We start from the raw sequence: 70,773 nt of genomic DNA, 5'->3' as shown, positions 1-70,773 counted from the left end.
TGCAGGGAGAGAACGGTGGCCCTGACAGTGGCCCTGGGTGAATTTGAGAGTGATTGGGAAGTGGAGTTGACAGAGGTTGCTTTTGGACTGCATGTGGGCGACAAGGGAAAGTGATCAATGAGCTGGCTTACTGAGGTGGGTGGTGGGACAGGTTCTTGGGAAGGGGAGATGCAGATGGGATAGTCTCCCTGCCCTTGACCCACCTGGGCTTTCCATGGCCACCAGGCCCTGCGTGACCTGGCCCCTGCTATGTCTGACTTCTCCTACCTCCGGTTGAACTCTCTCCAACCACACTGGCCTTATGCTGCCTGTTGAGGGCTTTTATCCTTGCCTGAGTGCTCCACTGCAGCTCAGAGGTGCAGCAGATTCCAGCCGGAAGGGGGTGAAGAAGTGGAAACACTGCATACATGTGACTCCTGAAAAATGGCGGTAGGTAGGTATGGGTTCAAGGGAGGGTCTTCTTTGTTTAAGTGTGTGATGTGAGGCATGTTCTGAGTGCTGGTGGGACTGGGTAGAGGGAGAGATCACTATCTCGGGATGCCCAAAGCCCAGCCAGCACTGAGTCACTCTTCCTCCTCACTGTGCTCCAACACCTCCCTCTCCATCCTTCGCAGAACTGAAGGTCTTTTCTGCCTCTCTCTGGTAACCTGGTCATGCAGCTCGTGGCTCCCCACGAATTCTTACCTCCTGAGCTTTCTCTCTGTGCAGCAAGCAGGAAGTGCAGCACTGCCGTTTCACTATTCTGTCATTTGCTTACAAGCACATGTCATCCCCAGGCCAAAGCCCCCTCACCTCCCTTCTGCACCTCCCCTCCCCAACAAGAGTCCTGGACTTGTGCCAGTCAACCTCTAGACCAGCCGAGGGGCTCCTGCTGTGGCTTATCTTAGGATGCAGTGCCCCCCACAGTTGGCCCTGCCACCGTCTAGGCTACCTCTGTCTTCTCACCAATGCTTCATGGGTGCCCCCCTCTTCTGGATCAACCCAGCTTTTCTTTAAAATTCTTTATGAAATGATGTGGGCTTATGCACCACTGTTCATACCAACATCTTCCCCAGTCCTTCCTGGGATGATAACCTGAAATACTCATAGATGAGAACAGAGCCCCAGCTTTCTGGTTGCATTAGCCGTTTTCTGTTTTCCTGTTTTCTGCTCCACCAGCAGCTTTGGTGAGCCTCGTTCTGAGCCTGTTTGCCCCCTCTGCAGTGCTTTGCTCACAGTTCAGAAGCCCTAGTCTACTTGATTGAGCTCCAGGTGGACGTTGCACCACAATTCAACAATCCCAGGCAGATCCTGCCCCCTGACCCCAAGAGTAACTGCTCGGTTACTCCTGTGGGTGAACCAGTGGGTGGGTAAGTGCAGCCCATCAGCAGAGTGACAGCCCAGTGTCTGGGGACCATTCAGAGGCCCGAGGTTGCTGCAAATCTGTCTTCATTGAGTCTATTCCAGATGAGCGTATGGATTCCTTCCTCTGCTGATCGCCCTTGCTTGTTGTCCCTTTGGTTCCTTGCCCCTTGCCTCAGTTCTTCCTTCAGTGCCGACCCACTCACCTCAGGGCTTAAACCCTAGGAAACTTTGGCTCCTTCACAATGTCTTAACAAAGTCACCCTCCTCCACCAGGGGTGAGGGACAACAGAAAAATGAGGGTATCTCAGGGGGTAAGAAAATCCCGTCCTGTAACAAAACTTTTAATACAGTGAATGAACATGAAGAGGAAGAAGGGAGCCTCAGTAAGACCTGGGGGATGAAGGTGCTGTCACCACATATTTCCTTTAAAAGAAGTCAGGAGTGTTTGAAGGACACCCTCTGAGAGGGGAGGTAGTGCACACAGGAGGGCTTCTGTCCCAAAGATATGGAAAGAACCGGCTTCTCTGTTTATACTGCGTCTCATGCCTGCGTTGCTCCTTCTTCTGTTCTAGGTTGCACATCAGGATGAATAAGTGGAAGGTCACCAGCAAGTTAGGCAGAGAGAAACCAAGGCATATTTTCCCAGGGTTCTTCAGGCTCAGCTTTTCTCATTAGAAATTTTGTCAGAATTTTGCCTCCCCTGATCTCTGCCCCGGTGTTACTTCCGTAAGTATGTTATATTACAAGGTAGTAGGGACTTTGCAGATATAATGAAGTTTACTAATCCATTCACCTTATAATAGGGAGATTATCCTGGATTTTCGAGGTGGGCCCAGGATAATCACATGGACCCTTAAACGCAGAGAGCTGGAGAATAAGAGGTCAGAGAGATTCAAGGCACAGGAAGAATTGCACTGTTGCTGGCTTAACAATGGAGGCAGCCATGTGTCAAGAAAACAAGGACATCAGTCCCACAACCCCCAGGAACTGGATTCTGCCAACAACCTGAATGAGCTTAGAAGAGGTTTCTGGGGCCGGCCCCGTGGCATAGCACTTAATTGTGCGCGCTCTGCTGCTGGTGGCCGGAGTTCGAATCCCAGGCGCGCACTGATGCACTGCTTGTCAGGCCATGCTGTGGTGGCGTCCCATATAAAGTAGAGGAAGATGGGCACAGATGTTAGCCCAGGGCCAGTCTTCCTCAGCAAAAAGAGGAGGATTGACATGGATGTTAGCTCAGGGCTGATCTTCCTCACACACACACACAAAAAAAGAGGTTTCTGCCAGAGCCTCTAGAAACGAATGCAGCCCTGTCTACACCCTGAACAGAGAATCCAGCCATGTGCTAGACTTCTGACTGTAAAAGTGTGAGATTACAGCATTATTCACATAGCCAAGACTTGGAAGCAACCCAAGTGTCCCTCTACTGATGATTGGGTAAAGAAAATGTGGTATATGGGCCGGCCCGGTGGCTTAGCGGTTAAGCGCATGTGCTCCGCTGCTGGCGGCCCGGGTTTGGATCCCGGGTACGCACCGACGCACCGCTTCTCCGGCCATGCTGAGGCCACGTCCCATATACAGCAACCAGAAGGGTGTGCAACTATGACATACAATTATCTGCTGGGGATTTGGGGGAAAAAAATAAATAAATAAAATTAAAAAAGAAAATGTGGTATATATATACCATGGAATACTACTCAGCCATAAAAAAGACAAAATCGTCCCATTTGCAACAACATGGATGGATTTGGAGGGTATTATGTTCAGTGAAATAAGCCAGAAAGAGAAAGACAAACAGTGCATGATTTCACTCATATGTGGAAGATAAACCAACACACAGATAGATAGAACTGTTTGGTGGTTACCAGGGGGTGGGGGGTGGGCACAAGGGGTGGAGGGACGCACTTATATGGTGACTGATAAACAATAATGTACAACAAACATTTCACAATAAAAAAAGAACATTTTTAATTTAAATTTAAATTTATAAAAAGTGTGAGATAATAAATGCATGTTGTTTTAAGCTGCCAAGTTTGTGGTAATTTGTTATACAGCAATACAAAACTAATAGCATTTCATGGCAGAAAGTATATCAGTCCTTTTTCATTGTATCTAGAAGGATAGAGAAGAGACAGGAGCTTCAGGCCTTCACCAAACTGCGACTTCTTGCACTCGGTTCTGGTTATCTTATGTAACAAATCACTTTAAAATTGAATGAGTCAGGAATTTGGAGGGCTCTGATGGGCAGGTTGAGCTCAGGGTCTGGTGGAATTGCTGTCAGATGGTGGCTGGGGCTGGAGTCATCTCGAATGCTTCTTCACTTAACGTGTTTGGTGCCTGGGGCTTGGAAAATTGAAAATATGGGTCTCCTTGGGCATCTCCTCGTCTCACCTTGCTCTCTGCAAATGATCTCTTTGGCATCATGACTTCAGAGTAGTTGGATGTCTTGGAAGCTCCGGGCTCCAAAGCTGTATGTCGCAAAAGAACCAGACAGAAGATGCAGCATTGTTTTTTTTACCTAGCCCTGGAAGTCACATAGCCTCACTTCGGCATACTCTCTTGGTTGAGGTAGTCACAAAGGCCCACCCAGGCTCTGGGAGAGGGGATATAGATTCCAGCTCTTGATAGGGAAGTGGCAAGGTTGTGGAAGAGCATGTAGGACTAGAAATATTGTGATGGCCATCTTCAAAAAATACAGTCTGCCACAGTCCATCCTCTGACCATAACAGTTCACATTCCTTCTTTGTGAAAAACTACACTTACTCTTCTTCCCTGAAGAGCCCCCATCTTACCCCATTACATCATGAGGCTCAGCCCTGAGGTCCAGTGTCTCATCATCTAAATCAGGTCCAAGTGTGGAGGGGGCTCCTCAGGTATAGCTCCTAAGTACTGCTTCTCTTCAAATACAGACCTGTGAACTAATAAGATATCTTATCTGCCCCAACATGCAGTGGTGGGACCGGCATCCTCTAACTGCTATAGACACTTTCAAGCAAAAAGATGGAAAAACAGAAAGCATATAGCAATCACTGGTTGTAGCAATTCTGAAACCCAGCTGGGCCATGTTTCCAGTTCCTCGATTAGGGCTCAGTCTTACTGCTTAGGAATGATTTTCTATGAATCAGGCTTCACCCTCTGGTCTCTCAGTTCCAACCTCTGAAGTATCTTAACTTTCTCATAAAGTGTACTTTGGGATTGCAGCTGAGTAGTTTTTTTAGCTTGCTTCTTGCCTGAAAAAATTTGAGTTTCCAAAATTCCCTTTTCATTTTTTTATTGCCTCTGTCTCCTTTAGGTCAAACTGATATCATTCTTTTTAAAACTTTTGAGTTTCTTATTCATTTACTCATAATTGATTAATAAATATGCCCACAAAAGCCACAGCACAAAACTCATGAGATAAGCCCTTCTCTACCTTGGGCTTCCAGTGATAGTTCCAGGGACAATGCCCTTAAGATTCTCAGAAACCCTGTTGTTTAAAAGAGAAGATCAAGAGTTATGTCAGCATCACAGCAGAGTGAGTTATCCCCTTTGTTTCTCCCCTCTAAGTTACAATCAATCGGGCATCCATTGACCAAAAAAGGGCTCCTTACCAAGCATAACAGGATGCCTAAGAGATCCATGCAACCATACATCTGAAAGTGTGTGGACTAGACCTCCGGGAGGCAGTGGAACTAGGGAAGCAGCCCCCTGCTCCTCCCCCAGCAGTGGCAATCCAAGACACAGATCCTCACACCATCTCGTGTGCCTGCAAACAGGCTGCAGGGGCAGACACAGCATATGCAGCTTAGCCCCTGCCTCTCCCCACCAGCAGTGGTAGGTGGCACACATGCCCTGAGAATTCAGGTCACAGAGCAGAGCTGAATACCCAGCCACTTCCTCCTCCCCCAGCAGTGGCTGGGTCTTTCCAACAGTGGAGAAAGTATACAAACCTTGGATTTTCCCGGCTGAGGCAGGGTGCCCTGACCTGACTTTTCAAAACACACCAGCTTGCCTCGGAGACCAGAGGCTGCATGAGCAAGCAGCAAGACAATCTCTCCCTGCTTAGCCCCTGCTCCACCCAGCACAGTGGCAGGTGCAACCTGCGACCAGAGGCTTCAGGAACCACAGCAGAACTGGTGACCCAGCCACCAGTGGCAACACTGCCAACAACGGCTCTACCACTAGCAGGGGCTGCGTACAAGTACCCAGGTCCATGGGTTCCTGGCAGCAACAGCGACATCTCTGAAGCCAGCACCCCCAGACAACACAGGAGCAGCAGCACAGGTGGGGCACAGGGAAGCAGCATCCGAGCCTGTGGAGAGCCAGTGGGGGAACACATGACCTAGGTGACCCTGGAAGCAGCAGAAGTGCTCACAGCCTGGTAACCCTGGTGGTGACACTTGAGATTGCAGTGACATGCTAAGCATCAAGGCACTGGCAACCTCAGAGGCATAAGCAGCACAAGGAGGGCACTGACGACGCCTCTGGCAGAGGCAGTGGAGGGTGGAAAGTGTAGATTCTCAAATACAACCAGAAGCAGCTCAAAACCAAAGTAACCAAATCCTTATCCAAATAAGAAAGGAGGTTACTACCACAAATGCACCAGCAGAAGATCAACTCATCAAGTACCATGAAGAACTACAGTCACACAGCAAAACAGAAAGAAAATGACAACTCTCCAGAAACCAAACTTGAAGTCACAGAAGATTACACTCTAACTGACAGAATTCAAAATAGCTGTCATGGAGAAACTCAACAAGTTACAAGAAAGCTCAGAAAGACAGTTCAGTGAGCTCAGGAATAAAATTAATGAACAGAATGAGTACTTCACCAAAGAGACTAGAACACTAAAAAAACAACCAAACAGAAATTCTGGAGATGAAGAACACAGTTAATGGGATGAAAAATAAAGCAGAAAGCATTAAAATTAGAGCAGACCAGGGGCCAGCCCGGTGACATAGTGGTTAAGTTCACATACTCTGGGGTTCAGGATAGAGGTCTGGGGTTCACGGGTTCAGATCCTGGGCATGGACCTATGCACAACTCATCAAGCCATGCTGTGGCAGTGTCCCACATACAAAATAGAGGAAGATTGGCACAGATGTTAGCTCAGGGCCAATCTTCCCCACCAAAAAATAAATTAATAATAAAATAAAATAAAAATAGAGCAGACCATATGGAAGATAGAATGAGTGAACTCAAAGATAGAAATCTATAAATGATTCAAGTGGAAGAGGAGAGAGAACAAGATTTTCAAAAAGTGAAAATATTCTACAAGAAATATTGGCCTCAGTTAGGAAAAGTAAGATAAGGGTAATTGACACCCCTGTTATGAGAGGTTCGGGGATTCGATCGGAGACGTAAAAGACACTTTCCACTCCAAACAAATGGACCGAAGGTATATTTTATTATATAGAGGATAGTAAAGGTGACAGTCTGCAAACAGATCCAAATAGGTCAAATATTAAGAGGGAAAAAACATCAGCCCGACTGGAAAGGGAAAACACCCACATCGGCTGAAGAGAAATGACACAAATCAACCAGAAAGAGAAACACCAGGTTGACCAAAAAGAGAACACATCAAATCAATTACTTCATATCAAATCAATTGCTTCACATCAAATCAGTTACTCACAACATCCACGCCCCACTGCCGGGAGAGCTCTGTCAATCGATGCGGCTGGGCAAGGATCACACGTCCTGGGCAAGGCGTCCCTTCCACAGGTGGAACTCTCACCGGGTCTCAGTTTCCAGCAGTTTTTATACCATCAGTAATTTTCAGAGTAAGCAATTACAGAGTTTGCAGAGCAAGCATTTAGTGTTCCCATGTACAAAATGGTTATCAGTGGCGTACGTGCATTGAGCCCCCTGGCTAACATCCCGGCCCAGTAGTTGTGTACGTGCATTGTTCTCTTTGGTTATCGTCCCAGCCCGGCATAGATGGCCAGTCCATCCCGTGCTATGACGCTCCAAGAGCCTTGAAATGTTACAACCTGCAACTCCCTCCGTGAGAGAAGGGCCAGTTCCCACCACGCAGAAAGCAGTTTTTATATTTCTTTTTGTGCTGGTGGCTGTAGGTCAATGGAGTGGCCAAACATGGCTGCACTCATGTCAAGACAACCCTAGAAAGAGAAGAGGGGAAGAAAGGAGAAGAGAGCTTATTCAAAGAAATAATAACTGAGAACTTCCCAAACCTGGGGAAGGAACTGGATATACAAGTACATGAAGCTAATAGGACTCCTAATTATCTCGATGCAAAAAGACCTCCAAGGCATATAATATTAAAAATATTAAAACTGTCGAAAGTTAATGACAAAGAAAGAATATTAAGGGCAGCCAGACAGAAGAAAATAACTTACAACAGAACCCCCACCAGGCTTTCACTGGATTTCTCAACAGAAACTCTACAGGCTAGGAGAGAGTGGAATGATATATTCAAAATATTGAAAGAAAAAAACCTATCAGCCAAGAATACTCTATCCAGCAAAGTTATCCTTCAGATATGAAGGAGAAATAAAAGCTTTCCCAGACAAACAAAAGCTGAGGGAATTCATCGCCACTAGACCTGCCTTACAAGAAATGTTGAAAGGAGCCCTCCTACCTGAAACAAAAAGGCAAAGGTATACAAGGCTTTGAGCAAGGTGACAAATAGAATCAGAAAATTGCAAGTCTATATCAGAATAGGTTACTTTAATTATAACATAAAGGATAAAGGAAAAGAGAGCATCAATAATAACTATAACCACTTCAATTTGGTCACAAACTCACAACACAAAAAAGAAGGATTTATGACAAGAAAAACATAGAAGGGGAAGAGGACAAGGATGGAACCTACATAGGCTAATGGATATGGGTATCAGATAAAGGACTATCTCATCTATGAAATGTTTTATACAAACCTCATAACAAAACAAAACAGAAAATCAGAGCTGGATCACAAATCGTAAATTTAAAAAATGAGAAAAACATCACAGAAAACCACCAAACTGAAAGGGTAGACAAAAATACAAGGAAAAAGAAACAATGGAATTATTGAATAAGCAGAAAACCATAGATAAAATGGCAGTATTAAGCCCTCATATGTCAGTAATCACTCTAAATGTAAATGAGTTGAATTCAACAATCAAAAGACACAGAGTGGCTGGAAGGATTGAAAAAAAAAAAGACCCAAAAATATGCTGCCTCCAGGAGACACATCTCAGCTCTAAAGACAAACACAGGCTCTGAGTGAAGGGATAGAAGATGATACTCCAAGCAAATGGCCACCAAAAGAAATCAGGTGCAGCTATACTTATATACTTAGATAACAGACTTCAAGACAAAAAAAGATAACAAGAGACAAAGATGGACATTATATAATGATAAAAGGGACATTCCACCAAGAAGACATAACACTTATTAATAAATATGCACCTAACACAAGAGCACCAAAGTATATAAAGCAACTATTAACAGACCTAAAGGGAGAAATTGACAGCAACACAGTAATAGTAGGGGACTTTAACACCCCATTTACATCAATGGATAAACATCCAGACAGAAAGTCAACAAGGACACAGTGACCTTAGATGTAACACTAGACCAGATGGACTTAATAGATATATATAGAACATTCCATCCAAAAGCAGCAGAATACACAATCTTCTCAAGTGCACATGGAACATTCTGAAAGAGACTGTATGTTGGGAAACAAAACAAGCTTCAATAAATTTAAGAAGATTGAAATTACATCAAGCATCTTTTCTGACCACAATAGTATGAAGCTAAAGATCGACTACAAGAAAAAAGCTGAAGAGTCACAAATATGTGAAGAGTAAACAACATGCCACTGAACAACTATTGGATCAAAGGAGAAAACAAAAAATACCTGGAAGCAAACAAAAATAAAAACACAACATACTGAAACCTATAGGATAAAGCAAAAGCGGTAATAAGAGGGATGTTTATAGCAATACAGCCCTACCTGAAGAAACAAGAAAAATCTCAAATGAACAATTCTAACACTATACCTAAAAGAACTAGAAAAAGAAGGACAAACAAAGCCCAAAGTCAGTAGAAGGAAGGAAATAATAAAAATCAGCAGAAATAAATGAAATAGGGACTAAAAAATTAATAGAAAGAATCAATGAAACTAAGAGCTGGTTCTTTGAAAACATAAACAAAATAGACAAACCCTTAAGAAAAGAAAAACCCACTAAGAAAAAAGAAAAAAAAAGAGAAGAAAAAGAGAAGGCTCAAATAAAATCAGAAAAGAAAGAGGACAAATTACAATGGATGCAACAGAAATACAAAGGATTATAAGAGAATACTGTGCAAAGCTAAGCACCAAAAAACTGGATAACCTAGAAGAAATAGATAGATTCTTAGAATCATACAACCTCCCAAAACTGAATCAAGAAGAAATAGAAAATATGAATAGGCTAATCACAAGTAAAGAGATTGAAAGAGTAATCAAAAACCTCCCAAAAAACAAACGTCCAGGACCAGATGGCTTCTCTAGTGAATTCCCCCAAACATTAAAAGAAGACTTAATACCTATCCTTCTCAAACTCTTACAAAAAAATGAAGAGGATGGGACACTTCCTAACTCATTTTATGAGGCCAACATGACACTGATACCAAAACCAGACAAGGACAACACAAAAAAGGAAAATTACAGGCCAGTTATTACTGATGAACATAGATGCAAAAATCCTCAGCAAAATATTAACAAGTTAAATGCAACAATACATTAAAAGGATCATACGCCACGATCAAGTGGGATTTATTCCAAGGATGCAGGGATGGTTCAACATCTGCAAATGAATCAATGTGATACACCACGTTAACAAAATGGGGAATAAAAATCACATGATCATCTCAATAGATGCAGAGAAAGCATTTGACAAGATACAGCATCCATTTATGATAAAAAACTCTGAATAAAATGGGTATAGAAGGAAAGTACCTCAAGTACCTCAAAGTACCTCAATAAGAAAGGCCATATATGACAAACCCAAAGCCAGCATCATACTCAACAGTGAAAAACTGAAAGCTATTCCTTTGAGAACAGGAACAAGACAAGAATACCCACTTTCGCCATTCTTGTTCAACATAGTATTGGAAGATTTAGCCAGAGCAATTAGGCAAGAAAACGAAATAAAAGTCATCCAAATTGAAAAGGAAGGGGATTTCTGGGAAGATGGTGACATAGGATGACTCTGAACCCACCTCCTCCCATGGACACAATGATTTTAAAGCCAATCTTGGAACAATTACCCCTGAAAGAGAACTGAAAACTGGATAAAAAGAACCCACACAACAAGGGATGGTGCTGACTGAGGTGGAAGAGCAAGAAATTCTTTTTTGGAGGAGAAAAAGTCACATTCTAACTGCAGTGCTTCACGGCCAGGAGCAATCTTAAAGTACAAAGCTTTTCCTGGCGGAGTGGGAGATCTGAGTGGGAGAGCTTTGCCACAATAGGCAGCTGTTGGACTCAGCAAGACTGAGACAAGTGTCATAATATCTGGCTTTGTTGGCTATTAACAACAAGTGGGATTACCCCCAGAAAAGCTATCAGACATAAAGGAAAGAAAAGCCTGCTCTTAAAGGGCCCACGCAAAAATTCACCCATTTCAGAAGGCAACCTAAAATCACCAAAAAGAAAGGTGCACGGTTTGGTGAAAAGGGACGCATTTGATAGGCTCTGGGCACATCTCAGTGAGAGGTGGGACCTCCCCAGGCTGAGACCACCTCCCCAGAGACTGAGACATTGGTGGCAGCCATTATTGTGACCTAGTACAAGTGTGCTGACACAGACACTGGCAGATGCCACTGGAGTTCTTCCTTTGGCTTCTTAGCACAGGGCTCTGCCCCACCCCCAAGAGCACCGATTTAGCTCAGCCAGGGCAGGCAGCCCTCCCTAGGGACTGGCCCCACCCAAAAGCAAGCCCTCAGGCAACTTGTGGGCCCACATAGGCCGAGTATGTGGGGGTTCTGCAGTGGGGTGAGTGGGTCTGCCTCTGCAAGGCAGGGCACACATGAGGGGCAGGGCATGTGCAAGGGGCAGGCCTGCATTGGCAGAGTGGGTGGGGCCTCTTCAGTGGAGATAGTGGGCCAGCTTCAGTGGGTCAGGGTATGCGCATGGGGCAAGACTGTGTTGACAGGGTGTGTGGGCCTGTGGGTAGTGGGGCTTGTCAACTGCAGCAGACTTGTGCTTCTCAAACAACCACAGAGGGGATTGGCCCCAGCTTCCAACGCCTGAAACAATTGTGTCCTGCCACGCCTGGGGCCGGTCCCACCCAGCTGCACTCCTGAGATAGCTGAGAACAAACTTGCAGTCCTGAGGCCTACAGCAATTGTAAGCCCCTGAGGCTAGCAACCAGCTATGCTGGGGGCCTACTCACTTAACAGAAAAACTGCAGGAGGAATGTGCCATTAGACCTTCCAGCCAAATGTGCTGGGGCTCCCCACACCAGACTAAGTGACTAGAGGTACCATAACAGCCACATGCAGCTGAGCATTACAACCAGCCTTCCAGGGGGGCCACCTAGTCTCCCCATGCACCTGCAGCAAGAAGAACCCTGCCACAATGGAAGGACATATGTAGCCCACACAGGGGACATTCCTGGAACATTTGGAACTGGTGACAAGAGGGAAGCACACTGCTGGGCCTCATAAGGCATCTATCTGTTAAGTCCACCTCTCTAAGATCGAGAGATGTAGCTGATCTACCTAATACATAGATATAAGCATAGCACAGAGAAAGAGGCAAAATGAGGAGACAAAGGTATATGTTCCAAATAAGGGAAAAGGACAAATCCTCAGAAAAAGAACTAAATGAAACAGATAAACAATCTACCCAATAAAGAGTACAAACTAATAGTCATAAGGATGCTTAGTGATCTTGGGAAAAGAATGGATGAATTCAGTGAGAACTTCAACAAAGAACTGGAAAATATAAAAAAAAAATCAGAAATGAAGAATACAATGATGGAAATGAGAAATTCAGTGAAAAATTCACTAGAGAGACTCAATAGCAGAGTAGATGATACAGAAGAATGGATTGGTGAGCTGGATGAAAGATTAGAGGAAATCACCCAAGCTGAACAGATAAAAGAAAAAAGAATTAAAGAGAACAAGGACAGTCTAAGGGACTTCTGGGACAACATCAGGCACACTAACATCCATGTTATAGATGTCCCAGAAGGAGCAGAGAGAGATAAAGGGGCAGAGAGACTATTTGAAGAAATAATAGCTGAAAACTTTCCTAACCTAAGAAAGGAAACAGACATACAGGTACAGGAAGCACAGAGAGCACCAAACAAGATAAATCCAAAGAGGCCCACACCAAGAGATATTATAATTAAAATGTCAAGAATTAAAGATAAAAAGAGTATCCTAAAATCTGCAAGAGAAAGGCAACATACAAAGGAAACCCTGTAAGGCTATCAGCTGACTTCTCAGCACAAACCTTACAGGCTAGAAGAGAGTGGCATGATATATTTAAAGAGCTGAAAGGAAGAAACCTACAGCCAAGAATACTGTACCTGGCAAGGTTATCATTCAGAACGGAAGGAGAGATGAAGAGTTTTCCAGACAAGCAAAAACTAAAGTAGTTTATCACCAATAAACCAGTCTTACAAGAAATGCTAAAAGGACTTACTTAAGTGGAAAAGAAAAGACCACAAATAGGAATAAGAAAATTATCAAAAATAAATAAAATCACTGGTAAAGGCAAATATACAGTAAAGGTAGCAGATGAACCACCTATGAAGCTAATATGAAGGTCAAAAGACAAAAGTGCTAAAATTATCTATTTCCATGATGAGAGGGTAATAGATACACATGCACAAAAAAAGAGGTTAGATATGATATCAAAAACATAAAATGTGGAAGGAGAGGGGTAAAAGATGCTTTTAGCAAGAGGTCAAACTTAAGAGACTATCAACTTAATATAGATTGCTATATCCATAGGTTATTATATGTGAAATTCTTGGTAATCACAAACCAGAAACATATAATAAATACACAAAAAATTAAGAGAAAGGAACCCAAACATAATACTAATGAAAGCCATCAAACCACAACGGAAGAGAGCAAGAGAAGAAGAAAAGAACAGAGAAGAACTACTAAAACACCCAGAAAAAAAGTAATATAATGGCAATAAGTACATACTTGTCAATAGCTAGTTTAAATATCAATGGACTAAATTCTTCAATCAAAAGACATAGGGTGGCTGATTGGATAAAAAAAACAAGACCCAGGGCTGGCCCCATGGCCTAATGGTTAATATTGGCGTTTTCTGCTTCAGCAGTCTGGGTTCGGTTCCCTGGTATGGACCTACATCACTTGTCGGAGGCCATGCTGTGACAACGACCCACATACAAAGTAGAGGAAGATTGGCACAGATGTTAGCTCAGGGTGAATCTTCCTCAAGCCAAGAGAGGAAGATTGGCAACAGATGTTAGCTCAGGGCAAATCTTCCTCAGCAAATAAACAAGACCCATATATATGCTGCATACAAGAGACAAACTTCATACCTAAAAACACTCACAAACTGAAAGTGAAGGGATGGAACAAGATACTCCATGCAAATGCAATGAATAAAAGCTGGGGTAGCAAGACTTACATCAGACAAAATAGACTTTAAAACAAAAACTGTAAAAAGAGACAAGGGCACTACCTAATGATAAAGGGAATAATCCAACAAGAGGATATAACACTTGTAAATATCTATGCAGCCAACATAGAGTACCTACATATATAAAGCAATTATTAACAGACATAAAAGGAGAAATAGACAATAAAATAATAATAGTAGGGAACTTTAACACTCCACTTATACCAATGGATAGATCATCCAAACAGAAGATCAATAAGGAAACATTGGCCTTAAATGACACATTATACCAGATGGACTCAGTAGATATATACAGAACATTCCGGCCACAAACCACAGAGTACACATTCTTTTCAAATGCACATGGAACATTCTCCAGGATAGATCACATGTTAGGCTACAAAACAAGTCTCGATAAATTTAACAAGATTGAAATAATACCAAGCATCTTTTCTGACCACAATGGTATGAAACTAGAAATCAACTACAGGAAGAAAATCAGAAAAGCCACAAATATGTGCAGATTAAATAAAATGCTGCTGAACAATGATGGAGTCAATGAAGAAAAAAAGGAGAAATCTAAAAATATCTGGAGACAAGTGAAAATGAAAATACAACATGCAAAAAGTTATGGAGTACAGCAAAAGTGGTTCTAAGATGGAAATTTATAGCAATACAGGCCTATCTCAACAAATAAGAAAAATCTCAAATAAACGATCTAACAGTGCACCTAAAAGAACTGGAAACAGAAGAAGAAACACAGCCCAAAATCAGTAGAAGGAAGGAAATAATAAAAATCAGAGCAGAAATAAATGAAATAGAGACTAAAGAGAAAAGAAAAAATCAATGAAACTAAGAGCTGATTTTTTGAAAAGATAAACAAAATTGACAAACCTTTAGTAAACTCACCAAGATAAAAAGAGAGAAGACTCAAAGAAATAAAATCCGAAATGAAAGAGGAGAAATTACAACAGACATCTCAGAAATACAAAAGATTGTAAAAGAATACTATGAAAAGATATATGCCAACAAATTGGATAATCTAAAAGAAATGGATAAATTCTTAGAATCAAACAACCTTCCAAAACTGAATTAAGGAGAAATAGAAAATCTGAATGGACCAATCACCAGTAAGGAGATCGAAACAGTAATCAAAAACCTCCCAAAAAATAAAAGTCCAGGACCAGACAGCTTCCCTGGTGAATTCTACCAAACAGTCAAAGAAGACTTAATACTTATCCTTCTCAAACTCGTCAAAAAATTGAAGATGAAGGGAAGCTTCCTAACTCATTCTACAAGGCCAACATTACCCTGATATCAAAACCAGACAAGGACAACACAAGAAAAGATTACAGGCTAGTATCACTGATGAACATAGATGCAAAAATCCTCAAATACTGGCAAATTAAATACAATACATTAAAAAGATCATCCACCATTTTCAAGTGGGATTTATTCCAGGGATGCAGGGATGGTTCAACATCCACAAATCAATCGACATGATACACCACATTAACAAAATGAAGAAGAAAAATCACATGATCATCTCAATAGATGCAGAGAAAGCATGTGACAAAATACAGCATCCACTTATGATAAAAACTCTGAATATAATGGGTATAGAAGGAAAGTACCTCAACATACTAAAGGCCATATATGACAAACCCACAGCCAATATCATACTCAATGGAGAAAAACTGAAAGCTATCCCTCTAAAAACGGGAACCAGACAAGCATACCCACTTTCACCACTCTTATTTAACCTAGTACTGGAAGTCCTAGCCAGAGGAAGCCGGCAAGAAAAAGAAATAAAAGGGATCCAAATTGGAAAGGAAGAAGTGGAACTGTTGCTATTTGCAGATGACATGATTTTGTATATAGAAAACTCTAAAGAATCCACCAAAAAACTTTTAGAAATAATAAATGAATACAGTAAAGTTGCAGGATACAAAATCAACATACAAAAATCAGTTGTGTTTCTGTACACTAACAACGAAGTAGCAGAAAGAGAAATTAAGAATACAATCCCATTTATAATTGCAACAAAAAGGATAAAATACCTAGGAATAAATTTAACCAAAGAGATGAAAGAAAACTGTACACTGAAAACTATAAAACATTGTTCAAACAAATTGAAGAAGACACAAAGAAATGGAAAGATATTACATGATCATGGATTGGAAGAATTAACATAGTTTAGATGTCCATACTTCCTAAAGCAATCTACAGATTCAATGCAATCCCTATCAAAATTACAATGACATTTTTCACAGAAATAAAACAAAGAATCCTAAAACTTATGTGGAACTGCAAAAGACCCCAAATAACCAAAGCAATCCTGAGAAAAAAGAACAAAGCTGGAGGTATCACACTACCTGATTTCAAAATATACTACAAAACTATAGTAATCAAAACAGCATGGTACTAGCACAATAACAGACACACAGATCAATGGAACAGAATTGAGATCCCAGAAATAAACGCACACATCTCTTGCCAGCTAATCTTCAACAAAGGAGCCAAGAACATACAGTGGAGAAAGGAAAGTCTCTTCAATAAATGGTGTTGGGAAAATTGGACAGCCACATGCAAAATATACTTGAAAATATGCTGCTAAGACCAATGTCAAAGAGTGTACTGCCTTGATTTTCTTCTAGAAGTTTTATAGTTTCAAGTCTTACATTCAACAACAAACAAACACATAGAGACAGAGATTGGATTGGTGCTTACCAGAGGGGAATGAGGGAGGGAGGAGAGCAAAAAGATGTGGTTAGGTACATGTGGATGGTGATGGATAGTAATTAGTCTTTGGGTGGTGAACATGATGTAATCTACACAGAATCAAAATATAATTATGTAAACCTGAAATTTATATAATTGTTACTCAATATAAATGTTACCTCGATAAAAAACAAACAAAAAAACAAATTGGAAAGGAAGAAGTAAAACTGTCAGTATTTGTGGATGACATGATTCTTTATACAGAAAACCCTAAAGAATCCTTCAAAAATCTTTTAGAAATAATTAACGAATACAGTAAAGTTGCAGGGTACAAAATTAACATACAAAAATCAGTTGCATTTCTATACACTAATAAAGAATTAGAAGAAAGAGAAATAAAAAATACAATCCCATTTACAATCAGAACAAAAAGAATAAAATACCAAGGAATAAATTTAACCAAGTTGGTGAAAGATCTATACACTGAAAACTATAAGACATAATTGAAAGAAATTGAAGAAGACACAAAGAAATGGAAAGATATTCCATGCTCGTGGATTGGAAGAATAAACATAGTGAAAATGTCCATATTACCTAAAACAATCTACAGATTCAGTGCAATTCCAAAGAGTATACCAATGACATTCTTCACAGAAATAGAATAAAGAATCCTAAAATTCATGTGGAGCAACAAAACACCCTGAACAGCCAAAGCAATCCTGAGAAAAAAAAGAACAAAGCTAGAGTCCTCACACTCCCTGAATTCAAGATATCCTACAAAACTATAGTAATCAAAAACAGCATGGTACTGACAGAAAAACAGACACACAGATCAATGGAACAGAACTGAAAGCCTAGAAACAAATCCACACATCTCTGGACAGCTAATCTTCAACAAAGGAACCAAGAACATACAAGGGAGAAAGGAAAGTCTCTTCAATAAATGGTGCTGGGACAACTGGACAGCCACACGCAAAAGAATGAAAGTGGAACATTACCTTACGCCATACACAAAAATTAACTCAAAATGGATCAAAGACTTGAATGTAAGCCCTGAAAGCATAAAACTCCTAGAAGAGAATATAGTACACTCTTTGACATCAGTCTTAGCAGCATCTTTTTGAACACCACGTCTCCTCAGGCAAGGGAAACAAAAGAAAAAACAAACATATGGGACTACATCAAACTAAAAAGCTTCTGCAAGGCAAAGGAAACCATGGCAAAGGAACAAAACGAAAAGACAACCCACCAACCAGGAGAAAATATTTGCAAATAATATATCTGACAAGGGGTTAATTTCCAAAATATATAAAGAATTCATACAACTCAACAACAAAAAAATGAGCAACCCTGGGGCCAGCCCGGTGGTGCAAGTGGTTAAGTGCGCGCGCTCCGCTGCGGCGGCCCGGGGTTCGCCGGTTCGGATCCCAGGCGCGCACCGCCGCACTGCTTGGCAAGCCATGCTGTGGCGGCGTCCCATATAAAGTGGAGGAAGATGGGCACAGATGTTAGCCCAGGGCCAGTCTTCCTCGGCAAAAAAAAAAAAGAGGAGGATTGGCAGATGTTAGCACAGGGCTGATCTCCTCACAATAAAAAAAAAAAAAAAATGAACAACCCAAACAAAAAATGGGCAGAGGATATGAACAGACATTTTTCCAAAGAAGATATACAGATGGCAAGCAGCCACATGAAAAGATGTTCAACATCACTAATTATTAGAGAAATGCAAGTCAGAAGTACAATGAGATATCATCTCACGCCCATCAGAATGGCTATTATTAAAAAGACAAGAAATAAGAAGTGTTGGAGAGGATGTGGAGAAAAGGGAACCCTCATACACCGCTGGTGGGACTGCAAACTGGTGCAGCCACTATGAAAAACAGTATGGAGACTTCTCAAAAAAATTAAAAATAGAGGGGGTGGCCCCATGGCCTAGTGGTTAAGTTCAGAACACTCCACTTTGGTGGCCCAGGGTTGGCTCCCTGAGGCAGATCTACACCACTCATTGACAGCTGTGCTGTGGTGGCGAACCACATACAAAATAGAGGAAAGATTGGAACAGATGTTAGCTCAAGGCAAATCTTCCTCAAGCAAAAAAAGAGGAAGATTGGCAATGGATGTTAGCTCAGGGAAAATCTTCCTCAGCAAAAAAAAAAAAAATTGAAAATAGAAATCCCATATGATCCAGCTATTCTTCATCTGGATATTTACCCAAAGAACATGAAAACACTAATTCAAAAAGATATAGGCACCGCTATGTTCATCACAGCATTATTCACAATAGCCAAGAATTGGAAGCAACCCAAGTGCCCATCAGTGGGTAAATGGATAAAGAAAATGTGGTTATTATATACAATGGAATACTACTCAGCCATAAAAAAAGACAAAATTGTGCCATTTGCAACAACATGGATGGACCTTAAGGGTATTATGCTAAGCAAAATAAGTCAGAGAAAGACAAATACCATATGATTTCACTCATATGTGGAAGATAAACACACAGATTAGAAGAACAGAGTGGTGGTTACCAGCTGCGAAGGGGGTGGGGGAAGGACAAAAGGGGTTAAAGGCGCACAAGTGTATGGTGATGGATGGAAACGAGGCTTTTGGTGGTGAACACGATGCAGTCTATACAGAAGCTGAAATATAGTAACGTACACCTGAAATTTACACAATGTTATAAACCAAGGAGACCTCAATAATTTTTTAAAAAAGAGAAGATCTATGAGGCATGCCTTTAAGATCCTTAGAAGGCCTTTTGTGTGTTTGAAAGGCTCTATGAGGCGACACCGTCAATCTTCCTGAGGTTTGAACAAAGGATTTATAGTCAGGCCTTTGGGTCTCATCTTTAAACCCTGTTTTCCTGACAGCAACCTGGATTAGACCTCTGTCTAGAGGCCCTTTCTTAGTGTTAGCATTGTGTGCCATCTAGAGAGACTGGGAATGAGAAACAATTTTGTTTGTAAACCCAGCAAGTCCTGGCTTTTTCATATTTAACAGTTGTTTCTTTAGCTTCTCTCTCTCCTCTTGTATTTTACTACAAGCAACTAGAAGAAGCCAGGCAACACCTTCAATGCTGCCTTCAAATCTCCTTAGCCCACTCATCCAGTTCATTAGGTACATATTCTCTTTTTCACTTTCTGCAGGTAATAGTGTTACCAAATTCTCTGCTTCTGTATAACAAAGACCCCCTTTCCTCCAGATTCTGCAATTTTCTTTAAGCCTTTACTGAAAACCTTCTTGAGGGCCATCAAGCTTTCTCTGTCTCTTCAACATCCTTTCAACCTCTACTTACTGCCCTGTCCCAAAGTCCCTCCCACATATTTTAGATTTTGTTTCAGCAGCACCCCATTTTCAGATACCAGTATCTCTTCCAGTTACCTATTGCTATGTAAAAAATCACTTGAAAACTTAGTGGCTTAAAACAGCAACTATTTCTTTCTTCCTCTCCCTGTTGGTCAGGAATATGGGAGCAACTTAGCTGGGCAGCTCAGGCTCAGGGTCTCTCTTGAAGTCACAGTCACATGGTGACGGGAGTCATCTTGAAGATTTCTCCACTCGCATATCTGTGGCTTGACCAGTTATTATGGGAAAAAAGTGTTAAATGGTGATTATCTGGAAATTACCCAAATTTCCTACATTAACTCTGATAGAAATAAATTCCCCTTTTTAAGTCTTTACACTGTTGGTTACGTAAAACAGATTCCCTGTGCCATAATTACCTACTTGATGGTAGACTTCTTCTATTGTGGGTTTTAAGTTCACAGACTGTGGATCGCAACAATTAGCGTGAACTGAATGGCATTGGGAAAGGCTAGAATAAAGGACTTTTCTTTCCTTTCTCTCCTGTTAGCTCTGTCCATCTCCCGTTTCCTCAGAGTCTGATGTGGTCTACAGCTGGCAATAGCAATGTGATCTTGATTGTAAAATGTACACGGTTTTGAAAACATAATTTTTTCTTGTAGTGATGATATTAAAAGTGGCTGTAGTGATGGTTGATTTATGTTTTCTAAAATTTATGAAACTGGTGCCACAATATTCAGAAAACCAGGACAAAGAAGAAACTTGGTTTCAGGGTAAAAATGGGATACAGAAGAAGCTTTCAAAATGGGGTGAAAATGAGATACAGAAGAAGCTTTGGAGGTGAAAAAAGGCTAAATAACATTTCCTGAAGAAGATACTCCAGGATGAAGTTTCTAAATGAAAAAAACCAGAACATCTGGGCATATGGGTGAGATTTCTCCACCTGAGACTGAGATAAATAAAAATATGGAGGAAAGGAGTTTGGCATTTTAATTTATCTGGGACTATAATTTCACCTAGAAAGGCTTCACACTAAGTGTGTCAGTTATCTTCTGATGCATAAGCCACCCTAAGTCCCAGTAACAACAATAAACAATTCTCTGGTGTCTTCAGTTTGGCTGGGAGTTGGATGATCTAGACTGGCTCAGTAATGTGTCTGTGGGCTGGCTGATCTGGGCTGGGCCTGTCTAGGGCAGCTTGGTTTAACATTCCTCTCATCTTCCTCCTGAGACCAGTGAGACAACCCAGCATGTTGTTCTAATATCCAAGGCAGAGACACAAGAGTAAAGAGGGCCCAACTGTGTTAGCATGCTTCAAGTGTGTGCTTGTGTCATGTCTGCTAACATCTCATTGGCCAAAGCAAAACACGCAGCAAAGGACATGGATACAGGAAGGGGTGGAGAATTGGGATCATTTATACAATCTACCACAATCTGCCCCCATTGCCCCCAATTGCTTATGTAAGATTTCCTCATCCTCATCTAAGGATCCCCCCAAATTTCTTCCAAACAGTATCAGGTCAGAAGTCCAGGATCTCGTGATCCGCATCAGGTTTAAATATGGCTTTTCATGGTCCTGGGGCCTATGAACTTTTTGAAAGACAACTTATTGCTCACTATCTTAGTTCAGGCTACTATAACAAATACTGTAGACTGAGTGGCTTAAAACAACATTTATTTCTTGCAGTTATGCAGGCTGGAATTCCGAGATCAAGGTACTGGCAGACTTGGTGTCTGGTGAGAGCCTTCCTCCTGGCTTGTAGATGGCTACTGAAGGGGAGGAAGACTATCCTCTACCCACTCTGGGTCCTTTCTGACTGGGCTACAAATTAGATTGAAATGAGACCAAATAGCAGGAGAAAATCAAATAAAGCTTTATAACATGTATACCTGGGAAAGACCCAGGGAAAGTGAGTAACTGGACAAAATGGCAGAGGCTCTCATCTTAAATGCTATCTTCAGCTAAAGACAAAGGAGGATGTTGGGAGTGGGGGAGAGAGTCAGCTATGGTAGTTTACCAGAAAAGCACAGTAAACAAGAGAAAGGTTATTATGCAGATTTAAGGCCTTGCCTTCTGCAATAATAAGTTTCTAGAGATGAGATCATTCCCCCTTCTTCCTGGTACGAGAGGGAAATATCTTTACAAATGGAGATTTTTCCTTACAAATGTAAATTTTTGGTAAACAGAACTTTGATAAAAATGGGCTTAGGAAGGACCCTCCTAGTCTATCCTTACCCAGAGTTATCTATAGTGATGGCCTGTCCTGGGGATAGGCCTTCTATCTTAAATCCTCTTAAGCAGTTGGTGGGGGGGAGGTCAAAGTTTCTTTCAGAGTCTTCTGAGCCTTTATTGTCTTCAGCTCAAAATAATCTGCATACCAGAGTGGCACATCTCGGGGCAACCTGCCCTGAACCCCATCACTGCCTTCTGTGTGGATCCTCACATGGTGGAGAGAGTGAGTTGGCTAGCTTCCTGGTGTCTCTTCTTATAAGGGCGCTAATCCCATGATGGGGGCTCCACCTCCATGACCTAATTACCTCCCAGAGGCCCCACCTCCAAATGCCATCTAGTTGGGGACTGGGGTTTCAACATATGAATTTTGGGGAGACACAAACATGCAGTCCATAACACCCACATAGATCCAAGATACAGTGGCGAGACAGGGAAAGGATAACATCCATTTGTAAGGGAAGTGTTACCGCACAAAGGGCACAATCTGCTAGCTGCAAGACAAAAGCCAATCATCAAGAGGCAAGATGGTGGTGGAGAAAGGGCAGTTTATTACAGCTTGCTAGCAAGAAGGGAGATGGCCAACTAATGTCCAAAAGAACCATCTTACAGAACAAAGACTATAGGCCAGTTATATAGGGGGCTGGTCTGGGTGGGGGAGGTATCTGGTCTCAGGGTGGAGGCATTCATCTCTTCTTAGTTCCTGATAGTCTTTTGTTTTACTGGATGTGCATCAGAGACCAGAGCAATGCCCTATACCCTGATCTTTCAGTTTTCATTGATGATGGTATCAGCATAGACTTTCTGCCCCGGGGTCATCACATTCCTAAGGATCTCAAGAGAATAAAGTTATCAATTTATAGCAGCTGGGAGGGGCCATAAAATCCACAGAGCATGTCTAGGTTAGTTAATCAGAGGTCATTCAAAGTTACAATATGGTTTCTTTTCTACAATATGGCTTCCCTTATGTCAACCTTGTCTTGAGCCAGTATCAGAAGGATGAGTAACAGCAATCACTGAATTACAGCAATTTTGACATTCCGTGGGGCAAATATTGCCAGGCCTCTCCACTTTAAGGATAAGGAATATTCCTTGATTAGGCCTTGGTCCTGCAACCTAGAAGTGGTTCACTAGTGCAGGTGTGGGCAAACTTTTTCTGTAAGGGGCCGAGAGTACATTTTTTAAGGCTTTGTGGGCGACATACAGTCTCTGTCATATATTCCTGTTCTTCATCACTTTTTTTTTTAACTCTTTAAAAATGTGAAAACGATTCTTAGTTGAAGGGCTATAATTTGCTGACCCCTGCCCTTGTCCATTGTTCTCCACAATACTTGTCTGTGCTCTCCAACATGTTCTTCCTTTTCCATCACACTCCTTGGCCACTTCTGAGGAGGGCATTGAAAAGCATATCAGTTTTGGCTACTGAGCCTGCTTTCTGTTGGTAGAAAATTGAGAGCCTAGAAGTCTTTTTACATTTTGAACAGTCTCAGTCTCTTTTGATCCAGGCTGGCAGTATTTTTGCTAATATGGCTGCCTCAAAAATTTTGTGGGGTTCCTATGTATTTTATTCCATTCCACTCATGTACCAAAAGCCAGACAATTCTTATTGAGATGGTTTCGCTCTCTAGACTTAATTAATGCTACTTTTGTCATATCTGGCTGCTGTGAGATCATGCCCTTAGGATTCCTAGGAGCCTGTGCTACGCAGAATTTTAAGATGGCCCGCCATGATCTTGGCTCCCTGGTATTACTGCTGTGATTATGTTACATTATATTGCAAAAAGGAGGTTATTCAGGTACATCTAACCTAATCATGTGAACCCCTTAAAAGTAGAATTTTCTCTGGCTAGGAGAAGTAGATGTCAGAGAGATTCAAAGGATGAGAAGGATTTGACATGCTGTTGCTAGCTTCGAAGACGGAGGGGGTCATGTGCAAGGAACAACCATAGGCGCTGAGAGTGACCCTTCGCTAATCAACAAAGAGGGTATCTCCAATATTTTCTGCTAGAGGTACACAGAGTGAACAAGCCCAGAAATTTACCTCATCCATTCACAATAACAATATAAGAGGTGCATAGAAAAATATCTGTTGGGAAATAATGTTAAAGCAACATTAACTGAGCTCTTGCTATGTGCCAAGCCCAGTGAGGGTTGTTGGGAAATAGATGACTAAGTACCTGCCCCCAGGGCCTGTTGTCTCATATAGGTGCTAAGATAGTTTAGTAAAGAACGTATTATTTCAAAATTATTCCCCAAGGACATACTCGGTGTTAGGTGGGGCTGAATCAGGCCTACACTACAGTCTGGTAAAGCAAGATGCAGACGTATGACCAAAATCCAAGGCAGAATGAAACTTACCCTTTAGATTAAAACAGGGGCAGGGGTTGGGTTGGGCAGTAAGGAGAACAGGGCTGTTAGCATCAGCGATGGGATATCCCAGTTCTCAACCAGTGTTTGGGGAAAGCAATTGGCCAAGAGGCAAGAGTGAGCAAGCGGTGGTTAAGAGGATGGCCGTGGCCTAAGCTGTGGACCAATTATGAGGTAGACTCTGATAGACTTAAACAAAAAGAAGTTTATTCCGGGTTTGTTAGGACTGCAGTTCTGGAAAAGCACAAACTCAAGCAGCCTTTGAATTGTGTTTCCATCGCTGAAAGAGAGAAGGAAGGTTTTATAGATGAGGCTAACAAGGGCAAAGAAAAAAAAGGGCAGGAATGTCCTTTAACAAATTCCAGGCACAAGGTAATCATCAGGGTGAGGGTCAGTTGAAATGAGCCATTAAACTTAGGAACGTGGGAGATGACTCTGATAGGAAGGAGGTCTCTGTTCCAATAATCTTATCATCCTTCAGAAGACGCAGATGCATTTCAGCTAACTAAGAAGTTCAAGAGCTCAACCTGGGGCCAGCCTGGCGGCACAGCGGTTAAGTGCTCACACCCCACTCCGTTGGCACGAGTGTTCACAGGTTCAGATCCCGGGCGTGCACCGACACACCGCTTGCCAAGCCGTGCTGTGGCGGCGTCCCATATAAAGTAGAGAAAGATGGGCATGGACGTTAGCCCAGGGCCGGTCTTCCTCAGCAAAAAGAGGAGGATTGGCATCGGATGTTAGCTCATTGCTGATCTCCCTCACAAAAATAAAAAATAATAAAAGATTCTAACATACCAAGTTAATTCTGTTGTTTACGATTTAGAATGTTAAGAACAGAGCATCACAGAGTAAGCGCTATAGTGACAGTAAGTTATTTTATTATACTAGTGCAGAGAAGTCGACTTCAAAGTTCAAAAAGTCTTAGAACCTCGACACTAAACCCAGAGAGAGCCAGCGCGCTAGAGAGCACGGCACAGCGCCCTCCCGCACGGGTCCACAGGATCGGGAGCGGCACGCCTGTGGGTGTATGTGCGTGCGTGCGCGCGCACGGCCTAGGCGTGAGTACGCCGGAAACTTTGTTCCCACTGGCTGTGTGGCCGTAAAGAAACTTTGGCGTGTCGTAAAAAGGCCGCAAGTAACAGAGCTTTGGCAGACGGCTGCGAATCCATTTTGGACGCCATCTCTGCTGCGAAAAGTTGAAAGAACCTGTTGCTCGTCCCAGTGGCGCTGCCGCTGCGCCCGGCGCTCGCTGTCGGCCGGCCGGCCTCTCGGGCGCGGTGACCGGGCCGCGGGGCGGCGGCCGCGCGATGCGGCCCCTGGACGCGGACGAGGAGCGGGAGCCCGAGGAGGACTGGGAGAGGCTCCTGAGCCCCGCGCTCGACGCCGCCCGCCGCGACGTCGCCGCCCTCGAGCGCGAGCACGTGCGCGCGCACGTGCGGGCGCGCAGGAAGCTGCTGGAGATCGAGAGCCTGCTGGACGCCATCACGAGCGAGGTGGAGGCCTCGGAGGAGCGCGCCCTGGAGCCCGGCCGGAGCCCGGGCGCCGAGGCGGAGCAGAGGGTGAGGAAGCTGTGCGAGAAGGTGGAGAAGAAGGCCGCGGAGGCCGCGCTGATGGGGCAGCGGATCGTGGAGCTCCACCGGCAGATCGACGGCTGCGAGTGCCGCTGAGGGAGGCGGAGCCGGTGAGGCTCGGTCCGCGAGGGGTCGCGGGGAGCCGGCCTGCTGGCGAGTCCTCGTAATGCCCTGCATCGAAGGCATCAACACTGGGCGGTGGGAGGCGGCTGCGGGGAAGTGGGGATAAGACCGTGTTGAGCTTTTAGCTTAGATAACATTATTTTGACGTTGGTAATTGGAAGAGAGTAATGTATGTTGTGGTGAGATGTAAAGATTACATTTAGGAAAGTATTTGCGGAATATGGACCAGCTCAGTTACTAGGGTGAAAACCTAGGCCATCGGGCCAGAAAAAGAAGAGGTGCTTAGAGAAGTGTTGAAACGGAAGTACAGGGTGGAAACGTGTAAATGCTGTGATGAGGTTGGAGCGTTTCGGATGACCTTACGGCAAGGGGTAGCATTTTGCACGGGTGATGGGGTTGGTTTGTTTGACTCCAGGACATGAGAGTCTTTAGAGTTTACGTTGTGATGACGAATTTCCCCCACTTTACTTTAGGTTATCCACTGATGGACTCCGTTCAGCTGGTAAGGAGGACTGTGACTGGAGAGGCTGAAACCAAGAGAGTTTGTCGTTTTCTCTCCCCTATTTTTCTATCTACGTTTTCGCCATGTTGAACATTACATTTTCAGTACCATTCTGGTAGATGATTTCAGTATTATGTTGTCATATGTGGGTTTTGATTATGGGGCACATTCAGTTTGGAAAAGACAGCTTTTAATTCAATACTCTCACATAAAAAATAGAGCCTAGATTGTAAGCTGCTGTGTAGTCATGTTTGTTACTGTGGTTTAATTGTATTTTTAAAGTCTGGAAGTATACTGTAGTGCTTTGCTGTTTTTTCATTCTTCCTGGAATTTGGGGGCCCACGAGAGACATGAGGTCAGAGTTCTGCAAGAGAGAAGACACTACTTGGCTGCAGCTGCTGAAGCGGGAACCCAGGCCCCAGTCGAGGGGGTGGATGCCACTACTTTGGATAAGATTGAGAAGGCCCAGAGGACTCTTGGGCGTGGAGAGTGGTGGTGTATGAATTCTGGGATTCTGCAGTGTCACATCAAAGGAGGAGACCTGTGTTCTTTTGGTTTTCTGTGTTTATTTTTTTGAGAAATGTAGTTTTCCTGTGGTATGTTAACTGGTGCACATCATGTAACTTGTCTGGTGAGTAACCTAGAATAAGGGATGAGTTCTAGGTACTACGTGTATTTGCTGACTCTGGGGTAAACTTTTTCAAATAGTTACGCATTGCAGGGGGTTCTCTGCCACAAGTGCACATGAGCTCTGGAGGGGTTGGGGAGGAAAGCATGGAGCTGGCCATGGTGGGCCGCAGACCGATAGCAGGCAGCTTCTTCCAGGCTTAGATGATGTTCAGCCCAGGTCATCAGAGCAGACCTCACAGGGATTGAGATCAGCGCTCTAGCTTGTTAGGATAAAATTCATTTGCCTGGAAATACAAATGCTGAAAGCCATGACCAAAGCCATTGACTTGGCCAGAAAAAGGTGAGATAAATAAACTTTTTTCAGAACGAAAGTTTCTTCTTGATTGTCATCATTGTCACTTGGAAGTTAAATGCTTATGATTTAGGAACGTGTTCAAAAGCTTGTAGCCCAGAGGCAAGTTTGATCTGCAGGGACTGTAACAGGAGGGAGGAGAAGGCGGGAAGCAGGAAGGGGCCTCAGGAAAGCACCTGGTCTTGCCCCTGCCTGCAGGAAGCTGAAGTTCATTCAGTCACGTAACGTTCACTGGGACCATATGCCACTCCATACTCTGCCGGACACAAGGAATTTCCAGGAGAGGCGACCTAGTGGGTTGAGACAGGTCTGTAAACACATAATTACAGTATGGTGCCCCCAGTGCTAGTCTTTGATTCGACATAAATCGAGTGCCCGCAGACTCTCGGGCACATCAGGGAACAAAGTGCTTGTACACTTGGATCTGATGTTGCTAAGGAGCTTAAAAGTGCCTGGCCACAGTAAGGCAGGAAATAAAGTATGTATATCAGATAGTGATAAGTTCTGTAAAAAAAAAAAAAAAAAAAAAAACAGGTGTTGGGGGGGAGGCATTGCTGTTTTATGGAGGATGGTCAGTTGATCTCTGGTCTAGTGACATTTGAGCAAAGACGGACGGGTGGAATGTACACAGGGATGTCTAGGGAAAGTAGTCCAGGCACGTGGAAGAAAGGGTGGAGGTGGGAAGCAGCATGAGGCCCAGGTGGTAGACAGCGGGATCAGAAAGAGCAATCACTGACTGCACGTGACATGGGAAGCGGCTTGAGGGTATAAGCAGAGGAGTGACAGGATCTGATGACATAAGAAGAGGCTCCCAGGCTGCTGTGTTGAAACTTGACAGTTGCGGGCAGAGCAAGGATGAGGGTAGGGGAGCAACCCACAGACAGCAGGGAGAAAGTGTCACTGCAGGCACTGGTGAGGCTGGACTGCGTTCTGAAGGGGCTGACAGGATGTGGATGTGGCCAGGATTCAACCACGGTTCTGAGGCTTGTGGCCTGAGCACCTGTTTAGGGTAACTACATCATTTGTCAAAGAACGGGGGCGGTTCTGAAAGTGAAAGGTGGCCCTAGTGATAATTAGTCTGGGACCCCAAGCATAAACCAGACTGCCTCAGGCAAAGAGGCATGGACACCCTGTGCTTATACTGTGGTGGGAGCACAAGGAGGGAGTCAGCTGAGCATCAGGGAGTTGGACAGCTTTTCAGACCAAGGACTCCTGGTGTGGCCCTGGAAGCATGAGCACAGCTACCTGAACAGCACCCCAGGCATGGAGAAGGGGTCCAGAACTAACCCTGGGAGTCCGTCAGCAGGTAGAAATGGGGCACGGTGGAGGCGGTTCGTGGGCGTTTGAAGGGAACGGGGAGGCAATGAGGGAGGTAGGAGGCGTGCTTGTGGAGGTCTTCATATGACTTGGAGGAGTGTAAACTTGATCCTGTGTGTCCGAGCTTCCGCACCTGGGCTCTCTGTGCTCCCAGCTGTGTGTAGATGTGCTGTAGAGTACCTGATGCCAAGGCATCTATTGGTGCATTCTGAATAGTCAGCTGTTTGAATGCTTGACAGGAAAAATATTTTTCAATTTTTAAAATGACGTACCACTGGCTGAAGAAGTCTCCCACTTGAGCTGCTGTTGGCCCTGTCCTGACCCCTAGAGTAATGCTGTTCAAACTTAAAATACATCTGAATCCCTGGGGTCTCATTAAAATGCAGATTCTAATCCTGTAGTTAAGGACCTGACCTGCATTTCTAACAAGCTCCCAGGTGATGCCTGTGTTGCTGGTCGAGGTGCCACACTTGGAGCAGCAGGGCTCTCTGAGGTTAAGGGTGGTGTGCTGAAAGCTTGAGAAGCAGAGTAATGGGGAGCCATGCAACCGTTTGGGCAGCTCATCTACACGTTCGTGTTTGTGGTTTAGGAAATGCATGTGTGGTTGTGGGAAATGGTCAGGGCAAGTGTGTGAAGTGAGGTTGGATGTATCACTGCTGTAATTGTTCGGAAGGGACACGAGGACCTGACTCACCTCTCTGCCTCGACTTCCTTTGCCTGCTTGTGACGTCCGTCAGTGTTGGAATCACAGCAGCCAATTTCAGATCCACACACACCCCTAGATCTGAGTCCTTCCTTATTAGACGGGCGATTGTATCTTGTGCCACGGCTTAACCAATGCATAATACCCAGGACCATTGTGAATGCAGCCCAGCAGGGCTGGGGGTGCCGGGGTTGGGGACTGAAGGTCTGCACATCCTTTGTCTAGGGGTCCCAGCCTCCGAGGTCCCTTTCCTGGCTGTACCCAGAAGCCAGACCGTGGGTGACTGCAGCAGCGTCAGATGAAGAAGGGCAAGGAATGGAAACAAGGAAGTTCTTTGGGAGTCCCTTTTGAGTATGGTGTCGCTGTTAAGGCAAATGTGATTTTAGTTCAAAGAAATACATTTCCTTCTTTAAAAAATGATAATTGGGATAGTTACCTTTGCTTTCAGCAAACTCATGAAGAGGAAAATCAGTCTCTAGGATGTGAGTGGGATGGAGTAGGTCAAATTCTAAGATCACTCAAGGGGCCAGAAGTGAACACGGCAGGCGTTGATCCTGCTTCTGCTGTTGCCCCGCAGCTGAGTTCCTGTAGCCCCTGACTGAGAACAGGACATTGGGGGTGTGAAAATGGGAAAACAGGCGTCTGAGTTACAAGAACTTACTCGGGATTAGGCACTTAATGTACCTTATCTAATCTTCACAAATTTCAGAGGTCGTTTTATTATCCTCATTGTTCAGGTGAGGAAACTTGGACTGAAAAAACCCTCAGGAACTTTGCCCAGGAGCAGTGAACTGACTGATGCCAGGGCTCTTTCCATGACTTCAGCCAGCACCTGGTGTGCCATCTGCCTCTTCTCTCAGCGACCAAGTCTTTGGCAGTCTTCTAAATAACAGTCCACAATGCTGGGCACTCTAGAGAGGGATGCAGCAGCAAGCACAGGCTTGGGTTTCTGGCCCCTAGGATGTTCCAACATCCGCCATGATGGACCACCTCTAGCCTGAGGAGAAGTGTGAGGAATCCCTCAGGGCTGGATGGGATTAGGGGCCCCAAATGCAGGCCTCACACATTCCGGATGTCTTGTAAGTCTCCAGCAAACACTGACCAGCTGATTTCATAGAATGGATTCGCCTATTTGTTCATTTATTCATTCAACAAATATTTTACTGGCAATGTACTAGGTCCTTGGGACAGCAAAGAGCAATCGGCCTCCTGGTAACGGAGTCACTGACCCTTTTGTTCACGCATTTGAATGTATATTGAAGAGCTAATCGGTGCTAGACCCTGGACTAGACATTATAGCCACAGCTCTTCACAGTGGTTGCCTTCAAAGGGCTTGCACCCTAGTGGGTGAGGGGGCCAGCTTAACAGACCCCCCACACTGGGTGAGAAGTGCTGAGACTGAGGGAGTACAGGGGCTCGGGGATGTGGAGGCAGTATTTAACCCAGCCAGGGAATGGGGAAGGCTTCCCCGAGGAATCACAGACCATGTATTGGATGATTGAAGCTATATGGAAAGGTGGGCAAGGGGGAGGAGAGGGTCTGTGGAAGTTCCCAGTGTGAGTGGCACCCATCCTATGTCAGTATACAACTGCTGAGGCCTCTCCATCTGGGTGTTTCCTCAGCTAAGCTAAGCCCTTGGATGAAGGCATTCTGGATCTTGGGCACCGTGATGGTAAACTGGCAACAGCCAAGTGTGTGAAATGTGCACCTTGGGATCCAAAAGGAGTATCTGCTGTCTGGGCCAGGAGGAAGGGAAGACGCTAAGGGAGGAGAGCTGGCTGTGCTGAAGTTACAACAGACAGCGGATGGCACAGAAGGCATGGATTGGGGTCAGCAGGGGCCACTCCTGGCTCTGTTGCTTGCTGACTCTGTGACCTTAGGCAAGGGACTGTCTCTTTCTGGGCCACCATAAAATGTTAGTTTTGCAGTGTCTTGTCTTTGAGCCTCCGTGAGGCCTTGACATTCCCTTTGTCTCAGATTCATAAAAAGTAACCAGCCACCTCTTGGACAATATTAGCCCTGCCCCTTGAGACAGAGCTTTGAGGACAGGTGTCTCAGGCCCTTTCATAGTCTTTTGGAATTTAATTTTATGGTCTAGCTACACTGGGACTTCCGATTAGGTCCTATATTTGGACTAAGAGTCTCATTAGGCAGCAGAAGATGCCTGGGTTCCAGAGAGGCCCTGAGACATTCTCTCCAACTAGAAAAGGCTACTGAACAAATGAAATCAGTCTTTGATCTTCCTCCCCATGGTCATCTGGTAACACCCACGACAGAAGTCTTGGGTAGCCAAAGGCATCCTGAACTCGGGTGGGGGTGTACGATCAGTCATATCATTTATTCAGTGTCCTGTGAGTCACACACATTTCACCCACTGTTCTTAACTCCCAGTCCTGGTCGCATCAATACTGAGAATCAGAAGGATGAAGGAAGAGTTCCTTGATGCGGTCCCTTAAATCATCCCTGTGTGACAAAGCAATCCTCTCGTTTGCTCGAGCTGTCAGTCACCCAGAGAGGGGCTTGTTGAACTCAGTTCTTCATTGAGACAGTTTGAAGCTATGGGATTAAGTGCATACAAGTTTAGAAATGTACTCTCTTCCTGTTGAATTAAAACTTTTGTCTTTATGTAGTGACCTTCTATCTCGCTTAGTACCTTTTGTCTGCTTCTAATATAAGCTACCACAGCTTTCTTTTGGTTAGTATTTGCCATGTAATCATTTACCATTATTTTATTTTCAATTTTTCTGTGCCCTTATGTTTTAAGTATGTTCCTTGTAAACTACATACAGCTGGATTTTGTTTGGTTTTGTTGTTTTTATCCAGGTCAACAATCTTTGTCTTTTGACACGAGAATTGAATCCTTATACATTTATTATAATTGTTAATATATTTGGATTTATTTTTACCATCTTATTTTGACCTGTACCACTTTTCCCATTTCCTTTTTTTCTTGCTTTCTTGCCTTATTATGGATTAAGAGTTTTTAATTTCTAAACCCCCCACCCCCGCCCCTTTCTAGGGTTTAAAAGTTATATACTCTTTCTAGGGGCTGGCCTGGCGGCATAGTGGTTATGTTCTCACATTCTGCTTCCGTGGCCCAGGGTTTGCAGGTTCAGATCCTGGGCGTAGACATATGCACCACTTATCAAGCCATGCTGTGGTGGCATCCCACATATAAAGTAGAGGAAGATGGCTGCAGTTGTTAGCCCGGGGCCAGTCTTCCTCAGCAAAAGGAGGAGGATTGGCAATAGATGTTAGCTCAGAGCTAATCTTCCTCACCAAAAAAAAAAAAAAATATATATATATATATATATATATATGTATACACTCTATTCCTTTAATTATTACTCTCAAAATTTTAACATGCATAATTAGCTTACTAAAAATTTAAAGTTTATTAGTACTTTACCCTCCTCCCAAAATACATAAAGATCCTAAGAACTGCTATACTATAGTTTTTTTTTAAGCTGACACATTGGAAATAAGTATTGTTTTATTTAATCCATTTTTATTTGTATTTACACACATATTTGTTGATTTCTTTGTTCACCGTTCTTTCTTGCATGTAATCCTTCCCTCTCAGGGCTTCACCCTGAAATTCCTATTGTAGAATTTATTACCTTTTGTGAGGAGTGATGATGATGAACTTCCTCAGTTTTTGTTTGCCCTTTTTCTTGGAAGACAGTTTTGCTGGGTATATAATTTTAGGTTGACAAATGTTCTCTCTTGGTATCTTTAAGATTATTTCAGTAACTTTCCAGCATCTGTTGTAGAGAATTCAGCTGTCACTCCAGTGTTTGGCCCTCAGAACAAAATCCACAGTGTGGCCCGCAGGCTGCGAGGTGCATGGTGAGCAGACTTCTGCAGTCTCCCAGCCCCATTTCCTCAGTGCTCCTTCACTGCTCCTTGCCACACAGGCTGTGCTGCTGTTCCCTAACGTGACAAGCACATGAGGGCCTCAGGGCCTTTGTCCTTGTTGAGTCCTCTGATGGGGGCGCTCCACTGAAAGGTGGTAAAAATGGAGAGAGAAAACCTGGAGCACTCGGAAGGACTTCTGCTGTGAAGTGGAGTGCAGAAATGAGGCGCCTGGAGAGGAAGCTCAAGGGAGGGTTTCTTCCCCTGTTTGATGATGTGTGATGTGGAGATAGGTACCTACTGAGGGGACCGACCTGCTGCAGCATGACAGACGGATGGTGCAGGCTGGGCATGGCCCTGGATGGCCGTTTGCCCCCTCTGGCTCCCCACAGCAGGTTCACACCTCCCTCTTCACCCCCTCAGAGCTCAAGTGTTTCAGCCTCCTCTGGCTGTCAGTTAACGTAAGCCTCCCCCCGTTTCCTCTGAGGCCAGCAGCCAGAGTGCGTCAGCACTGACATTCCATTTCTAGAACATTCCCTCTGGGAACATTCCAACCACAGTCCAAATGCCTCTTCCCTGGCACCCAGCACCTTCCCTGCTTTCCCCCCAGAGTCCTGAACTCCAAGTGCTGGGGACCTCCAGCCCGGCTCAGGCATTCCTGATGTCCCATACCTCCGTCCACCCCAGGGTGGACCCTGTCCTATCCCACCAACCCCTCCATGGCCTCTTGGGTCCCTCTCCCTTCTGGAGCAATCTATTCTCAAATTCCATGTTGGATAATAATGGGTTTATGAACCAGGATCCATGGGCCCTTTCCCCCTGGGTCTCTGGGAGAGTGGCCTAGAAAGCCCACACAGGAAGGCAGAGTTGCGGTTTTCTGCTGGAACAGTCACTCTCCAGGGTTCTCCCCCAGTGGCGCCAGTGCCCCCCCTCACAGCCACCCCCAGCCCCTGAGCAGCCCTCTGCGGACGATTCAGAGGCCTCACCACCTTTCAGCAGTCTCAGGCCGTAATGGCCCCAAGTGCTACCCTGCAGGTGTTCTCGTGGTGGTGAGGTGTGTGGGCAGGGACAGCACGTAACCGGCACGGAGGTCACGCTGTTAGTCGAGCTCAGAGACCCAAGTTCGCTGCAGAGCACGTCAGTGTACAGCCCACATCTACGAATCCCTTCTCTCCCCTCTCCCCATGACGGGCAGCCCTTGGTGACAGCCGTGTGCTTGCCCCCTGCGCTCAGAACCCAGGCAGCCTGCTGCTCAGGGCTTTTCCTAGAAGCGTAGACCGGTGGTGAGGACTTCCGGATCCTTCTCACTTCCCGTCTCAGGGAGAGATACCTAGTGCACTGGTGTTTTGGAAGAACCGTTTTATGTGCTTCTTGAGTTCCCTGAAGGTTTGTTCAGAGGACTGTCGCCCCACATGTCCCACTTCTCCAAGACGAGGAACCAGCGTTCTCATCAGTGACCAGTCGGGGGAGGAGTGTCCCCAGCGTTTTCATTCACCTGTTTAGGAAGCTGCAGTCAGGCCCTCCCAAGATGTCTAGTTATTGTGTCATTAAAATGTTTATTTTGTTATTGGAAGAGGGGAGGAGCTTTTTTGTGTGTGTGTGTGAAGAAGATTAGCCCTGAGCTAACATCCGATGCCTATCCTCCCGTTTTTTGCCAAGGAAGACTGGCCCTGGGTTAACATCCGTGCCGATCTTCCTCTACTTTGTATGGGACGCCACCACAGCATGGCTTGACAAGTGGTCCATTGGTGCGCGCCCGGGATCCGAACCTGTAAACCCCGGGCCACCGCAGCAGAGCGCACGCACTTAACCACTAGGCCACCGGGCCGGCCCAGGGAGGAGCTTGTTAAAAGAACACATTGCCAGCCGTCATCCCAGACCTACTTACACAGCTTCTCTTGGAGGCTCTGGGTCAGGCCCTGATGCGGGTGGAGGAGGTGAGTCTGGCAGATGAGATTCCAGTATGGCTTCTGCCTCTGTGACTGTGGGACCCTGGGAGAGGCACCAGACCTTCCTGAATCTCACTTTCCCCCTCCGTAACACGGGGATGATCAGCCCTGCCCTGTATTCCAGAACTGCCGGCAGAACTGGTCGGTTGTAGGAAGCTTTGCCCTAGGCCAAGGGTCAGCAAGTGTTTTCTGTAAGGAGCCAGGCAGTAAATATCTTAGGCTCGGCAGACCATAAGGTCCCTGTCATGGCTACTCAACCTCAGTAATAAGTCCATTACTGCAATTCACCCCACTGGCAGATTAGTGGAGGGAAAAACACATGAAGGTCTTGTAAGACGCGGAAAAAGCATTTCATGCAATCTGGCACAACACTCATTCATTTAAAACCTTATGCTTACAGTAGGAGGATAAAGGTGTCCACTTAAAACCTGCAGCAAACATTCTCCTTAAGCTAGAAGACAGTGAAACGACGTCAAATAGAAAAGATATTTGCAGCTGGAGCACAAAGATGGAGAATGGAAAGTGGTGGGACAGGGAAGCGGTTGGTTGGTTTTAAACAGTTACAACCATGACCTGGGGAACCACTTTTTTTTTTTTGTGTGTGTGTGTGTGTGAGGAGATCAGCCCTGTGCTAACATCTGCCAATCCTCCCCTTTTTTTACTGAGGAAGACTGGCCCTGGGCTAACATCCGTGCCCATCTTCCTCTACTTTATATGGGACGCCGCCACAGCGTGGCTTGCCAAGTGGTGCGTGGGTGCGCCCCGGGATCCGAACCAGCGAACCCCGGGCTGCCGCAGCACGCACTTAACCACTTGCGCCACCAGGCTGGCCCTGGGGAACCAATTTTAATCGTGGAAACAGTAGCCAGCTTTCCTCACCTAGTTGCAGAGAGCTCCACTAGCCTGGCATGGGCAGCAGAATATGACAGGATGCTGGCCCTGTGGCTGAACCTTTCACCCTGACCCTCGCCTTGACCTTGACCCCTTCAGCCCTGGCTTCTGATGTCTGCCCCCAGCCCTGCCCTGACACCATCCACAGCTCCAGGAAAGGGGGCCCTGCCCTGCGTTGGGCTCTGGCACTCAGAGGAGGGCTGAACCCCCCAACCCCAGCCTTTGTGGAGCTCCCAGGCCACTGGTGGGGCAGTACTGTGGAACCAGTGTCAGTGGAGAAGGAGGCTCTCCAGGGAGGCTGAAAGGATGAGTAGAGGCTAAGGAGGCTGCTCAGGGAGATGCTCTTGCCAAAGGGACCAGGAGAAGGATGCGGCTGCCTTGGTGCTGAAGGGGAGCGCTTGCTGGGAGGGGTTAGGTGGAAAAGCAAGCTGCAGACAAGAGTGGGACAATGGCAATGGCTCTCTTGGATCTGAAGAGGAAGGGGCTACGCACTATATACCTAGGCCGGTTCCTAGAACCTGGGGCGCACGTGACCATTCTTCTGGAAGAAATGACAAGCAACTGTTAGTAGTTCCCTTGGAGTGGGGGGCTGGGTAGGGCAAGGGTTTTCAGTCTCATCCTGTGCCTTCTTGTCTTGCTGGAATTTTCTAAACTTGCTCAAGAGCCACTTTATTTAATTGTTAATGTCACAAAAGTTATCTGAGTGGGAAGGTTAGAGCCCATTTTTTGTTTTGTTTTTTACACTTCCCTATATTTAAAAACCTAAGTAATAAAATAATACTAAAATAATGAATATAAATGTTTTTAAATAGGAGAGTTAAAAATTTTAATAAAGATTAAAGGTAAAACATTAACAGCCTCTAAAACATTCAGCCCCTTTGACTCTCATTCCTGGGCATCTGTGAAGGAAAGAGGGGGGAGGGAGGAGGGACGACGCTGGCTGTGGCCTCCACGCCTCTGGAAATAAGGCGGAACGCTGAGCTGATGTGTTGATGACCACAATCGCCGGCACTTACTTTCCTTGTGTCTCCACAATGCCCTGTGAGGCTGGTGCCGGCCTCACCTTGTGGGTGAGAACAGGGGGTGCAGAGAGTCACGGAGGGACCAGAACCTCCAGAACCGCCGCTCCGGTGCTGCCCTGCACACGCTCCTGGCGTGAGGAGGAGAGAGAGCAGGGGCTGCAGAGGACGCTGAGACTGGGGCAACAGTGGCCCCACCTCTTTCCTCGGCCCCTCTTTCTCCAGGTGGCAGGGCTGCCCTGTGGAGAGTGGCTGCACCCCCAGACTCAATGCCAGGGAGGAGGAGGAGCGAGCCCACTTTGGCCCCAGCTCCAAGGCAGCTCCTCCAGTCCAGCTCTCCCATGAACAGGGTCTCCAGTCCCTGGCTCTGGCGTGTCCCGAGGTGAGAGGCAGGTGCTCAGGGGCCCCCCCAGGCCTCACTTGCTCCTCTCTCGCTCTGCCCCCAGGCTGCAAGTGGCTGATGTGTTGGTCCGCCTGACAGGACACCCTGCCACCTCCCCGGGGCGGGGACCAGATCTGTTCTCCTCCAGATGGCCAGCACTCAGCAGGAGGATCCCTCTCCAAGTGTCTGCTGAACTGAACCCAGAGCAGGCCAGGGCTTGGGAAACTCAATGCCCAGGGCAGGCCGAGCCGCCGAGGGGTCATGGGCCCAGTGTCTGGCAGGGGCCGCTGCCGGGGCTTGGCTGCTCAGCCCTGGCAGGAATGGGCGCCCAGTGTGGTTGGATCGTCTGGTTCGCAAGTTAGGAGTCCACATTCTTTTTGATGAAATCTCCCGATTTTGAACATTAATAACATTCATTTTTTAACACTATGTTGGCCAATAAAATCTATAGGCTGGATTCAGTCCAATGGCTGTGGTATTTATCAGGATTCTGCAGAGAAACAGAGCCTGTAGAAAGAGAGAGTGAGAGACAAAGACAGAGACTTGAAGGAACTGGCTCCCGTGATTGTGAGGGCTTGGCAAGTCCAAAATCTGCAGGGCAGGCCGGCAGGCTGGAGATTCAGGTAAGAGTTGATATCACAATCTTGAGTCCAAATTCCAAAGGCTGGAAACAGGCAGGGTTTCTATGTTGCAGTCTTGAGGCAGACCTCCTTCTTCTTCTGGAAACCTAAGTCAGTTCTCTTGAGACCTTCAACTGGTTGGATGAGGCCCACCCACACCGTGGAGGGTCATCTGCTTTACTCAAAGTCCACTGATTTAAATGTCAATCACATCTAAGAAATACTTTCACAGAAACACGTAGACTGTTGTTTGACCAAACAACTGGGCCCCCATGGCCTAGCCAAGTTGATGCATAACATTAACCATCACAGTTGTCAACAGGGCAGCCTGTGGGTGGGACACAGTTCCTCCTCACTCCCACCCTTGGGGTGACACTTCATCCTATTTCACAGAGGACAAAACTGGGCTCAGAGAGGTCCCCAGCCAGTACATGGCAGAGCCAAACTCAAACCCAGCCCTGTCTGCCCGGAGCTTGGGCTCCTCCCACCCCACACCGGACGGCTTGGCCCCGGGGAGGACAGGAGGTGCAGTGAGGGCGAGAGGCAGCGAATGCACAACTTCAGCGAGCTCACAGCCTCCCTCCCTCCACCTCTCAGCTCCTCTTCCTCTATGTTCTCAAACTGGCCCTCCCCTGCCATCACCCGAGACCTAGCCAGGGGAGGGGACTATGGAGACTGGCTCACACTGGTCCCGCAGACCAGAGGGCCGGCTGGCAGTGCTGGCGAGGACTGTCTTGCCAGGAACCAGCTGAATGGGCCTGGGAGATGGGAACTACAGGGGCTCACTACAGGGGCTCCTGTTTTAGCTTGAGAGTTGCGGTGAGTTTCTCAGTCTAAATAGAAATACGTTGTAAGTCCTGGGTGTTCTAGTACCCAGCACGCATCGTGCACCCCAAGGAATACAGACACCTCAGCTTGAGAATGCGGGCTTTGGGGGTTCTGAGTCCTGGAGGTGGTCTAATGTGAACCCCTGGTTTTACAGATGAAGAAAGTCGTCCAACAGGGGAGAAGGGGCTCACCAGGGTCTCTCAGTGGGTCAGTGCCCAGTGGGGCCAAGGCCAGGCAGGACCCAGGCTCCCTGCCCCAAGCCCAACACCAGGCAGCCCTGTGCCATGGGCAGGAGCCAGGTTCCTGCCACCATCTGGACACTTTTTGCAACACCCCTGTGCACTTAAAATGAAGACCGTGGGGCAGAACTCATGCTCGTGTCAGGAGGATTCCCATGAGAGGAGGCCTTTGAAGGACCGTAACATCAGTCTGGAGTCAGCCCGGTCTGGGCTGGGACGCGGGGAAAGGTGTCCTTCAGAGCAGGGTGCTCACTGCTGCAGCCAGCCTGGACTGCTACCCTGAGCGCCCCACACTGTCATGGGTTTTCTGACACCCTGTCACCTGGAGGTCTTGACTCGCAGAAGAAAACTCAGCTGAGGTTTACTCGGGTGTGGCTCTGGAGGAGGCCTGCGGTGAGGCCCTCTGCCTACAGGGGCTGCAGACCGTGATGCTCCAGGCCCGCAAAGAGAGTGGAAAGCCACGATCCGACCTGCATCTTCTCCGAGAGGGTGGGCTTTTCTTCTCCACCAAGGCCCTTTGCCAACGTTTGACATTCCACCACCATCACCCACGACTCAGCTCACGGAGGCCAGAATCGCAGACCTCCGGCTTTAGGTAAAATCGTATCCCTCCCTCGCCTCTCCTGACTGCCGGCCCAGCCTCAGCCACCTTCCTTGTAGCTTCTGCCCCTGCCCCTGCTCCGGTCTGCACGTGTGCCAGGGTCTCTCCCAGCTACAGTCCTTTGCACAGGCTGGTCCCAGTGGTGAGACTGCCCCCTTTGTCTAAACAAGTGGTTCCACACTGGAGCACGCATCGGAGTCACCTGAAAGGCTTGTCTACTCCATCTCCCAGCCTCCCTGCAGCTGGGGGCCCTGCCCCAGAGTTTCTAATTCTGAGGATGCTGATGCTGCTGGCCTGGGGACCACACTTTGAAGACCACTTGTCTGAAGAAGCCCCTTTGTCTCATCAAGTCTCATCTTAAGCACCACCTCCTCAGGTGCTTAACAGAAATGAGCGCTCTGAGAGGCGCGGGTTGCCGACCCCCCTGCCCGGGGCTTCTCGTGCTCAGCTGCAGTTAATCCAGCATTGGATGCGCCCTTTGACTCTTCTCGCCATCTCTGAGGGGCGGATCGTTACCACCATTTCATAGAAAACTGATCCCAGGGTACAGAACTTGTCCAAGACGTCAGAGAGCAAGAACGAGACGCGGAGAGAAGCCCACGTGGCAACAGAGGCAGAAATTGGAGTTACAGACGCAAGCCGAGAAACTCCAAGGATTTCAGGCGACCACCAGAAGCCTGGGGAGAGGCATGGGACAGATTCTCCCTGTGAGGCCCCAAGGAGGAACCAACCCTGCTGACACCTTGGTTTTGGACTCATGGCTTCCAGAGCTGTGAGCGAACAAATTTCTCCGGTTTTCAGCCACCCAGTTTGTGGCAGTTTGTTATGGCAGCCCCTGGAAACTCAGCCAGCCAGCGTGGGATAATGCTGTCAGCCACAAGCAGCAAGAGTCTGTCATGGCCTCGTGCCCATGGTTGCAACACAGCTGCTGCTCCTCTGCATATCACTTCCGGGTTTCAGGAAGGACGAAGCAGAGGGCTAAAGGCTTTTTTGTATTCAGCAAGGCCAGCCTCCCATAGCCCTCAGGGAAACATCATTTGACCAGAACTATAGTGTGTGGGTCCCCCCTGCTGCACAGGAGGCTGGGAGATGGCTTTTTTTTTAGCTTTCTAGCTGGAGAAAGAGGTTTGCAAGTGGCCACTCCTGGGTCCAGGGCTCACTGCCGCCTTCCCCAGGAGCTGTGTGTCGAGGGTAAGATGAGGTCCCTGCCCTCACAGCTACGTGGTACGTGACCTCTGACATTCAGCTTGTCCCTGAGAAACTCATTTCCTCAACTCTCTCAACCTCCTCCCTCATCAAATATTTGCGACTTTATCAAGGATAAAACCAGTTTGAGGGGCCGGCCCGGTGGCGCAAGCGGTTAAGTGTGTGCACTCAGCTGCGGCGGCCCGGGGTTCACCGGCTTGGATCCCGAGCGCGCACTGATGCACTGCTTGGCAAGCCATGCTGTGGCGACGTCCCATATAAAGTGGAGGAGGGTGGGCACGGATGTTATGCCAGGGCCAGTATCCCTCAGCAAAAAGAGGAGGATTGGCAGATGTTAGCTCAGGGCCGATCTCCTCACAAAAAAATAAATAAATAAAACCAGTTTGATCCCAGAGCTCTTTGTGCAACAAGAGTGGAGAGGAGACAAGGAGCCTGGGCTTGTTCACCCACATCCTCACTCTGAGCCTCAATTTCCCCTTCTGCCAAGCATGGAGGCTACATCAGATGGTGAGGCCCCCCTCTTCGTCTCTATTCTGCTCCCTGGCGAGGCCTCTGCCAGCTCCCAAATGTCCTTTGGGCAGGCAGCTGCAGGGCCCCTGAACTTGTATGGCTGGAGGGCTCCTTACTCTGCGGCCTCCTATCTGGCCTCCCTGCCTCCAGCCTCACCCTCCTCGTCCATGTCTCACACCAGCTGTGGAGTCGACCTCAAAAGGCAAATCCAGGGCTGGCCCCATGGCATAGTGGTTAACTTCAGTGCACTCCACTTCGGCGGCCCGGGTTCACAGGTTCAGATCCCGGGCGTGGACCTACACTACTCATCAGAGAGTAGAGGAAGACTGGCAACAGATGTTAGCTCAGGGCTAATCTTCCTCAGCAAAAAAAAACAGGCAAATCCAACCACGTCTCTTCCCAGCTGAAAACCTTCCAGGCCACTGGTCTTGAGCTGGCTGCACAGCAGGGTCCCCGGGGAAGCTTTGGGCCAGCCCAGCCCAGTGAAATCTTGGCAGCTCTGGGTGAGTGGGGCCCAGACAGCTGGCATTTAAAGAGCCCAGGGGGTGGGCCTGCCCGGTGGCATAAGTGGTTAAGTGCGCGCGCTCCACTGCAGTGGGTGGCCTGGGGTTCACCGGTTCAGATCCTGGGTGCGCACCAATGCACCGCTTGGCAAGCCTTGCTGTGGCGGCGTCCCATATAAAGTAGAGAAAGATGGGCACGGATGTTAGCCCAGGGCCAGTCTTCCTCAGCAAAAAAAGAGGAGGATTGGCAGATGTTAGCTCAGGGCTGATCTTCCTCACAAAAAAATAAATAAATAAAAATATAATACATAAATAAAGAGCCCAGGGGCTGTGCTGTGCAGCCAGGGCTGCAAGGCCCAGGCCTAGGAGATAGGGTCCAGGGGAGGCCAGCCTGCAGGGCCTTTCCTGGCCTACGCCCTTCTGTCCTCTCCAGCCCACCCCAACTTCCCGCTTTCCCAGAGTGTCAGTTCTTCCTGCCTCTGTTCCCTTGCTGCCCCACGTCCCGCGGCGCTGCCTCCTCCAAGCCCCCCTCCCACTCCAAACCCCACTGCGTCCTTTAGGTGCTGTTCTGGCCCGGGTTCTCCTTGCCCCTCTGCTCCTCCCCTCCTCAGTCACCTCCCCCTCGCCTCCCCATCTCTGGCTGGCACCCCTGAGGTCAGGGTTCGAGTCTCTCCCATCATGCGTCCCCCAGCCCAGCGCAGGAGCCCGGGTGACCCACATGAACTTGCTACACAACAAGTGTAGCAACTTGCTACACAACAGGCCCAAGTGGTTTGGGCCTGTGCTGACCTGGGGCCACACACGAAGGGACTTCGGCTGTGCTTGCTGAGCGCAGGCGCTCTCCTCCTCAGAACCCCTCACCTGACCAGACGCAGCAGCCCGCGCCGCGCCTGCCCCGCCGCATACCGTGCTCCTCCCAAACCTCCCGACCCCAGCACGCGCCTGGGCCCGCAGGAGACTCTTCCCACGGCCCATCCTCTGTGGCAGAAGTCGGGCAGCCCCTTGGCTTCTGGGGGGCGGTGGCCTTTTGTCTACTGGCCAGGGCCTCCTGGGTGGTGATGACCTGGGGCCCCTTTGTCGTTCCTCCTTACCCTGCTTAATGTGTAGGAAGGTCAGAGGTTCTTCATCTGACCTTTGACACTGGACGTGAGGGGGCCCCGTGCCCAGATGTCCATGGGTGACCTGGAGCATGCAGGGGAAGGCTAGAGGCCCTCCGAAGACGCGTGGCCCTGGGTGAGGGCCAAGGCCTCTGCGTCCTCTGTTCCTCCTGACCGCCTGCGGCCCTCTCCCCTGTGCGGTGACATCACTTGTTAGACGATTACTCCGGGACCCCACAGAGTCTCGCTGCTGTAAAGGGGACCCTGGCACCCGCGACCCCGGGGGGGTGGGAAGAAAAATGACCCCAACATGGTCAGGGGCAGAGAGAAGGGTTTTCTGCATGATGCAATTCACAATCTCCTTTTGGAAAGAAAATAGCTTCCAGATAAATGCAATTGCTGCTAAATTTTTAATAGAGTTAAGACCCAGTCTGGAAAATAGTTATCCGCCCACAGAAAGACTGTCTGCTGAGGAGGCCAGGCATTTAGTGATCTCTAACAGGCATTGTTTTCTGTTTGTGTCACTCTAACAACAGTGAGCTAACCACTTTTTTTTTTAACCCTACACAGATCTCCACCTAGAGAGGTCTTTGAGTGGGCCTGCTTTACTTTTGCAATAAGTTTGAAAACAAGATTTTGAAGAAAACACACATTTATAACGAAACTTTCTGAAGAAACGCATCCATTTTTAGCAAAGAGGTGGGAGTGCAGGGTGTGAGCGTGCCTGATCACGGTGACTGAAGGCCCTGCCCCCTGGCCTGCCGCAGGCCCCCGCAGCCTCTCTCAGCAGCGCCTCCCCTGGGCACGCGCCAGCCCCTCCCAGCCAGCAGCCAGGCCCGGTAAGGCAGTTGCCACCGTGAAGGCAGCCCCAGGCCTGGCCCTTTTCTGTCCCATGTGCTCGCCTAGCAGGTCTGGGAGCTGTCCTCTGGGTCTGACAGACTCTCCTTGACCAAACTGTAGTCGGGCTCCTCTGAGCCCTCTTTACGATTCAGCCTCATCCTTGGGCCCCGTCCTGTCTTCAGCCTGCCTAGCCCAGCCGAAGCTAAGTCACTTCCCCACTGCTGATATCTGACCAGGTTCCTCATCCCCACTTTTGGTGTGTAAGCCCTTGGCCTCGCTTTAGCAAGAATCCCCCAACGCTTGAGGTCTCCTCTTAGTAATTTTCCATCCACTGACTCCCTCACTCTGCTCCTCAGCTACAAATGCCCAGCTGTTCCTGTCATATTCAGAGTTGAGACCAGGCCCCTCGCCCCTATTGCGATAGTCCTGACTCCTGGTGCAACAGTCTTGAACTGTCTTCCTTCTGTTTTAACAAGTGTCAGAATATTTTTTTCTTTAACAGGTGCTCTGACACAACGGGTCCTCCAGAACCCTTTCTCGGCAATGAGGACCCGTCCTCTGAGAAGCGGCTCCAGGGGCCGGCCCCCTTTCCGGTAGGGCTTGCGAATGGGTTGCTCTAGCGGGGGCAGCCTGGTGGAGTGGAACGTCAGGGGTGGGGAGCAGCTCCCACCTGTGTTGTGGTCCCTCTCCTGCGACTTAGAGTGAAGGACCCCCTAAGGAGCGCTTCTTGCCTGGGGTCAGCTCTCCTTTTGTTGTGCTGATAAGGTCCTGGTTAATGGATTCCTTTGGGAGGCCCTGGGGACCCGATGGCATCTCATCCTAAGAGGGAACTGCCCTTCGCAGGAGTGAGTGGAGCAGACCTTTTCCTGTTCACCAATGATCACCAGTGGGGCCACGCTGAGCCTCCCTTGCAGGAAACCTGGAAAACAGCGATGTGTCCAAAGGAGAGTCGGCTGTTGTAAGACTGGCTGCTCTGGGTGAGTGCCAGGCTGGTGCTAAGCCCGTTGTGGACGCGGCTTGATTTCTGTCCCCCTACCCTGACCTCAGAGTCTTGTCCAGGCTCTCCCGCTGCAACCACACTGGGCAGCCCAGGCCCCGCAGGCTTTCCCAGCGACAAACACCTCCAACTCCACCTCCGCGTGCCCACCCCTGGGGATAGTGGGAAAGGGGTGCAAACTTGACCTCCACCCCAGGCGCAGAGCCATCCTGACACACGCAGCGGCGGAGAGGAGCCCTCGCCTTGTCTAACCCCTGTAACGGCTGCAGGGTTGGGGAGCAGGGCCGAGGTGTAAGCTGGTGCACTGAATGACTCACAGGGTGTTCTGAAAAGTGGGCTACAGGAGCATAGCTGTTCATTCCAACATTCATTCCCTCAAACAGCATTTCCTCGTGTCCGCCCACTGAGTGCCAGAGGCCCATCTGATATCTACACAGACAGGGGCCACATGATGGGTGGGGACACTCATTCATTACTCAGCAAATACTCACCAGGCACCCACTTACCCCAGAGACCCCCCTAGACCCCCAGGGTGGGGGACACCAATGTAACTCAGTGATGACCCCAAGACACAGGGAAGCACAGTAAAGGGTGGGTGCACCAAGGTGGCCGGTACCCTGGCCTGGGGGAAGGTTCCAGGAAGTTGCCGCAAAGCGTTTCATCAGAACTGAGCAACACAGAACGGGGAGGGGCGGGTCTATTGAACACTCCAGCCATGTTTGTCCCACCCTCTGTGTCAATACGAGGCTAGGCCTTATAAAGGGCCAAGAGGCCTCCCGTGGGACATTTCCTCAGCCACGCCAGCCCCCAGGAGGAAGGAGGGTCCACATCCAGCACCATGACAGAACTGGAGACAGCCATGGGCATGATTATCGATGTCTTCGCCCGGTACTCGGGTGCCGAGGGCAACAAGCAGAGCCTGACCAAGGCGGAGCTAAAGACGCTCATGGAGAAGGAGCTCCCGGGCTTCCTGCAGGTGAGGCCCAGGGTGCAGGGCCCTGGGGGACGGGGTGGGACTGGGTGGGCTTGATGGCGGAACATGGGGAGGGCCAGGGAGGATGAGCGGGGGAGAAAAAAGAGGAGGGCGCGGAAGGCAGAAGGGACAGAAAGGGTCAAGACCCAGACGCTCTAAAGAGCAGCCCCAGGGGAGAGCAGGAGGAGGCGAGGCGGAGGCGGGGAATGGATCTGCTGCCTCAGGGCCTGGGGATTCCGGAGCTTCTGAGCAGGGAGAGGATGTGGCCAGGTCGATCCTTGAAACATGGAGTTGGAGCCCCAATTTTCCTGTGACTGGGATTCTTTCTCTGCGGGGGCCCAGCGGGAAAGCGTGGGATGCGAACAGGAGCAGTGGGGCTGGGAGGTGGAGGCACAGGGCCCCAGCCCAGGGCCGTCTCTGAGGCCAGCTTTGCTGTAACTGGAACTGTCCCTTTCCAAGGCTGCTGGCCACAAACAGGCCAGCTCCACTTCTGCTTCCCAGGCCCCATGCCCCCCCCCCCGGCCCGGGGACCCCGTTACCCGGCGTCAGCGGGACTGAGAGGAATAGGGACGGGAGGAGGTCCCATCCTGGCACCCGTCTGCCCAGAGCCTTGGGCCTGGAGGCCCACAAGGGGGTCTCCCCAGGGACCTCTGAGGAGAGGCCCGCCCTCTTCTGCCTCCTGCTGCCTCCTCCCCGCTCCCTTTTCCCACTTCCCTCCTCCTCCTCTCTGCTCTTCACCCTCCAGCTGCCCCTACTCTCCCTCCTCCCTGCCCCCAGGCCCTACCAAGTCTGCCTGCCCTTGCCCTCTAAGGGGTCTGTGCTGGTGCTGATTCTCGAATATGGGAGCCTGAAGTTTTCTGCTAAAGTATCAATTCAAAGATACTGAGCACTTCAGTATATGTATCTTTTTCTAGATATGAATGCAACGAAGATATACTTTTAAAGTTCATTTGTTCTTCTCTGTTATAAATATATGTTTGTGTAGAAAATGTAAAAGTACAGAAACGTGGAGGGAAGAAATCGCCCCAACACACTCTCCCTCTCCCTCTTCCTCTCAGCCTTCCCTCATGTGGAAGTTGATGTAAATGAATTGATGTAAATTCTAATTTATATGCAATTTAACTTTTATTGAACTTAATGTTATAGCATACATTCTCAAACTTTGATGCTCATTGAACTCCCCCCTCATGCAGGTGGTCCCGGGAACACATTTTGAGAACCAGTGGCTGAGCAGGGGATTCTCAGACTTGGGTCAGAATCCCCGGGGAACCTGGTAAAGGTTGAGGCTCGGGCCCTTCAACAGGCCGGGCCGCCAGCAGATGCTGCAGCCCAGCCAAGCTGGAGCAGCACTGCGCTCCGCAGCGTCCACAGCCCAGCGCCTGGCACAGTCGGAGATTCAGAAATACTGGGTGGCTGACCAGCTACAAACTTCATGAACCTCACTTTTGATGCTGCAGGGCACACTGCCATTGAATTTGTCAGTACCAGGGCTGGGCCGCCAGCGCCCCCTGCTGCTGCTTTTCAGATCTGCATTGTGGTGGCCCTTGGTCCCCTCCTCAGGACAGTGCTCTCGTACTGACTGTCACATGAGCAGGCTCAGGCTCTCAGAGACCCCCACGGGCCCTCTCAAAGATGACCTGGGGCCTTGGGGCCCTGAGCCAGGTGCCCTAGCAGAGGGGAGAGCAGGGACTCTGTGGCTCCAGGCCTGGTCTCCCAGGTGTCTCCAGCAGGTCTCTTGGGCCCTCTGGGCCTTATCTTCTTCATCTGCACCCAGCTGATGCATCTCCTTGCCTGGTGGGCGTGAGGACTACAGGTTCATGTAAAGCAACTAGCTGGGGGCCAGCATGAGATGGGTGTCCCATAAAGGTAATACAAAGAGTTTTAATAAGGTAACACCCACAAAGCCAGTGGCGCGCCCAGGACAGAGCATGAGTGAGTGCGTTTCCTGGGAATAATCATCATTTTAAAGCAATGACACGATCCAAAGACAATGCCATTCAAAACATAAAAGTAAAATCAGCACTCCCTCCTGCACAGCATAGCGCAATCCAGAGCTGGCCTAAACAACTACAGGGTAGCTCACGTCACGTCACCTACGTTAGGGCAGCTCCCAGCTTCTAGAGCCCGAGTGTTCTTTCCAGGGCTGCCGCATGTCTGGGGCGCACAGCCGGCCCCGGCACCGAGCCCGCAGGACAGCAAAGCGCACACGCTGGGTTTCCCTTCCCTCTGCCCGGCAGCGCCGCTGGGCTGAGGCTGAGGCTGAAGCCCCGCGCAGGCGCCCTCCTTGCTGACCCTGGGCCTGTGTCCTCTAGAGTGGGAAGGACAAGGACGCCGTGGACAGACTGCTCAAGGACCTGGATGCCAATGGAGACGCGGAGGTGGACTTCAGCGAGTTCATCGTGTTTGTGGCTGCACTCACGTCTACCTGCCACATGTACTTCCAGCAGGCGGGACCCAAATGAGGCCCCGCAGACCCAGCTTCCTGAAGGGGGCACGGCAGGGTCGGCGAGCGGGCCCCTGGCTCCCAGAAAGCCCTTGTGGGCAAGCGTTCCCGTGGGCTGAGCCTGCTGATGGCCCTCTGCTTAATAAAATGCTCGTGAAATGATCCTGGTCTCAGAGAAACTGATTATTTCCTTAAAACCTCAGTACTCCACCCCCATCCACCCACCCCCCCAACACACACACACACACACACACACACACACGCACACTGAATAATTCGCTGATTTGTCACTTAATGCTCGTTGCCTGCCCAGTGGAGAGATGCAGATGAAAACGACACAGGGCAGTTGGTAGGAATCCATTCACAGGCCATTTCCTGAATGCCCACCTTGTGCCAGCCCGATGGCTGATGCACAGCCCCTGCTTTTGTTTATTTGTCAGCACAAAGTGAGTGCCACCCTGTCCTGGACCCAAGGGGAGCTTGTGGGACATGCATCCATCCATCCAGCCAGCCAGCCAGCCAGTCAGTCATGTAGCCACTCGTCAAACCCTGCCTCCTCCATCTCTCCAAACACGTTTTTTCAAGTAGCATGTTTTTAATGGTACTTTTATTTTCCCACAAAGATCATAAAACACAGTAACAGACTTAGAGAGGAAATTAGTTACAAGTAAGGATTAGAATCGCCAGTGAACAACAGTCCACATCGCCAATGTTTATAGTCATGAAACTGTCTAGAAAGCAACCAAAGTGACTCAAGTGAGTCTTGGGTGTCAGGTCAGTAATCTGGCCTGGTGTTGAGACCCCCATCATTTGTTGAATCCTCAGCAGTCGAAGCCTCCTCTCACGTTTGAATACTCTTCACCAGCAGAAACGGGCATCACTGAGAGACCCTGCACTTGGCGGTGGACACACCGCCATGAGGCTTTGGTTTACCCCTCGCTGGGGAGGGGACGGCACAGGTTTTTACAAGACGGAGAGCTGCGTTAGGTTAGATAGGAACAGATACATGTTTAAGCAAAGCAGGAAAAGTCAAGTTAATGTGACATGGGGGAGCTGGAAGTGTGATCAGAGTGGAAATCGTTTTTTCTCTCTTCTTGCTGCTTCACAAATTAGCCACCATCCTGTGATGACAAATCGCCCAGCTTATTCACGGCAGGAGGCAGAGCCTAGAGAAGTGCTGCACACCCCAGAGCCCTCGCTGCCGGCCTCGCGTGTGGCTGGGGCGCAGGCACCCGCCTGAGTTCCCCGGACTCTGCCCTCGCCCCAGACGGGGAGTCGGACAACTGACGCAAAGAGGGGACCTGGAGAAACTCGCAAGGGTTTTGCAGCCGGGATGTAGGAGAGGTTTCCAGCTACACGCCCTGAATCTAGTTCTCCAGGTCTCTCAGCCTTTCTAAACCACTCAACACCAGCTAAGAACCCAGACTGCTGGAGTATGAAAGTAACAGCATGCCACTTCCCTCAAGCGTCCTGGGGCTTCTCTGACGGGTCCTCCCAATTCCCAGCCTCTCCTCACGAAGGCAACAGGGCCCATCCTCAGTCAGTCTGTCTATTTTCATCCCACAGGACGGTCTCCATCGAACGTCCTGCTTTGAAGGAGATTCTTTTTCTGGCAAGTGCACGGTTGCCCTGGAATTCTCTTCAACTCATCATGGCTCCCCGCCCTACTCCAACGGGGAGATTATGTCTGCTCTGGAGAACAGATCCCTGCTCCAAGAAACCAGCCTCCTGCGGTCCTCTGTCAGCCCCTTTCTGTTCAGAGGCCCCAAGAAGGATGCAGAACGGCCCATTCCTCCTGGGTGAAGTCCACGGTCACCTCTCTGGAGTTTACCACTCCCTGGGGGGCACCTGGGTTCAGATACTTGTGAAGCAAAAGCCATGTCCAGCCAGCAATTTTTTTCTTTTTTTTTTTTTGTGAGAAAGACCAGCCCTGAGCTAACATCTGACACCAAGCCTCCTCTTTTTTGCTGAGGAAGACCGGCCCTGGGCTAACATCTGTGCCCATCTTCCTCCACTTTATATGGGACGCCGCCACAGCATGGCTTGACGAGTTGTGCGTCGGTGCGCGCCCGGGATCCGAACCTGGGAACCCTGGGCCACCAAAGTGGAGCATGTGCACTTAACTGCTACGTCACGGGGCCGGCCCCCTTTTCTTTTTTCTTTTTTTTTTTTATCTTTTATTTTTTAACTATTATTTCTGCAATGTCACAATTCTTGGCCCAAGAAGAAAAGGCGGTAAAAGTCAAGTCTAAAGGCAGACAGCCCCTCAGTCTGTCCGGATGTCGGGTTTTCCTTCCTCCCACTTGTGGATGACGTGAACGCTGTCCAGAGTGCTGCGCAGCCAACATTTTTTCATGGCTGCAAGGAATTCATTGGAATGAGTGTACCAACATCTGCTCATTATTAAAGATATAGTTCTTCCTATTTTTGTTTTTAAAAAGTATACTATAGTTAACATTTTCATGCACAAAGCTTTGTCTTAAGCTCAGATAATTTTCCAAAAATGGATTCCATTTTTAACCTAGGATTACTAGGTCAAAGGAGAAATTTTTTTTTATTGTAGAAGAAACACATAACATAAAACTTATATGATCTTAACCATTTCTAAGTGTGCAGTTCAGTATTATTAAGTATATTCACATTGTTGTGCAACCAATCTCCAAACCTGTTTCATCTGGTAAAAATGAAACCCTGCACCCGTTCAACAACCTCTCCCAGCACCTGGCAACCACCATTCTACTTTCTGTATGAAGGTGGCTACGGGGACTGGCTTACATCACTGAGCACAATGTCTTTTAAGGTCCATCTATGTTGTAGCCTGTGTCAGAATTTCCTTCCTTTTTAAGGCTGAATAATGTTCCTCTGTATGGACACACCACATTCTGCTTATCCATTCATCCGTGGATGAACACTTGGGTTGCTTCCAGAATTTTTTTAAAAAACAAAGTATTTAATCCAAGTCAAACATTTCTTCACTATCATGCTTGGGAAAGCAAGCAGCAGCCATTTCCCAGACGAACCCCTCAGTTTTGTTTGATTTTTTCCAGCAGGAGAAGCAACCCTGGAGCTGGTGGCTCTCCTGGTCCTGGGGCTGTCGCCCGCACCCCTGCTGCTGATTTGGCTAAGCTCTGTTCCTGAGCAGGGACGGTGCACCTTCACCTCCTCCAGAACGTCAGGTGCTGTAGGCGTGGGGCCACCGTGGGCGCTGGGGCTACCATGGCCTGGCTGAGTACAGCAAGTCACATGCCCTGTCCACTAGGCTCAGCCTGTACTCAGGAGTAAGCTCCCCAGGCCTGTCACCCACACTGTCCTCTCAGTGCCTCGAGTAGCAGGGGGCCTAAAGAGCTGCTCTCCACCACAGCTTCCCGTAACATGGCTCGTTCTGTGCTCAGAAACAGCGCTCTGCTCCACCAGCAGACCCCACACCTACCCCTGGGTTTGGCAAGGGGTTGGCGTGCCACTGTCCACCCGTGCCCCGCCCTCTGGCCACACTGCTCCTTGCCCCTTTGAAGCACTTGCTGCCCAGCTGCACCCTCCACCCCCAGCGTCACTCCCCGTGGACTTGGACACCTGCTTCCTGCCTCTCCACCCCAAGTCCTGCCGTCGCCCCGGGTGCTCACAGGGTGACACACTCCACAGCAGGGCCGCCCCAGGCCCCGACTTCCTGGTCTCCAGTGCACCCTTCTCCTCGCCTTGGCCACCGGGGGTCTTGTCTTCACCCCAGGCTCCTTCACCTCTGAATCATTCAGTCAAGCACCCTCCTCTTGGACCACATCTCCTGGTTTCCGGGTTGTTACTAGGGCAGACACTGATGCTGCCCATCCAGCTGCCATCCCCCTCTTCCTTCTCCGTCACAGAGCCCTGGTCTTGTTCAGGCGTGCAGCAGGGATGTACTCGGGGGACGTGGGCTCCTCGCCCAATCCTTGCTCCCTTTGCCACTGGGACTTTTGAGGAGATGGGCTGGTGGCTTCTGAGAACAAGGCCAAAGCCAGCCCTCAGGGCACATTCCTGCAAATTAGGAAAAGACACCCTTCCTCAAGACCCAGTAGTGGCATCTGCAGGAAAACTGCCATAAGAACTTTATCAAGGTGCAAAGACTATAACATGAATGGTACCCCCTAGAGCTGTGCAGTGCACAACCTGCACAACTGTATGTGATGTATGTATATGACGACCTTAGCTGGGAAGGATTTTCCTCCGATTAAAAAAAAGACACATAGCTGTGGAAACCCACCCTTCCCACCTTCTTTCAGGACCTGGCATTGTTGTGTGAGGATGTGATGCTTGGAGCTGCAGCAGCCATTGTGCAATCAGGAGGACAAAGTGAAGAGGCTCATAGAAGATCTTTAACTTCACTGAGTGGCTGGCAGTGATGACCCACTGCACAGCCCCAGGAAGTGCTGCTTATATCATATTCTATGTGAATAGTGCTTGGAGGCCCTGGCTGCTGAAATGACTCAGATCCACATAGCTCTGGGATTGTGGGAGATACAAAGCCATATTGCTTAAGCCACATTTAGTCAGTATCTGCCTCCATAATCACTTTGTAGCGGATACTTGTCATTCATTTTGGCCATTCAACAACTCTATCCCTTTTTATGTCTGGGGAATTCATCACTTATGCATCTTGATAGGTGGCAAATCTATCTACCCCTGTTTAAGTTGAGAGTACTAGATTCTCTTGCAGCTAGAGTGCTGTCATGTGACCTAGGATCCACCAATCAGATTCACCCATGCAAGGTTTGACTAAGAGCTAGCGAAGCAAAGGAAAGGTTCAAAGAGCTAGCTGGCTCTCTCTGTGGAAGGCCTCAGCATGGAGCTGATGGCAGCGATGGTGAAGTTGAGGTGCTGGGCAGAAGAGAACATGATAAACGGCAGTGTCCTGCGCTCAGAGGCCTGGAAAGGCTGCTTTCAGGCCAGTTCTGCAGTGTGGGCAGCTCCTGGAAATGTCATCTTTTCTCTAGCCCTCCCTGTGATTCTGGGACCTCTTAACTGGCCAGGGTCAGCTTCTGTGCCCGCAGCGAGGAACTCGGACAGATTTTGTCCATAAACCTCTCAAATACGTTATTTTAAGGCAAAGAACATGCAATAGTTATTGCAAGTTATTGATTTTAACAACATATTTATATATATTTAGTTAATAACAATAGTGATTTTATTAATAATCTTTGACCAAAAGGAAAAGAGGCAGGCAGAAGTATGTGACAAGAACCTCCTGACAAAGAAAATCAGAAACATATTGTCAAGCTACAGACCAGAGGTTATTTGCTGTTGTTCATGAAAAATGCTTAGTAAGAGGTGGAGACTGATGGTTACATTCCAGAGAGATGACATTAAACTTTTAAAAAGGTCTTTAGTTTTCCTTTATTAATCATTTTTAAAACTTTTTAAATTTGGAAAATTACAGAATTCTCAAACTTATAGAAAACTTAGAAGTAGAATACAAAGAAATTTATTTTTCTGAACAATCTGAGAATAAGCCGCCGACCTGCTGATCCCCCACCCTGATCACACTCACACAGTGTGAACGTCCTACAAATAACATGCCCCCACATAATCACAATGCAACCACCGAAGGCAGAAAATTAGCACCGATACACCACAACCATCTCATCTGAAGACCCCATTCAAGTTTTACCAATTGTTCTAATAATGTCTTTTAAAGCAAAAGGATTACTTTTATAGCAAAAAAAGCATCACCGCTGTATTTACTTCTCATATCTCTTCTGTCTTCTTCAACCAAGAACAGTTCCTCAGTGTTTCCCAGCCTTCCATGACCTTGACACTTCTGAAGGTTACAGGCTGTTATTTTGTAGGATTTCCTTCAGTGTGAGTCTGTCTGATGTTTCCTCATGCTTGGGTCTGGGTTACGTATCTTTGGCAAGAATATCACAGCAGTGATGCAATGTTCTTCTCACTGCATCTGATCAGATGGCACACGAGGTCAATCTGTCCCATTACTCATCGTGCTCACTTGGATCACTGGCTTAAGACGGTGTTTGAAGAAATGGCCAGTTCCAGAGCCGGGGCAAGGAGAGCACAAGATGTATCTAGAACATCTTGTCATGATAGAAAGCAAGGATGTGTCCAAAGAATGACCAGGATACGTCAAAAGGACACAGAAGCCAGCTTGAAAGGGCTCCCGCTGGCCACATCAAAGCCTTCTCCACCACAGAGTTATTCTTCCCACCTTTGTAAGCAATAAGCATTCTGTAGTGAGGTACTTTGAAACTATGTAAATATTCTGCTTCATCAAGCATTTACCTTATTCGTGTATTCATATTTATGAGAACTCACAATTTCCCATTATTCAATGGGTGGTAGTGGTTACTACCATTATTTGTTCTGATGATCAAACTGCCCCTGATTTGCCAGCAGGAGCCCATTCAAGCTGGCTTCTCTGTCCTTTTGACATATCCCCAACATTTTTTGAACATTTCCTTGCTTTCTGTCACAGCAAGATGTTTGGCTACATCTTGTACTTTCCTTGCCCCAGCTCTAAAACTGACCATTTCTCCAAGCACTTCTAGTTCCTTTTAGTGGAAAATGATATTTAGAAGCCAAGATCTGAGAGCTAGGTGTGCTTATTACTATTGGGGTGTCACTGCTTCCAGCCCCTCCCAACGGACAGAACTAGGGAAGATTTCTAAGTGTATACATAAATTTATATAGATACACACATCTACGGTAAACACACACACACACACACACACACAAAACCATGAGTTCACACGGATACATCCAATTTCAAACCAACACCACAGAGTTCATTCTAGTGTTCTCCCTTTTTATATCTCTCCCTCTTCTGGCATCCCCTCTCCTGCATGGAAACCTTTTCCCTGTGCAGGCTCTGACACCCTACGCCAGCCTGCCCCCCACATGCACACCCTCCCGCCTCCTGGGCTGAGTCACTTCGCAGGACTGGCCTCCTCTGTAGATGCCCTCGTTATGCTCTGACAAGCTGCACCAAGTTGTCCCCATGCGTGGATGCTCCCCCCACCCTACTTGGGCTCTGACAACCCCCCTACCCCCACACTACCGCCTTGGGGACTCCTCACCCTCCCAGGGCTTTCATTTCTGAGGCTGGATTTCCCTCTTCCCAGTCCCCCCATGGGTGTCCTCTTCACCCTGCTCAGAGGGCTCTGAGCCCTGATCTGGGCCACTATGGCTCCCATTCCTCCACCAACTCACTAAAATGCATTATAACCCCAAAACCAATACTCACAGGGCTTCCTGGTCATTCACAGACACATGCAGGGAGGCAAAAAATTTGAGTCACCTGACACATTTCCAGTTGAGGCCCAACAAGGTGACATTCTGCCTTTTTGTTTCAGCTCACGTTATAAAAAAGTGTCCATTCATGGTCTACTTAGTGGCACATTTTTTGCATTTTTGTGTTTTTTGTTGATTTCACTGTCTAAAATGGCCCCCAAGCCTAGAGCTAAAGTGTCGTCTAGTGTTCCTAAGTGCAAGAGGGCTGTGATGTGCCTCACAGAGAAAATGTGTGTTAGATAAGCTTTGTTGAGGCACAAGTTATACTGCTGTTGGCTGTCAGGTCAATGTTAACGAATCAAAAATATGTTAAATAAACTGTCTTTAAATAGAAATACACAGAAAACAAGGCTATGTATTGATCAGTTGACGAAAATGTGGCCAGAGGCTGGCAGAAACCTAACCCTGCATTCCCTTAGGAGCAGTGACTCTGTATTTGCTAATTCAGTGTTTACGGTGACTTTATATAACATAACTACTGCAAATAACAAGAACCAATTGTCTACACACACAGAGACACACACAACTTTAGGAACTGCAACCACCCGGCAAAACTGCAGCCCTGGACGTACCTAAGTACCCACGGGCTCTGTGGCTGCACCCAGCAAGTGGAGCAGTGTGCGGGAACCTACACACAGCGGCTGCAGAGACAGCCGGACCTTGGTTGAAGTAGGTGTTAGAGTTCGTAAAGAGGAGGGAGGAAGACAAGTTAGAAGAGAGGAAGGATGGAATATTTTGAAGATGAAAATTTGAGGGGAACAGGGAGGGGGCTTGAATTTGGGGCAGCAACTGCAGAACACCAGGATGAGACAGCTCTGCGAGACAGAGAAATTCTTGTAGATCCATGAACTACATATGTCAAATGAACGAATGAGTGAATATCCTTAGCGCTCATCTCTAGGTAACACGCTATTTGATTTATCCTGCTTACTGTGTATCTCCACTGCTAGAAAGACGCTCCAGAGGCAGAACTTCTGGACTGTCTGTTCACTGCTGTATCTCCCAGTGCCTGGTATATAGTAGGAGCTAAGTAATACTGATGAATAAATAAAACATCTGCAGTAAAATGAATCTTTAAAAGGGGTTTAAGCAGGGACTGACACAGCCCAACTCACTCCAGCTGACTGTGAAGGAGCAGGATTGGGGCAGAACGGCCAGCAGGGAGGCCAGGGAGGAGACTCGGGTACTACTGGCTCCAGGTGGTCGGAAGGAAGTGGACGAACCCAAGGTGTATTCTGGAGGGAGAATCAATGTGCTTTAGTGACAGACAGCATGGGGAGGAGGGTGCTGAGAAGGAGAGAGGTGTCAAGAATGACACTGAAGTTTCTGGCTTAGAAACGTCAGTTTGAGTTATCTGCATTGGTGAGAGGACATGATTAAATATAAATTAAATTTACATACCTAACTGGCACTCACTCATTCACTAGGTATTACGCACCAACCACATGACGGCCGAGCACTGGTCTCAGTGCCAGGATTTCAGCAGGGAACAAAGGCCCTGCACTCAAGGGGCTGACCCTCTACAGGGAGAAGTCAGACAACACGCAAATGATCCCACGTCAGTAGTGAGAAGAAAAACAGAGGAGAGTAACGGGATGGCAGTGCTATTTTAAAGAGAGTAGCAGAGGGAGACCTCTCTGGTGAGGGAGAGTTTAAGCAGAGACTTGAACCCACCTCTCCCTAGTAGGGTTGGCAGTGCCCACGGCTCAGGAGAGGCTGAAGCTGCAGTTCATTTCTTCCCCGCCCCCCTGCAGGGAAAGATTCACCCTGAGCTAACATCTGTTGCCAATCTTCCTCTTTTTTTGTCCTCCCCAAAGCCCTGGTACATAGTTGTATAACGCTAGTTGTATGTCACTGTAGTTCTTCTATGTGACCCGCTGACACAGCAGGGCCACCAACAGACGTGGTGTGATTCCACAACCAGGATGTGAACCCGGGCCGCCGAAGCAGTGAGCGCGCAGAACCTTAACCACCAGACCGTCAGGGCTGGCTCTGCAGCTTCTTCCTTTATGGGCTGCTCCCGGTTCTTGTGTTCTTTTGTTGGTGTGTCCATGTGTCCATGCCCCACACACCTACTGCATGAAGCCCTCCCAGGTTACCTCCAACGCCCCTAACAGGGCCCCTCAGGCTCTTCCTACACACCTGGCCACACCCCTTCCCTACTGCCCTCCGTCATCTGTCTTCTCCAAACAGCCTCCCAGCCTGCCTTCTCATGGAACCCCCCAGAGCCTGGCCAGCGTCTACTTCACAGCCAGCCCTTCTAGAATATCCCGAGTTTGAGTAACAGTAGGTGCTCATACGTGTATACTGCTTCAACAGGCTTGTACGTCTGCGGGTGAGGCTTCCTACAGAGGATGTGTACACTTGCCGAGAGGAAGAAAAGTGGGCCAAGGGGTAGGTGGGTTAGTTGGGGATATAGGATAGAAAGAAAACCAGCATAGTGAGCCATGTATATAATGGACATTCAAATGTTTTCAGAAAAAGCAAAACTCTGTGAGAAGTATTGAAACAAAACATTATTGAAGATGCAGGCATCACAAGCCAGCCAATGCAAGTGAAGGTTGTAGAAGTTCCCAGGTCTTTTGGAAGAGAACACAGAATTTCAGAGCAAGGGGCATCTGGGCATGACTGACTCCTCCAAGACAGACTAATGACTCTCTGAGCTACTGACAGAAGCCAATGCAAACTTTCTAGCTGACTGCGAAGCTGTTTAAATTTCACTGATATGTCATTCAACTAGGGGAAAATGTATGAGTTAAAACACACAGGAAATATAGATAAACCCCTGTATGCCTCTACATTACATTTTCATCACAAGCATGGGTTAAGACAATTAGTTTGTCATCACAATGCTCTGAGTAAGAGCCAAGGATCAAAACCGATTCAGAAGACTCTTCAGGCTCCGAACACGAAGGAGGCTTAGAATCAAGCCCTGGGATACTGAAGAAACGAAATGCAACCGTATGGATGAATATGATCTACGGTCAGTTAACCAAGGGGAAAAATATACATGTATACTATATACACACATATGTGTATAGCAAATATAGTATATATACATGTGCAAATGTGTGTGTGTGGTCAGCTTTTTCACTCCCAAAGCATCTGTTTTTAAATCAGTGAAGTAGTTTATAATGAACAGTTTCCTGAATCAAGATTCTTAATATCCCAAAGAGAGGATGCTCCTTCAGCCAGGTCCCGGAATTAAGAGGATATGGAGCAACTAACCTGCAGTGTACATAAACACGAATGAGAAGCAAACTTCGGTGGCTGTGTGCCACTAAGGCTCTGGGGTGAACTCTTAACAGTAGTTTAACTTGGTGGTTGACTGATACACAAAGAGACCAAGTCTGGACCCCACGAAAGCCTAGCTGGTCCTTCCCACTCCTCTGCTCCAGTTCAGGCACTCAATGCCCACCAGTACTTCTGCACCAGCCCCCATCTTCTTGCCCTCACGTGAACTCCCACTAATGCATACACGGCATGCAGTCTGAGCAACGTTCCCAAACTACAAATGTGATCATTGCTATTCCCCTGCTCATGAGAAAGTCTCAATGGCTCCAAGCAGTACTTCTCTGCTTCCACTGAAGAACCCAGACAGGCAGAAGCATGAACAAGGATACTAGAGTCCAAAACACGGCCAGAAACAGCCTCTAAAAACATTACTTTTGTTTGTGCCCAGGTACATTAGCATAAAAATGCCTATTTTACATATTAATCCAAAATATGTATCTCAACTTGTCATTATGAACATGTATTTGTTCTTATCAAATTACACTGAGGGGGGCCAGCCCCGTGTCCCCGTGGCTGGAGTTCTGCGTGCTCCACGTTGGCAGCCCGGGTTCACGCGTTCGGACCCTGGGTGCGGACCTACTCATCAGCCATACTGTGGAGGCATCCCACACACAAAACAGAGGAAGACTGGCACAGACGTTAGCACAGGACTAATCCTCCTCAAGCAAAAAAAAAGAGAGGAAGACTGCCAAGCGATGTTCGCTCACGGCAAATCTTCCTCACCAAAAAAAAACAAAAACAAAACTTACACTGAGCAATTCTGGAAATTGCACCATGCCTGTTCCACGGCGTTGCGCATCCATCAGCACTCCGTAAGAAACACTCTGGGGGCCGGCCCAGAGGCGGAGCAGTTAAGTTCACGCACTCCGCTTCAGCGGCCTGGGGTTCACGGGTTCGGAACCCTGGGCTTGGACCTACGCACTGCTTGTCAGGCCATACCGTGGCAGCGTTCCATATAAAGTAGAGGAAGATGGGCATGGATGTTACCTCAGGGCTAATCTTCCTCAAAAAAAAAAAAGAAAAGAAACACTCTGGGGTGAAGAAAGCTCACTGAAGCACAGGCGGATAGGGACGAGTGAACTCCCTAACAAAGACCTCCTCCCTCTTTCACCCCATCTCCCAGAACCCCCTCCACACTCGCATGTCCAGCTCCCCGACCGTCCCCCCAGTGCTGGAGCTCACCAGGCTTCTGCTCAGGTTGCTCCCTGAGCCTCCGAAGTCTTCGCTGGTTTCTATTTTCAGAAGTTGTACTCAGCTTTCAAGGGCAAGTTAACCCATTTCTCTGACAAGCTTTCCCAGACTCCCCCACGCCACGCTGAGTCCTTCATCAATGCTCCCACAAGATACTCAAGCACACTACACTGCAGTTACTGCCTTCCATTTCTGTCCCACCACTTCCCAATCCACGTCCTACCTTTGTGTCCCTAGAGCCCTGGACAGGATGAAGCTCACTACATTCCCACCGACCGACTGACTAAACACACCTCACCTGCCGTAAAGCAGGGGCTTACACCAGAGGATGGCCTGACGTTTGCTTCTGTTAAGACACGAGCGTTCTGTCATCTTATCCCCATAGCACCTTCCATAAATAATCCTGCCTCACAGTTAGTTTACAGAGAGCCGCCAACTACAGCAGTTCATTCCCATCTGATGATGATGACACTCAAGGAAGAACATCCATTTTAAAGGAAACTTATTTATGATTCTTTTATTAACACACACAGGGGCTTTGGTCATTTGAACAAAAAATTTATTTTAAAAAATGTTTCTTAGGTCTTTGTTTTTCAAGGCAAATGAATACTTATTACATATTTGATTTTGGCCTCAAGTCCCTGTCAGGTCTACTACGCTGATGAACTAGAAGGGACTTTATAGGCCCTGATGATGCCTTTTCCTTTCTCCAGCCCCTCACAGCTCTTTGTAGATTGTCTCTTCAATGCGATACTCTGAAACCCGTCACGCCGGAGGGGAGTACAACAGGAAAGCATACTTCACCATTCCCCGCTCAAACTTCCTTGTCATCTAGGTTCAGCTAGGCTGTCTAAAAAACTCACCTGACAGATTACAAAACATACACCAGACAATATAACACAGAACGTAACTCTCTTCCTCTGTGTCACAGAGGACCAAAGTTCCGAAACACATACACAACCATCTTCCATCGCCAACTGTCTTCTAGTTCTTCCCAGTCTTATCCAAAGCAGTCTCATTCCCACGTTCTTGACCAGCTACATCCAAGTCGTGCCTTCCACTGCACCTCTAAAGTTGGAAGAGTCTGACCCCAAGTCTTCAAGTGTTCCACAGTTCCAGAAAACAATCAGGTCACATGGGTAACTGCAAAATGCAAGACCATGCCCAACATTTCAAAAAACACAGCAAAGTAACAAGAATAAATGTAAGCACTGAAACAACTTTTGATTAAGCCCCATTTCCCTTATGAGAGCATTTCTCAAACAAAAGTCATTTTTCAGGAACCAAACACATTTGCCAATCTAAACCCATATCAAGGTCACCAAACACTGACCCTATGGGAGACTGTTAGATGTGGGTAAAAAGCGGAATAGAGAAAACGAGAGCTGTTTCAGTTTCCTCAAGGTGTCAGCCCATCCTTACCAGTTGACCAGAGTCCATCAGCTGGGAACCTAAAGCACAACTGGGAGAAACTGACCATCAAAACACAGAGTCTCAAGATTTCTGCATCCTGATGTTTATTTTATTTTACTTTTTTGTGAGGAGATCAGCCCTGTGCTAACATCTGCCAATCCTTTTTTTTTTTTTTTTTTTTGCTGAGGAAGACTGGCCCTGGGCTAACATCCGTACCCATCTTCCTCCACTTTATATGGGAGGCTGCCACAGCATGGCTTGCCAAGCAGTGCATCGGTGAGCGCCCGGGGAACCGAACCAGTGAACCCTGGGCCACCGCAGCGGAGCGCGCACACTTAACCACTTGCGCCACTGGGCTGGCCCCCATCCTGACGTTTAAAAGAAAAAATTGACCACCCACAAGAATGCCTCTTCTTTCAGACAGGGTCCTCTGACACACCTGCCTTCAAGAAAAACCTGGAAATTTCTAGAAAAGGCCTACAACTTGACACTTTTCCGTTTCTCTTTCCCTGTGTTTTCATCCTCCCCTACTCTGCTCTATGGCCTAGGTTCTCTTTGGTTTCCCCCCATCCTCCGTAGTGCCTAGGCAGGTCTACCTCCCGCAACTGTCCTGTTAGAACTGACTTTCATGTTTCACAAAAACAAACCAGAAGTTATTTTAAGTTTTCTCTATCAGTCGGGGCGGGCAGGGCCATAAAAAACAGTATCTACTAACCCGTATCCAAACTAACGGCATTCACTTTCCTCTGGACCCATCTTTCCGCCCACGACCCAAGTTCTGAGGCAGTAAGATTGGGGCTTCCCTCCTAGAATATCACTACCATACAGGAAGCCGTCTAACCACGCCTGCGCGGGCCTCACCGCGGCCGCTCACGACGACTCGCTCCTCTCCAGCCGCCGCACCAGCTCCACCAGCATCTCGGCCATCTTCGCGACCTCCTGCGCCTTCTCCTCGGCGCGCTCGCCCCGCCGCGTGCCCCTGCCCTCGCCGCCGTCGCCCGGCGCCTGCAGGTGGTTCAGGGCGCTCTCCTCCGATGCCTCCACCTGCGTCTTGATCTGGATGAGCATATTGTCCATCTCCCACAGCTTGCTCCGGTTGCGCAGCTGCGCCCGCCCGTGCTCCCGGGTGAGCGCCGCGATGTCCTCCCGCATCTCGTTGATGACCGGCAGCAGGAACTGCTCGAAGTCCTCCTCGGGCTCCAGCACCTCCACCTCCTCCGGCGCTTCCTCCTCCGCCGGGTCCACGGGCCGCATTCTCGGCCCTTCTTCAGCCCGCACCTCCCGGGGACGGCGGAGCAAGTTACTGCGGAGTCGAAGCGACCCCACTCCTTGTCAACAGTATTCCCGAATTATCTTGAAGATTGTTTCCCTTTACGCCTTTTCGCTTCACAACCGCTCCGGGAAGAAACGCAAACGACGCAGCAGCGAACAGGACAAACTCGCAGCGCCACCCCGGGCGTGTTTGTGGCCCTTTTCACGACACGGCCGGGCTCCTTTACGGTCACCCCTCGGGCAAGACCGAGGGGCGGGCGCGCGCACGCAAGGAGCCCGGCCTCGGCCGCGCCCACGCCCAGGGCACCTGCTCCGCGCGCCCCGCCCCGCCCCGCCCCCTTCTCTAATGTGAATTTAAGGCACGGAAGTGGTTTGTTCGCCGCCTCCGCGAGAGCTTCCAGGGCTTTTACTATTTTTTTAAGTAAAAGCGATTCTTCCTTCCTCGTATTTGAATAAGACAGGCTGGCGGTCACAGCGCTACTATCCAAGCAGGCACTGCTCCAAGCGCTTAGGTTAACTTGTATGAATTCATTTATACACAATAAACCTATGAGATAGGTGAAAAACTGACTAAAAACCGTGCTTATGGTCAGAATTTGAACCCTGAGCTATTTGAGTCCACAGTCCCTGCTCTTTACTACCTCACATGCTCCCTCTTCTGGGGTAGGGCTCTTAAGTCAGAAACCGCAAATGCTAAGGGCCCTTCCCTCTCCCCCCTCCTCACTCCCGTCCTTTCCTTCTGGGGACATTTCTTTCTCGCTGCCTTGGGTTGTTCTGGTCAGTAGTTTCTTGGTCTGTCTTCACCAGACTGTGAGCAAACCAAGGTAAAGGGCCACTTGTGATTAGGCTCTGTCCTAAGGCCCTCCCTGCAGCCTAGGTTAAAGTAGTGTGAGCGGGAACAAGGAAAGGAAAGGGTTACTGAGAACCTGATCAATAACTAACACAGGCTGTCAAATGTTTTCCAGACAAGGAGAAACTAAATGTTCTGTTTTTCAGAAGCTGATGTCCCCATATTTGCAGATGTTGCCATCTTACAGTGAAACTTACACAATTGCTGCAAGACCCCTGCAAATTGCTCCAGCTCCAAGTGTCCAAAAGTTACCGTGGACCTGTCATGTAATGACATGTTCCTTGAGCTCATTGTGTAATGGTACCTTGAACGACCATTATGTAATGGCCTGCTTTCCTGCTGCACATGTGCCCTGATTGAGTGCAGTTGTTACGCAGTTATATCCTCTGCACTCTTGTATATAAAGTCTCCACCAGCACTAAGCTCTGGGGACACTGCTTTGGGAGCTATTCCTGGTGTTTTCCATTGTTTGTGCAAGCAATAAAACCTTTTCTTCACCTACTTCAGCTTTGGTCGTATTTTCAGCTGTGCATCACCAAGAGGCAAACCCCTTGAGTTTGGTTACAGTAGGACCTTAGGGAATATTTTAAAGAGAAGGCCTTCTTCCCTAAAATATAAGCACCTCTACCAGACTGGAAGCTCCTTGGGGGCAGATTCTGGTCTTGGTCACCTCTGTGTTCCCACCATCCAAAGGGCCTGAAAAACAGCAGGGGCCCAGTAAATGTGCTTTAACATTCATTTAACAAAAATTTTTGCACTAAGTTTTTTAATAATCCAGTATTGAATTCAAACAATGCCCAACTCTTGATCCATTTTCCTATGAGAGCACCAATAGCGTGTCATTGTGGAATGGATGGAGTCTATTTCCAGGCTTGTTCACCCAGTGCCACATTAGCAGTAATTTGGAGGGATCCTGCTTACACAAATGCCACAGATCAGGGCTTCAGTCTTCCAGTCTGATAAATAAAGACCAGTGGTCCACGCATGAATATCTGTCAGAGGGAAGAGTGAGTGAGATGTGATTATTAACAGTGTCCCCTTTCAGTCTCAAAACTTTCCTGGTTTAATAAATTGGACTTTATTAAAATTGTCAACTTCTGTTCATCAAAAATCACCAATAAGAGAATGAAAAAGCAAGCCACAGTGTGGGAGAAGATATTTTCAGTAGACATATCTGACAGAGGACTCATATTCAAACTACTGAGAACTTCTATAGCTTAATTTAAAAAAAAAAAGGCAAATGACTTAAAAATGGGCAAAAGACTTGAGCCAGCACTTCACAAAAGAGAATATCCAGATGGCCATTAAGTCTATAAAAAGGTGCTCAGCTTCATGATTCAACAGGGAAATGCAAATTAAAACCACAATGAGATAGCACTACACATCCACTAGAATGGCTAAAATGTAAAATGTTGACAATACCAAGTGTTGGGGAAGATGTGGAACATCTAGAACTCTCATACCTTCTTGATGGTTGTCTTAGTCTGCTCAGACTGCCATTACAAAATACCACAGACTGGGTGGCTTAAATAACAAATGTTTATTTCCCCTCACAGTTCTGGAAGCTACAAGTGCATAATCAAGGCACCAGCAAAGTCAGTTTCTAGTGAGATCTCTCTTCCTGGCTTGCAGATGGCCACATTCTTGCTGCAGTTCTCACATGACCTGTTCTTTGAGTACAGGTGGGCATGGGGTGGGGAGGGAGGGAGCATGAGCTCTGGGTGTCTCTTCTTATAAGAACACTAATGCTATCAGATCAGAGCTCCACCCTTATGACCTCATTTAACCTTAATTACTTTCTTACTCCCAATACAGCTACACTGGGGTCTAGGGCTTCAACATATGAATTGGGGGGGGATCATATACATTCAGTCCATAACAATGGGAATGTAAATTGGTACAAAAACTTTGGAAAACTATTTGGCAGTATCTACTAAGACTAACATATACCAACTCTATGATCTGGGAAATCTGGCACGTTGGTTTACACTCAACAGATTTTGAGTGTATTTGTCCACAAAAAGACATACAGAGGAATATTCATAGCAGCTTTATTATAACAGCCCCAAAGCTAAAACAACCCAAATGTTCATTAGCAAGAGAATAAATAAGTAAATAAATTGTAGCACATTCTTTCAATGGTGTATTAGTTGTCTATTTCTGCACAACAAATTACCCCAGGATTTAGCAGCTTAAAACAGCAAATATTTGTTACATCACATAGTTTCAGCTCAGGATATTTCATGAGGCTGCAGTCAAATATCAGCTGGGGTTGCAGTCATGTTGGGGCTTGAATGGAGCTGGAGAATCCACTTTCAAGATGGCTTACTCATATGGCTGTTAGGAGGAGGCTGTTTTTCACTAGCTGTTGGTAAAAGGCCTCCGTTTCTTGTTATGAGTTTCTCCACATGGCTGTTCACAAGAAGGCAGGTAGCTGGTTTTCCCCAGGCAAGTGATTTGAGAGAAAGACATGACACACCTCCTCTTATGACCTAATCTCTAAGTCATGCACCATGACTTCTGCCTTTTTCTATTTATTATAAGCAAGTCTCTATGTCCAGTACACACTCAACAGGAAGGAATACACAAGAGTGTGAACAATACGAGGTGGAGATCGTTGGGGGTCATCTTGAAAGGCTGGCTACCACAGTCTGCTCTCTGGCAACTAATGATTCACGTCCTTCCAACATGTAAATCACACTCACCCCCACCCCAGGTCCCCAAAAGTTACATCCTATTGTAGCATCAACTCTGAGTCCAGAATTTTGCCATCTAAATTAGGTGAGATGTGGATAAGGCTCCATGAGTGTAGTTCCTTAAATCCAGCTCCTAGATTACAGTTCTTCTTGATCTGTAGAACTTTGAAACTAAAGAGACGGGTTATCTGCCCCCCTGCCCCATATCCAATATACAATTGTGGGGCAGGCATAGGACAACCATTACAGACATTCCTGTATGAAATGGGGAAATGGGGGAAATGGGAAGCACAAAGGAGTCACTGATTCATAGTAATTCTGCAATTTAAGTCTCAAGGTCTAGAAATAATTCTCCATGGCTCTCAGCTCCAACATCTGTGCTCTTGGTTCCACCCTGAGTCATACTTTCTTTTTCGGAAAATGTAGCGTGTGTTTGCAGATAAGTAACTATCTCAGCCTGCTTCATGCTTGTAGAAACTTGGAGAGTCCACGGGCCTTTCATTTTGTACCATCTCTGTCCTTTCTAGTCCAAGCTGCAGTGTTTCTTCTGATATGATTATCTTTAAGACTTCGTGGGTTTTCTATGAATGTCATCGCAGTTCACTCCACTAGACAAAAGCCCCACCTTCCAATCCCTTTGTGATAAGTCCATCGCTATCTTGGGCTTCTGCTGATAACACTAAGGGACAGGCCCTTAAGTTTCCTAAAGACCCTATTGTTTGATTGAGAGGCTCTGTGAGGCACATCCTTAATTCTTTAAAGAACTGTTATTCTGACTGAATAGTACTCTGAGCCACTACCTTTGATTTTTCTGAGTTTTCTTTTTTGTTTGTTTGTTTTGTTTGTTTTTTTTTGTGAGGAAAATCAGCCCTGAGCTAACATCCGATGCCAATCCTCCACTTTTTTTGCTCAGGAAGATTGGCCCTGAGCTAACATTCATGCCCATCTTCCTCTACTTTATATGGGACACCACCACAGCACGGCTTGACAAACGGCGCGTCAGTGCGCGCCCAGGATCCAAACCTGCGAACTCCAGTGGCCAAAGCAGAGCATGCGCACTTAACCGCTTGCGCCACTGGGCTGGCCTCCTTTTCTGAGATTTTTAAAAAAGGATTTTACATTGTTTGCTTCTCTGTTTTCTAAGTTTTCTCCCTTCAACACAGAATAATTGAGCAACTGGACAATCGAGGAAAAATTATTTTTTGTTTTTTTGGTGAGGAAGATCAGCCCTGAGCTAACATCCATGCCAATCCTTCTCTTTTTGCTGAGAAAGACGGGCTCTGAGCTAACATCTATTGCCAATCCTCCTCCTTTTTTTCCCCCAAAGCCCCAGTAGATAGTTGTATGTCCTAGTTGCACATCCTGCTAGATGCTCTATGTGGGACGCGGCCTCAGCATGGCCAGCCAAGCGGTGCATCGGTGCGCGCCCTGATCCGAACCCCGCCGGCCGCAGCGGAGCCCGCGCACTCAACCACTAAGCCACGGGCCTGCTGGAGGAAAAATTATTTTAGACAAAGATGACTTTTTGTTTAACAATAAATTGGGCAACAGAAGCGGGTGGGTGGGAAGAGGGATTTTACAGTCATGACTCTGGTTTTTCTGGGGGTGCCCTGGATTTTATCTTTGCTATGAAGCCATTTCTTAATTTTATTTCTTTATTTTAGCCGTCTAAAGAGGTTGAGAACTTTCCAAGTCATCAAGAACATCAAGGTTTAACAGACCTTCCTTTTCCTTATCACTCTTCTCTGTCGTTTTACCCTAAGCAGCAAGAAGAAAGTAGACAGCAGGGAGCCCTTCATGGGTCCTAGACATGTTCTGTATCTTGATCTGGATGGAGGTTATACGGTTATAAGGATATGTAAAAAGTAATCAATCTGTACACTTAAGATGTATGCACTTTATTGTTCTTCTGTTATACTGTCAGATTTTTAAAAGGGTTGAGTGTGAGCGCGCGCGCGCGGAAACCACAGCGCGCGCGCGTGATCGTGAGCGTTCCGGAGGCAGAGATTGGTGCGCGTGCGCGTACGTGGGCGCGCGGAGACCGGAAGCAAGGACGGTGCGCGTACGTGAGCGAGTGGAGGCCGGGCGCAGGGGCGTGCGTGCTGTGCGTGCGCGCGCGCGCGGCGCCGGAAGCGGGGTTGGTGGCCCGGGCCGTCGCGGGCCATGGAGGGTCGGGGCGGCGGAGCGCCGGGCGAGGAGCCGGCGGAGGAGGCCGAGTTCCAGGGCGGCGCCTGGAGCGGAGACAGCGGCAACGTGTCCCAGAGCCACAGCAGCGCCTCGGGGCCGTGGGAGGACGAGGGCCCGGAGCTGGGCGCGCCGGGCCGCGACCTGCCGCTGCTGCGCCGCGCCGCCGCGGGCTACGCCGCCTGCCTGCTGCCCGGAGCCGGGGCGCGGCCCGAGGTCGAGGCCCTGGACGCGAGCCTGGAGGACCTGCTCACCCGGGTGGACGAGTTTGTGGGCATGCTGGACATGCTGCGCGGCGACTCCTCCCACGTGGTCAGCGAGGGCGTGCCTCGCATTTACGCGAAGGCCACCGAGATGCGGCAGGTGTACAGCAAGATCGACAGACTCGAGGCCTTCGTCAGGATGATCGGCGCCAGCGTGGCCAGGATGGAGGAGCAGGTCGCCAAGGCGGAGGCCGAGCTGGGGACTTTCCCCAGTACGTTCAGGAAATTCCTGCACACAATTAGCGTGCCCTCCTTCTTCAACAAGGCTTCCTCCAGCAGGCCCCAGCAGACCGGCTACGAACCCCCCGTCCTGTTTCGGACCGAGGACCACTTTCCCTGCTGCAGCGAAAGACCTCAGATCTGAGTCTGCTGGACGACACTGCGAGAGGACGCTGAGATTACCTCAGTGTTAATTAAATCAATTGAAAGTCCTGTTACTAGACCTACATGATATTGGAGTATGGAATTTTAAAGGTTCTTTTTTGCACACTGTATTTCTCACTACCTTCATTGTTTCACGTAGGATGTGTGATTTTCTATGTCTTCCAAAGCTACTTGGGGGGGTGGGGATGGGGAAGCAAAATGAATGAATTTATCTGTGCACTGTGGCAGAACTGTTATTTTTATGGATTTTACAACTCAATTAGCAGTGTTACCTTTTCAAGCTTTATATATTTATATTCTCTTAAGAACAACTACTGAGCCCTTAGAGATTTGTCATTATTGTATCCTAATAGTGATTCAATTTTTATAGCTTATCTTTAGGATAGATGGAAAATTATTTAACATTATATTAAACTTTCCATATCATCGATTGTAAACTGCAGGAAATTACACAATATCTGAGAAAATGTATTTATTGCAACTAATTCTGAAGTTCTATTTGAAAGTATAAGCTCACAATCTTAATTTACCCATAGCAAACATGTCTATATATGGTTGCCAGCATTTGTTTTAAATTTTAAATATTAATAAAAAATTTAAATTTTATTGGAAAAGTTTTCCTTCTGAAAAGGACTTCACATGTTGCTTAATGACAGATATGTTCTGAGAAATTCATTGTTAGGCAGTTTGGTCATTGTGGGAATATCACAGAGTTGACTTTCACAAACCTAGATGGTATAGCATACTACACACCTAGGCTGTATGGTACTAATCTTATGGGACCACTGTGGTGTATGCAGTCTGTTGGTGACCGAAATGTCCTTATGCAGTGCATGACTGTGTTTCCCTTTTTGTTTGAAAATAGACGTGTTGCTCACATGGTTTTAGGAGTGGGATAAAGAAAAGTGGCTGGGGAGTACCTCCGTTAGAAGGCTGACATGAAGAACTAACCTTAGCTACTATTTCACTGCATTATGTTTCTTCCCTCTCAAAATGAATAGTTGAATCGTTTGTGGAGGATCTTGTTCTTTCACCCTAACAGCATGGAATGCGGAAAGATCCCTTGTAGATACAACACACTTGATCTTGATTTTAATCTTTTATAAGGTGGTCCTCCTAGATAGTAGCCCTCAAATAAGCATACAGCTTAGGTTGCTTTTGTGTCATTTGTCATAGATCTTTGAGCTTGATGGAGTAAGTATATTCTCACTTAGCTGTGTATTATGAAAAATCTGATAATGTAATCTTGTGCTTAGCTTTCT

At 47.5% G+C, this 70,773-nt stretch overlaps 4 protein-coding genes across 5 annotated transcripts; 3 read left to right on the top strand and 1 right to left on the bottom strand.

The window, feature by feature from the left end:
• The first annotated feature begins 25,666 nt into the window (after positions 1 to 25,666).
• On the top strand, positions 25,667 to 27,432 carry LOC131409451 (MORF4 family associated protein 1 like 2-like). 2 transcript variants are annotated; one of them, XR_009220925.1, is made up of 3 exons: positions 25,667 to 26,222; positions 26,709 to 26,852; positions 27,086 to 27,432. XR_009220925.1 is itself a non-coding variant. In XM_058546683.1 (2 exons), exon 1 carries the CDS (start codon positions 25,849 to 25,851, stop codon positions 26,206 to 26,208), a length of 360 nt encoding a protein of 119 aa, XP_058402666.1. In that variant the 5' UTR covers positions 25,667 to 25,848; the 3' UTR covers positions 26,209 to 26,222; positions 26,709 to 27,432. The 2 variants fall into 2 exon arrangements, 1 of the variants encoding a protein (XP_058402666.1); XM_058546683.1 differs by having other exon boundaries at positions 26,709 to 27,432.
• An 18,562-nt stretch (positions 27,433 to 45,994) lies between these two features.
• Positions 45,995 to 48,854, top strand: S100P (S100 calcium binding protein P). The gene is made up of 2 exons (XM_058546682.1): positions 45,995 to 46,252; positions 48,562 to 48,854. The coding sequence occupies exons 1-2, from the start codon at positions 46,115 to 46,117 to the stop codon at positions 48,709 to 48,711; spliced, it is 288 nt and encodes a 95-aa protein (XP_058402665.1). The 5' UTR covers positions 45,995 to 46,114; the 3' UTR covers positions 48,712 to 48,854.
• Positions 48,855 to 60,994: 12,140 nt separating this feature from the next.
• MRFAP1L1 (Morf4 family associated protein 1 like 1) lies at positions 60,995 to 63,328 on the bottom strand. Its single transcript, XM_058546680.1, has 2 exons — positions 62,724 to 63,328; positions 60,995 to 61,592 (listed from the first exon to the last, which is right to left on the bottom strand). The coding sequence occupies exon 1, from the start codon at positions 63,114 to 63,116 to the stop codon at positions 62,733 to 62,735; it is 384 nt and encodes a 127-aa protein (XP_058402663.1). The 5' UTR covers positions 63,117 to 63,328; the 3' UTR covers positions 60,995 to 61,592; positions 62,724 to 62,732.
• A 5,479-nt stretch (positions 63,329 to 68,807) lies between these two features.
• On the top strand, positions 68,808 to 69,677 carry BLOC1S4 (biogenesis of lysosomal organelles complex 1 subunit 4). The gene has a single exon (XM_058546365.1). It carries the CDS (start codon positions 68,844 to 68,846, stop codon positions 69,489 to 69,491), a length of 648 nt encoding a protein of 215 aa, XP_058402348.1. The 5' UTR covers positions 68,808 to 68,843; the 3' UTR covers positions 69,492 to 69,677.
• The last annotated feature ends 1,096 nt before the right edge of the window (positions 69,678 to 70,773 follow it).

The sequence above is a fragment of the Diceros bicornis genome, chromosome 8 (genome assembly GCF_020826845.1).
Source record: "Diceros bicornis minor isolate mBicDic1 chromosome 8, mDicBic1.mat.cur, whole genome shotgun sequence".
Taxonomy (NCBI): Eukaryota; Metazoa; Chordata; class Mammalia; order Perissodactyla; family Rhinocerotidae; genus Diceros; species Diceros bicornis.
The sequence above is the reverse complement of the archived record's forward strand: the minus strand, read 5'-3'. Positions and strand labels throughout refer to the sequence as shown.

What these genes read in the sequence shown, in the direction of transcription:
- LOC131409451 (XM_058546683.1), top strand. Translation starts at nt 25,849, where the DNA reads ATGCGGCCCCTGGACGCGGACGAGGAGCGGGAGCCCGAGGAGGACTGG.
- S100P (XM_058546682.1), top strand. Translation starts at nt 46,115, where the DNA reads ATGACAGAACTGGAGACAGCCATGGGCATGATTATCGATGTCTTCGCC. An exon ending in AGCTCCCGGGCTTCCTGCAG is followed by an intron (nt 46,253 to 48,561) that starts GTGAGGCCCAGG and finishes TGTGTCCTCTAG; the next exon opens with AGTGGGAAGGACAAGGACGC.
- MRFAP1L1 (XM_058546680.1), bottom strand. Translation starts at nt 63,116, where the DNA reads ATGCGGCCCGTGGACCCGGCGGAGGAGGAAGCGCCGGAGGAGGTGGAG.
- BLOC1S4 (XM_058546365.1), top strand. Translation starts at nt 68,844, where the DNA reads ATGGAGGGTCGGGGCGGCGGAGCGCCGGGCGAGGAGCCGGCGGAGGAG.